Here is a 71,438-nt window from a genome sequence, read left to right as displayed (position 1 = left end):
TGCTGTTAGCCTTCTTGGCAATAAGGGCACACTGTTGACTCCTATCCAGCTTCTTGTCCACTGTAACCTCCAGGTCTTTTTCTGCAGAACTGCTGTGTAGCCAGTCAGTTCCCAGTCTGTAGCTGTACATTGGGATTCTCCCATCTTAAGCTCAGGACTCTGCACTTCTCCTTGTTGAACCTCATCACATTTCTTTTGGCCCAATCCTCCAATTTGTCTAGGTCACTCTATATCCTATCCCTACCCTCCAGGGTATCTACCACTCCCCCCATCTTAATGTCATCTGCAAACTTGCTGAGAGTGCAATCCACTCCATCCTCCAGATCATTAACGAAGATGTTGAACAAAACCAGCCTCAGGACTGACCCCTGGGGCACTCCGCTTGTTACTGGCTGCCAACTGGACATTGAGCTGTTTATCACTACCGGCTGAGCTGGATGATCTTGCCAGCTTTCTATCCACCTTATAGTCCATTCATCCAACCCATACTTCTTTAATTTGCTGGCAAGAATACTGTGAGAGACGTATCAAAAGCTTTGCTAAAGTCAAGATATATCATGTCCACCTCTTTCCCCACATCCACAGAGCCAGTCATCTTATCATAGAAGGTAATCAGGTTGGTCAGGCATGATTTTCTCTTGATGAATCCATCATAAGAAATTAACAAAGGGGGAAATGAGACTCATTATTATTGATTATTATTTTTTTATACTGCGGTATTATCTAAAAAGCCCAGCAGGATTGAGGCCCCATTGTGCTCAGTGTTTCAGTTCAATGAGAGTTGAACTAATTAGGGGGTATCTCAAAAGGATCCTGGGGGTGGGTTTTTTTGTTTTGTTTTGCGGGGAGGCTATTTTTCTAGTTGGCTTCTCAGCAGGGATTGAAGCAGGATTCCTGCATTTTAAACCATGAGCATCTACTGTTTGGGCTATAGCAGAGGTTCTCACCCATGGGTCAGGACCCCCAGATGGGTCACAAAAGGCAATCAGCAGGGGTTGTGTGGTAGTCATAAAGTTATTATACTCTAAAGCAAAGAATCTCTCTCCCTCACTCTCTGCACACCTTGAGCCTTCATGGTCACTTGTTCTCTGTTGACCTCTCACAACGCACACACACAAATATATCTGTATAATGTTATTGTGGATATGCTTTTGTTCTTGTAGTACATGTAAGAGAAAGGAGAATTGTAAACATTTTTTATTTTGAATAAGGGGTTGTCAATGTGAACAGTTGAGAAACTCTGGCCTAATGGATCCAGGTCTGGTTCCACAAAAGGACCTAGGCATTGTGACATTCAGCTTTGCTGTACCTAACTTTTAGGTTTTTGAAAAATCACAGGAACAACACTGCAACCCACAGAGCCTGGGGTAGGCACCCTGGCTCTTTGTACTATGAATAGGGATCCACAGCAACCAGTGTGCTAGCCAAGAACCCACTTGTGAGCCATAACCAGGAACCTTCTCCTGGAGTCAGGCAGCTCAGGTGCCTAAACTGTTTCCTGTGAGAATGAGTTAGGCACCTGCCTCACTCCCTCTCAAAGAGCTGCAGCAGGGGGTGTTGCAAAAGACCCCTTACAACTTACATACCAATGGTTAAAGCACTCATCTAGGATACAGATTGCCCAGGTTCAATTCCTTTCCCCGACCAGAAGGGGAGAAATTATTTGAACAGGGGTCTCCATGCCTCTAAGGAAAGTATTCAAACCAGGGCTGTTGGGGATAATCTGAGATAGAGCTTGTTGTGATAATGGGGCCTACACATTTACCCTAATTGTGAGTTCAGCTGTGAAAGGTCATAAGTTGTGACAATAATCTACAATAACAAATGGTGTTGGGGAAAAGTACAAAAAGGAGACAGAAAAAATGAATTAGTCTAAACAAAAAAATATCATATAACGCAAGGATTTTGTTAAGATCATGGCTGGTAAACAAGAAAATGTGGGTCTGGAAACAGATGGACCAAAATTGGCATACTGGAAACTAGACCTAATTGGTGGATAAAATAATGAGATGGGTTATTCCGCCCACCACTCCTTTGGGTCCTTAAAGAGAGAGACTTTGGGTGAGGAGGGTCTGTAAAGATAGCTGGAGGCTATGGGAGTAAGCATCACCATCATGCTGCCACCCCCACCATCTATTGGGACCCTGGGCCATTGCCATCTTGATCCTTAGAGAAACTCTGAGGAAACAGGGCCAGAGAGAGAGACCCAGATGATATCACCACCCCTACCAGCTCCTGCTGAATGCCAAATACCACCTGAGATGAAATGGGATCAGCTTTTAACAACAGCAACATCATCATCTCTGGTTCATATCAACTAACCTCCTCTTATCCCCAAAAGGATATTTATTGCCATCTTTGATACCATCTAAGACTGTCAGACAATGGTGGTTTTCCTTCTAAAACTTCCTCCGGCTAAAGGGAAAGGGAACAAAAGATGCTGTTAAAATGAAAGCATTACATAATACTTTACAGTTCAAATGCTTTAACTATTTTTCCTTCTTTTCTGTATCTTTAATAAAAAGTTTAAAGGATGTTTAATGATGTGGTTGCCATGGCACTCAGCAAGTTGAGATCTCTGTATACCAACCCCTGAACCATATTTTCTCGGAGCTGGGGTTTTGTGGTGCGGCCCCCAGAGTCTTGCTTCCACCAGGTCAACCCATTGAGCCCAAGGGGCCTGTCTTGGAGGAAGCAAAATGGAGACTCTGGGGCATCCAGCAGCTTGAGAGAAAGCAAAGCTGGTGAGCAGCATTGCCGCTTGAGCTCGAACCACCGCCCTCTCAGCCGAGCAGCTGCGTCCTCAGAGCTGGGCGGCAGGCGTTGGTCTCCCCCTACTTCTGTCACGCAAAGCAAGCGCTCCTCCCCGCAAGCTAATTGCCTGAGCCTGTGCCTGAGGTTCCGGCCCCCACAAGGAGGAGAGAGGCCAGCGACGAGTGGCTCTCCAGCACACAAGGGCTTGCATTTTGGGAGGCCAACTGGGAAGAGGAAAGAGGGAGACCACTGTAGGTGCTCAGCCCCCATGTCTGGCAAGGCCTTCTAAAAGAAAGCAGTGGAAGGGGTCATGTGCTGCTAGAGAAGGCAGGTATTGATCCCACTGCCTCTCACATGCAAGATAAGCACTCTACCACTTGAGCTAACTCCCCAAGCCATGCCCTGGTTCCCCCAGCCATCTGTGTCGTTCAGGAGGCCACAAAGTCTCTGCCACTGCCTCCTTTCCGAAAGGGCCGCATGAAGCCTTTTTTGCACCTGGGCCTGCTAGCTCAGCTGGTTAGTGTGTGGGTCTTATAATGCCAAAGTTATGGGTTCAAGCCCCATGTGAGTTGCTTGCTGGTCTGGGGGTTCCTTCTGCATGAGTGCTGAAGAGGAATGGGACTGAGCTCTATTTCAAGGAGCTTATAAGAGCCCTCCTGGGAGGAGGATCCAGCCAGTGAAGGTGCTGGGCCTGGAGAGCCTGTTGGGTGGAGGCTCTGCTCAACTCCTTTCCTCCCCTCTCTGGGATCCCAGCTTGACTGGCTGGCTGAGAGACACTTTGGCCAGAGGTCATGCAGGCTTAGCCTGGCCAGCTGCCTTCCCTGCTTCTAGGACAGGAGGCTTGAGCTGGTGGCCCCCAGGGCTGCTGTTTTGCCTCCATTGTCCCCAGTGGGTTGACCTGATGGCCTGAATTCCTGCTGCTCGTGATGCCCACCCAGATTGATAGTACACGGGCTTGTGCTCTCGAGCCACAGAGGACAGCTTAATAGTTGGCACCTGCAGCTAGGGGAGAGGCTTAAGCTGGGGCTGGGCCTTCCCTCCCACAGCTGGCCCCCCAACACCACGCTCCAGCCCACAGCTCAGCTAGGAAGGAACAGCACTAGCACTCTTCCCAGGGGCACCAGCGCTCTAAGGCAGCTTCACTTGCTTTCTCCTCTACCCACTCCTTCTGGCCTCAAAGGAGCCCTCCCTGGGACACAGGGAAGATGCGGGCACAGGGATCTACGTACCTCTGGCCAAAGGTGCACGCCGAGACTTTGTGCTTGCCTTCCACTCCCATGCAGGCACTGTGCCTGCACTGTGTAACTTGCCCGACTCTCTGCTCTCTGAGCACTGACTACCCCTCATTTTCTTGGCACCCAGGAAGTGCTGATGGGACCTGTCGCTCAAGGAGTCAGGGGTTCTCTCCTTCGTCAGCGAGCGCCATCCTGGGACAGTCAGTTCAGACTCTTTACGAGACTAGGATGAATTTTTTGGAAGTGTCTTCGGAGGTCTCCTTTGTAAACTCTTAACTTGCTGATCATTGTTTGTCCTGGGAAAATATGGGTGGCAACATAGGATGTAAAGCTCTAAGATTCTACTCTATGCCATTGTTCAGACACGTTCCCAATGGAGAAAAGGAGGCACCAACTGGTTCCTGAGAGGCGAGAGGCAAAGTGATGCCTCAGCCGGCTGTCAAGAAAAGGAAATGGACTCTCACCTGCACAAGTGGCCGTTCTTTGGCAGGAGAAAGGGTGTGAGTGAGGCATGTACTTTTTGGGGAAGAGTGTGGTGCTCTGCTATTGTGTCCCGCATTGAACCTCCCAGTTTTTCATGTATTTTCCCCTGCAAATTTGTGCCATCGGTGGCAAAAAGGATATTGCTCTTCAAAATTGTTTTTTGTACAGGAAAGGGAATCCACAGCAACCCCCCTGATTTATTCCAGGTTTGCACTGACTTGAGAGCAGAGTCTCCTTAAGCATTTGTGCATGGAGATGGTCCAACTGAACAAAGCACTGGAACAAATTGGGTAGGGAGGTTGTGGAATCTCCACCACTGGAAGTTTTTTAGAACAGGTTGGATAAACACCTGTCATGGATGATCTAGATGCCACTTAGGCCTGGTCTACACTGCAACGATAGGTCAATGGAAGCTGCCTTCCATCAACCACATAATGTATGCTTCTCCACTGCCCAGTCCATTCTACCGGCCTAACTCGCTGGAAACATTGACTTAATAAATCCACCTCCATGAGAGGTGTAGCGCTAAAATCAAAGTGGATGGGTTGAATGAGAGGCAGCGTAGGTGGAGCATTGCATAAATCGACATCATTGGCCTCCGGGAGATGTCCTACAATGCTCTGCTGTGACCGCTCTGGACATTGTTTTTAACTCTGCTGCATTGTGGCCATATACACAGGAAATAGCCCTTCCCCTAGTCAAGCACTGGGAAATTTTGAATTCCTATTTCCTGTTTGGTCGGTGTGGAGAGCTCACCAGCACAATTGATCATGGTGACTGCACGCCTCAAACACACTCCAGCCTGGAGTAGACCTGAGGTGCTGAATCTCATCAATCTGTAAGGGAGAAGTGTCTTTTCAGGCTCAGCAGAAGAAACATCGATATCTATGAAAAGATATTGCGGAGCATGTTGGAGAAGGGGCACAACAGGGATACGCAGCAGTGCCATGTTAAAATCAAAGAGCTGAGGCAGGTATATCTAAAACCAAGGGAGGTGATCAGAGCAGCTGTTCTGGTTCATCACCAAAGACATGCCGCCTCTACAATGAGCTGCATGCGATTCTCGGTGGCGACCCCCACAGTCTCCAGACAAATTGTAGATACCTCAGGAGAATCTGAGTCCCAGGCCAACGATGATGTGACTGTACGAGGAGGAGGAGTAGAGTGGGGGGCAGGCATGTGGGGTATTCATTCTCCCCTACAGCCAGGAAATGTTTTTAACCCCTTAGCAGCCTGGCCAGATGCAGGACAGCATCTTGACCGATGAATGAATTTTGGGAGATTAAACAATGTTTTCTGGTCATGTTGCTATGGAAAGGGGGGCCTTGTCCACTGTACATTCTGTGTTCTGGAGATTTCCCAAAACTGGAGTTACAAGCCCATTACTCACCATGCCTGGTACACCATGCTGACCCGTGCAATAGGTAGGGATTGCGATTCAAAGCTACCATTCACTTGAGAATAATAAGGGGAGTTATTTTTACACTGCGACCTTGCATTTAACCCATGGTATGAACTAACAATGGTTGCCTTGTGCTTTTCGTGCCTTACAGTGGGAAGTGTGGCCTTCAGCACATCCTCCACTCCGGCGGAGAGGCTGTCACAAATTAGAAGGCAGAAAAAGAGAACTCAGGATGACATGTTCAATGAGTTAATGAACACTTCCGGGGCAGCTGACATGGAGCTAAGAACCTGGAGGATTTCATTGTCTGAAAATCTGGACGTGGACATGGGGAGTAGGAGAACAGCCCAGGACCATGAGCATGACACGCAGGACGAGATGCTGTGGATAATGAGGGATCAATCAGACATGTTGAGGCATCTGGTTGAGCATCAGGAACAGCAGCAGTAAGATAGTCTCCCTCTGCAGCCCCTGCAGAACTGCAAGTAACAAATGCCCTCTCCCCTAGCTCCCACCCCCAAGCGTTCCAAGAAGAGGATGGGCAGGGTGCAGTATGTGCTCCACTCAAAACCAGAGAGGGGAGCAGGAAGACAATGCGGCCTTTCTAAAAACTTTTTATGTGCAGGCTTTGGTGTTTGCACAGACAAGCAGTGTTTTTTTCTCTTCTCCCAGCTCCATGACAATGGTTGACAACAGTTAAATTATTTTCCTTTCCCTCCACTGTTACGGATGTGCAATAAAGTGAACTTCTTTATAATTAAGTACTCTTTATTTATTTCAAGCATGGGGAAGGGTGGTGCGGGAGGAGGATCTGCAGGGACACTGCCTCAAGGGGAGATGGAATGGGAAGGCACAGCACAGGTAAGTGATCCACATTACTGTGGCTCATTACAAAAACGGGTATTCAATGCCTCCCTAAGTCACAGAGATCCTCGTTGGGCTTTCAGTGTTGCACTGGTATCTGGCTGCTCAAAGTTTGTGGCCAGCTGATCTGCCTCCATGACCCAAGCCATCAAAACCTTCTCTCCCTCTGTCTCGTACACACTAGGGAGCACACAGCAGGCAGAGATAACTATGGGGATATCGGTTTCACTGAGGTCAAACCTAGTGAGCAAACTGCACCAGCGAGCCTTTAAATGTCCAAAGGCCCATTCCGCAACCATTCTGCACTTGCTTAGCCTATTATTGAACCTCTCCTTATCGCTGTCCAGGTGTCTGGGGTACAGCTTCATGAGCTATAGGATTAAGGGGTAGGCTGGGTTTCCCAGGATCATTATTGGCACTTCAACATCATCAGTAGTTATTCTTTGGTCCGGAAAGGAAGTCCCTGCTTGCATCTTTCTGAACAGACCTGAGTTCCTAACGATGCACCCGTCATGCACCTTTCCGGACCACCCTACGTCAATGTCAGTGAACCGTCCCCTGTGATCCACACGTGCATGCAACATCATGGAACAGTATCCTTTTCGGTTTATGTACTCTGTGCAAAGGGGCTCTGGTGTTAAGATATGGCTATGCATGCCATCTATTGCCCCACCACAGTTAGGGAACCCCATCTCAGCGAACCCATTCACTATGTCCTGCATATTTCCCAAACTCACTACCCTCCTTAGCAGAAGTCTGTTAATGGCCCTACATCCACAGTGGATTTACTGACTCTGAATTGATTCCCAGCTGACCAGTAGCAGTCTGGCTTTGCTAACTTCCACAGAGTGATGGCCACTCACTTCTCCACTGTCAGAGCAGGCCTCAATTGAGTATTCCTGCACTTCAGGGCTGGGAACAACTCTGTGCAAAGTTCCAGGAAAGTGGCCTTACACATCTGAAAATTCTGCAGCCAGTGCTTGTCGTCCAAGACCTTCATAACGATGCTATCCCACCAGTCAGTGTTTGTTTCCTGGGACCAAAAATGGTGCTCCACCGAATTCAGCTGCTGCGCAACAAATAGCAGCAATTGGGAATTGTTTCATTATGCCTAGTAGCAGGGCAGCTTGAATAACATCACTATTTTCTGTGCTGCAGCTCCTCTCGGCCTTGGAAATACCACAGGATAAGTTGCATGGTGTTTGTGATGCTCACAACAATAGTGCAGAGTTGAGCGGGTCCCATGCTTCTCGGGAAATGGCGTACGTGCAGCAGTGTCAGGAGTTCAAAAAATGGAGCAAAAAAGTGTTTGTTTGTTGTTGACATCAGGGGACGGGAGGAGGTGGGGAGGGAAGAGTTTCCCAAAAGCCCCTGTGGCTAGTTACACTGTGGAATAGCAACTCACGGTGCACTGCTCTGTTCATCAATAGAAGGGCAGCTGGTGGGAATGCACTGTGATCATGCCCGACTGACTTCATTAGTTTGGCGGCTGGATGTCGACTGACATTAAATCGACGTCACTTTGCAGTGTAGACCTGCCCCTAGTCCTGGTAAACTGGACACAAGTACACAACCAAAAGTAAAGTCATACAAAGACTGCAGGCCATACACACAGGATGGGGGACTCTTTCCTGGGAAGCAGTGACTCTAAAAAACATTTGGGGGTCATGGTGGATAATCAGCTGAACATGAGCTCCCAGTGTGATGCTGTAGTCAAAGGAGAGGATGCGATCCTGGGATGCATGGACAGGGAGGGGAATCTCAAGTAGGAGTAGAGAGGTTATTTCACCTCTTATTTGGCACTGCCCCCGGCGTGACTGCTGCTGGAATCGTGTGTCCAGTTCTGGTGTCCACAGTTCAAGGAGGTTGTTGATAAATTGAAGAAGGTTCAGAGAACCATTAGAATGATTAAAGGATTAGAAAACCTGCCTTATAGTTCCAGAGGGGTAGCCGTGTTAGTCTGTATACAGCAAAAACAACGAGAATTCTGTGGCACTTTAAAGACTAACAAATTTAATATTTGCAGGCATAAGCTTTTGAGAGACTTCAGTACTGCATCTGAAGAAGAGAGCTGAAGTCTCTCGAAAGCTTATGCCTGCAAATATTAAATTTGTTAGTCTTTAAAGTGCCACAGAACTCTCATTGTTTTTGCTGCCTTATAGTGATAGCCTCAAACAGCTCAATCTATTAGTTCATCAAAGAGAAGGTTAAGGGGTGACGTGATTGCAGTCTATAAATACCTATGGGGGAACAAATATTTAATAATGGGCTTTTCGATGTAGCAGAGAAAGGTCTAACATGATCCACTGGCTGGAATTTGAGGCTAGATAAATTCAGACTGGAAATAACAGTACATTTTTTAACGGTGAGAGTAATTAACTGCTGGAGCAATTTACCAAGGGTCCTGATGGATTCTCCATCACTGACAATTTTAAAATCCAGATTGGATGTTTTTCTGAAAGATCTGCTCTAGGGATTATTTTGGGGCAGTTCTACAGTGTTACAGCGTTACACAGGAGGCCAGACTAGATGATCACAGTGATCCCTTCTGACCCTAGAATCTATGAGGGAATCTGCTACTCACACTTATGGCCAAAGCTAATGTTGTATTTGGATTGTAAACTCTTTGGAGAAAGGATTGCCTCACTTGGTGTGACACGCAGCACACACACAGTGCGTGCTGATCTCAGCAGTGGCCTCTAGGTGCTATGAATACAATGATAAGAGCGTGCTGTGTGTCTGCAGTAGCTCACGATTTTGTCCTGTGGCAGGTTTTCTGTTGATGTTTTTGGAAAAGAGAATTTAAAATTGCTTCCACCCCCTCCTTAGGTTTCCTCACTGAACTGGGCTGTTCTCCACAAGTAACAATGACACTGTATCACAACATTCCCTCTTCCACAACCTCTGCTCATCCACACATCTCCATCTATTCTATGGTATGTTTCTTGCCCCTGCTGGTATCTTGCAATCTTTATTGCATTTGCCCTGTGAGGCAGGACAGGGCTGTTGTCCTCACACAGGGCTAATGGTCACACAAGGAGTCTGTGATAGAGCTGGGAACCAAACCCAGGTCTCTGGTCAGTGCCCTAGCCACTGCACCAGCTTTGTGCTTCACTCTGCTACTTTCCTTCCCTCCCCCCCTATAAAATGTATGCTTTTCTCAGCTGCACCAGGCAACTCCCAATGGCTAGGCTGCTGCTTTGTAGGCCCTCCACAGTACTGTGTAAAGGGGTGGAGTTTCCAGTATATATTTCTGGTGCCAACAGCTGTTCTTTCTCTTTCAGTCCCGGACTGGGTGAGTTGCCTTCTCTGGGATCAGGGCAGGGGAAAGTGGAGAGCACAGAGCAGACGCCCGGTTTTCATACTTGTTAATTATTTAGGGAGAGGGAGTTGGATTGTATTGCAAAACCTGTAGGTGACCTGCCAGAGCCCCTGGAGGGGTGGGAGTGGGCATGCGGGGGAGAGACAGGGTTGGGGGAGGGGAGGATCCGAGCACAGCCAGGCATACTAGGCAGTATTTACACCAAACGCTGAGCCAGGTGTGAGTCTCTAAACTGCACCTATATTTTTGGGCCTGCAACTAGTTTCAGATCGAAGACAAGACAGGTTTTAAAAGGGGGGGCAGGGACCCTTGCATTGCTTGTGATTCAAAACCGGAAGTATTTTGAACTGCTTTTGCTTTTGCTTTTGCTTTTTAGGCTACACACCCTTTCCAAATAACGTAGTGTACTGTCTACCACAGACCCCCATCTGAGATTGGATCATAATATACCTGTGTTTAGATTGACAAATCTTACTAAATAAAATGCGTTGTCATCCATTACAGGATTTTTCATGAGCGCTCATGTACCCCTAAGGAGACGTGTACCCCAATTTGAAAACTCTCTGCCAATCCCTTCACTGCCCCTCAATTGACATTAACCCCTGCAATTCCCACTCTTGTGCCTTGGCTGCAATGTATTGTCTGTTATGAAACAAGTCTGGGAGGGTGAATAACGTAAGGTTCCCTGAGCTCAACCAGGGGTACATGTACCCCTGCAGTACGCAAAGATCTTCCAAGGGGTACATCAACTCATCTAGGTATTTGCCTAGCTTTACAAGAGGCAACATAAAAAGCATTAGTGAAGTCAGTACAAACTAAAATTTCATTCAGACAATGACTTGTTTATACTGCTTTGCATACTACATACAGAAATGTGAGTGCAATATTTATATTCCAATTGATTTATTTTATAATTATATGATAAAAATGAGAAAGTAAGCAATTTTTCAATAATAGTGTGCTGTGACGCTTTTGTATTTTTATGTCTGATTTTGTAAGCAAGTAGTTTTTAAGTGAGGTGAAACTTGGGGTATGGAAGACAAATCAGACCCCTGAAAGGGGTACAGTAGTCTGGAAAGGTCAAGAGCCATTGCCATGGATACAATCAACCTGAAACCAAACCAATTTTAATAAATAAGTTAAAACCAGTTGCGGTTTTCTGTGCTTAACCCAGAATCTCCCTGCCAGGTTTTTTTACAGCCAAATTGCCCTCTGTCTTTACATGGTTTTCTCTCCTTTTTTTGCTGAGTGAGACACACATAAAATAACATAGGAACTTGATTGAATATACAGGGGAAAGGATGGAACTGATGATGTGCTAATTACAATAATCAGAGTCATCTCAGGGCTCCTCCCATCTTGTTGGATTCACCTGCTGGCTCTTGTCTTATAGGTAGGCTCTGATCCTCCAGAATTAATGCATGTGCTTAATTTATGTGCTCTGAGTAGCTCTGTTGGCTCCAGTAGGAGTGCTTGGTGTGTGAAGTTAAATCGACATGTAAGTCTTGGCACGGTCGGGGCTTTAGGTCTGGCCTATGCTACAGACCTATATTGGTGTAACTACATTGCTCAGGGGTGTGAAAAATCCACCGTCCTGAGTGACATAGTCATACTGACCTAACCCCCCCGTGTAGACAGCGCTATGTTGATGGGAGAGCTGCTCCTGTTGACATACCTACCACCTCTCAAAGATATGGATTAACTACAGCATCTTCATTAAAGCGCCACAGCTGCACCGATTCAGCATTTTAAGTATAAACCTGCCGTTAGATTGTAAGCTCTTTGGGGCAGAGAACATCTTTTTCTTATTTGTGTGTGCAGTGTGTAGCACAAAGGGGCCCTGGGCACTACTGTAATGCAGATAACAAATAACAACACAAAGTGCTGTCCGATGCACAAAGGAAACACACCACAGAGAATTTTTCCCTCTCATTGTTCAGTTACAGTCATCTAAATGGTTACTGTCACTAGTAGGTTCAAGCAGAATTCTGATTTTTTTTAATTTTTTTTTTATAAAGCATGAGACAAAAAGACAAAAGATGTGCAATGGCCTGGATACCTGGAAAGAACAACAGCTCGAAGTACCGCTTAGTAGCCTTGGAAATGAACAACAAGGAAGGAAACGAGGTATTCTGAGCCCCTCTGCCTGCTTACATAAATGAAGCCATAATTTCAGTTTTGGGTGCAGTGGCCCAAATGCCTGTCTGCAAATGCAGCAGGGGTCTGGTCACCCCATCGGCTTCCTATGAGCACCACAACTTGCTTTGCATCTACAGCAGCTACAATTTTCCCTGCAGACAGGGGTGGTTGTGGCTGTGTGATGGGGTGCAAAAGCATTTTGTAGGCCTACAAACTGCACCCATGTTTGGTACTGAGGCCCTTGTTCTCTCTCCCTCTGGTTTTATCTTCAGGGCCAAATATTCCAGTTTGTTTCGCTGGGACACACAGCACATCCAAAGCTCCACGTCTGCACAGGCAAAAGAGCAGCTGTGCAGGGAGCAGGTTGGCTTGTTCCATGCAGTTCTCTAATCGGTGCTTGTTTAAATCTCCCACCGAGTTACTACTGTGATAAGTGCTGTCGAAAAGCCTAGGCAGAAATTCATAATTCCATATTCAGTGCAGGGTAGAGCAAAGACAGCTACAGACATAGACCAACCAAGCAACTAGTTGCTTTCCATTTGCTATGATTGGGGAGTGTTGACTAGGGAGCTGTGCAAACCACTCTGTCTCTGCACTGTGCCATGGTTCATAACTGACTCAGATTCCCCACCCCCGGCGGCAGCTGCAGGAGTGTTACTATGTTGGTCTCTTTCAGGTTACGCATTCAGGAAAGCTACAGTATTTAAAATGGGAGCAGCCATCACAGTCATCAGCCTCTTCTCAGGTTTAATCGCTACATCAGCTGCCCTGGCAGGTGAGTTTGCAGCTGCCATGCATTCACTCTCTGCATTTTCTGTTCAGATCTGGAGCTGACACAAGCACACATTTCCAGGGCAGTAACTCACATCCTCATGAGGTTTGGGAGAGCCAGCATAGAGCTGCAGCCACTAGGGAAAGTTTAGTCAAATGGCTTCCCGGTTCTTAGCTCCTGCAGTTGCTTCCTACTTCCTTTACTCTTCTGGCTGAAAAATGGAAAGGGGGCTGGAGTCCTGAAAAATAACAAACATTTAAAGTTGTTTCTGTTTTATAGGGCGTGAAACAGAAACATTTTCATTTCAATTTTTAAGTTTAATTCAATTTTTATTATAATTTTGAAATTAATTCTGTTTGAAGTTATTTTTTGGAAAATTTCAAAATTTTGAATTTTCATTTTCTCCTTCCTCCACTTTCCTCCACTACTTTTCCCTTTTTGTCACTGAGCGCAATAAAAGGAATAACATCTGCAGTTGTTTATTTTTTTAATTCATTTTTTCTTTTTTCTTTTGTCAAAACTTCTTTCCAAACTTTTAAAAGCTTCTCCAACTTTGGAAAAGTTACCAAGTGGAGGAGTCACTGAGTTCATTTTGTGCTTTTGCAACTCTAACTTTTCCAAAGGTGGAGAAGTTTTGAAAAGTTACAGAGTGGCAAAAGGGAAAGGGAGGGAAGGAAAAATGAAAAAGCGAAAACAAACCCTAATCATTTTTCATGCTTTTATATACAGTGGCAAAAGTAAGGAAAAAAAGGGGGGGGAGGGGAGAATAAAAACACCTGAAATACCAACATTTAAAAAAAAAAACTTTGACATTTTGATTTCAATTTTGTTGAAAAACTGAACATTTTGAACAAAAAAATTGAAACAAAAGCTTTTCACAGAAATTTTTGGTTGGGGGAAAACAAAGCTGCTTTTCATTGGAAGAAAATTTAAAATGGCAAGTTTCTATTGGCCCTACTGCAGGGAAGCAGAGGAGAAAGATGAAATGCTGTCACTGGAAGCTTCAGCAGAATGTGGAAGTGAGGGTATGTCTACATTTTGAGCAGAGGTGTGATTTCCAGCTCAAAGAAAAATGCCCATCCTTGCTCTGAGCTAGCATGCTAAAAATAGACTGTAGCTGCAGGAAGGGTTAGCTGTCCTGAGTAGGAGTTTAGTGTCTTGGACAGGATCTACTCCCACACTGTTGTCATGGCTACATGTTATTTATAGTGCACTAGCTTGATGCCAGCTAGCATGGGTATGTCTCCCTGAGTTGGGAATTACACCCCATCTGGAAGTTTAGATGTATCCTGAGAGGATGGAATTTGGCAGAGGTCTCCCGAGCACCTGAGACCTGAATTTCTAACTAGGCCTGGGAAAAGATTTTCATCTGAGCTTTTTTACGCAAAAATAAAGCAGATTTGGTGATGCTGAAAGATATTTTGCAAATTTGTGTCTATTTCACCAAATTTTTTGGTCAAAAAAAACAACAGTGAAAAAAACATTAAGAAAAAGTTTAAATGTTTTCGTTTGAAACACTTTTGGATTCAAAAACTCCTTTCATTTTATTAAAATACAATAAAAACGGTTTCACGATAATCAAAATTGGAACAAAACAATTGGAGTTTGTCAAAACAAAATGTTTCGATAAACGTGAAACACATTTCTTTTCTACTTTCCAATTCACCAACATTTTTGGAAAAAAAATTGTTTTTGGTTCGACCTGAAACACTTTTCCCCCGTGTTTTTATGGAATTACCAGGGACCCAAAACATCTGTTAGCACAGCTCTATTTCTAACTGCCTCTTCCATCCAAATAGAGGACTGCTATCTACATGCATGCATTGATTGCCCCGGGACTGTCTGTGCTTGCAGGACAATTCTGTCCAGCCCCTGAATGCACATGGAGGATGCCATTTTGTTGTGACTTCACACACACCATAGTGTGAAGTCATACTGCACAAATAAGGCTATTTGGTAGAACAAAATGGCGTCCTCCGCTCAGCGGGACCTCGTACGCTCTACATGCATGAGGCCACACTGCATGGAGGTCACCATCCCATAGAAAAAAATGGTGTCCTCCACACAGGGTGATCTCACACTCACCGTATGTACATGGTATGTACATGGTCATGCATGCAAGTGTAGAATTGCATCCCTTATTGAAAACGTCATGGCCCGGCACCACTGCATCCAGGCAATTGCCAGAGCTTTTTAAGGGATTCTCTGAGGCCTTGATTTGAGGGGATTATTTCTACATGATCCTCTTGGATACAGAGATGCGGAGGGGACAGCCTCTTACCCTGTGTTACATTCTCTGTTTCAGTCATCACAGCCAAGCCTTGTTTGGAAGATTTGGACGTCCCATCATGCCCAGATGGCTGGGTAGGCTACCGAGGCCTGTGCTACTTCTTCTCCGAGAATGAAAGGAACTGGACCGCCAGTCAGAGCCATTGTTCCTCACATGGCGCCTCCCTGGCTGGTATTGCGAGTGATGTGGAGATGGTGAGAGACCCAGGGGTTTTGTGAGTGCAATAGACTGGGCTTGGCACGACAGCCAGTGTGCCAATGGGACAGTGCCCAGGCCCTGCAGCTTGAGGAACCCCTGTGTGTCTCATGCTGGGAGGGAAGAGTGAACGACGGTTCCCAGGTCCCTGGCTGGAGCTGATTGCAGGGATCGCTCATTGCCAGCCGGCCCCGACTCTTTCTTGGAGCACTGCATGACAGGAATTCAGTGGGAAAACACAGCTCCAGCCCTGCTCATCCCCTGGAAATAGAAGGGCTTCATTCCCCGCCCAGATCAGTACAGCCAGTGGTTCGGTATGGATGCACATATGGGAGAAGTGGCTGGCTGAAGAGAAGGCCTGATTTTACCTGGCTCTGGGCATTGTAGGCATTTTCCCTTTACTAAAAAGCCACTCTTTGCCTTCCCATGCCCCAGCCTCTACACAGAACAAGATGCTTTCCCTTAAATGTCCTCTATAAAGGAAAGACATCAGGGCTTGTGTCCTATTTTACTTTGTGGTGATAGAGGAAGGTTGCCTAAAAAGTTGTTGTTTTTTTAGATGCCCCCGCCCCCATTCTCCACCCCCTGCTGTTTTTTTCACGTTATACATTTTGTCTAGACTGGAAGACGTTCTGGACAGAGTGTCAAACATACAGCATTCATAAATGAAATACAATGGTCCCCACAGATACTGCAGGGGGTTGCAATCTTTGCCATAACCCACACACTCTGACACCTGCAATGTACAAGAATTCCCCAACCTCCTGTAAAATGTAACTTAACCTAAAGCCCCAAGACAGATTAGGATTCGGATTAGGTTTCAATGTAACTCCTGTTGCTGGGTGGTCAAGCCACATAGCACAAAACTAATAGCCATTAATGGACCTCCATGAATTTATCTAGTTATTTTCTGAACCCCCATTATAGTCTTGGCCTTCACAACATCCTCTGGCAAGGAGTTCCACAGGTTGACTAAACAAAAAGATAGAGGCTTTTCCTTTGTTTGTTTAAAGGCATTCCTGCTGAGGTACAAGGGCAGCCTTTACCATTGGATCGGCCTCAGAAGGGAGCCAGACCAGCCATGGAAGTGGCCCAACAGCACCGAATTTGACAACCGGTGAGTCTATTCCCAGCTATAAAATGTCTCCATCTTAAGTCACTGAAGGTGCTGAAAGTGCTGAGTGCAGACAGATCAGCAACGGAGATCAATTGGACAAACTGACCTGTGTCAAAAACAGGTGAAAAGTCAGTTTTTCCACCAGTTGTGGGTTTAGGCTGCCATTTGTTACTGGGCCTCCCCCAAAGCTGGCGTCAGCACCCTGGTTTTTTCACTATCATTCCCTAGCTGGGTCCAAACCAGCACAAGTCCCTGCTTTGAGACTTCACCCCTTTAGGGAGGGATGCAACCAGCGTGTTTTAGTCAACTGGAATACAGTATTTTAGGGTCCTTAGGGTTATAATGGCAAAACAAAGCTTATACACATGACCACACTGGCAGCTTTATCTGCCTTTCTGGCCCAGTGCATCCAGGATTTCATCTCTCTCCCACTGATTGTTTGCTCCAATCCCATCACTCTACCACTCTCTGTCAGAGGGTATGTCTATGCCATGGATGAAGGTGTCATTGTAGCGTGGGTTGCACGCCAGGCATTCTGGCTATGCACTCAGGTTGCTAGCCTGCACTGAAGTCCATGCTGCCACCTCAGCACTGCTAGATTAAAGTTAGTGCAGGTATGCCTGCTGGTGATACCATTACTCCTTCATTTGCAGTGTAGATGTACTCATGGGTGCCTCATGCCACCCCAGCCCCTCTTCTACTCTGCCCTGTCCCACTTTCCCCCCTTCCATTTAGCTGAACTCCTCCTCCCTAAACCCACCAAATAAAATAAATAAATAAAAAGCATTGCACTAACACGTCCTTTGCCACCATCCCATTGCTCATGCTGCCGGTGTGTTGCACCCTTTCCCAGTGTCTGTCAGATCTATGTAGATTGTAAGCACTGAGACTTTATGTTTGTACAGCACCTAGCACAATGGGGCTGCACTCTCCACTGCTCCTTGGGTTCTACTGTAATAAACCTGATTAGTAATAAATAATGCACTGGTTGGCAGCCTCCTTAATCCAGTCTGCTCCCACCTCTGGGCTTTCTTTCAACTTACTGCCATGCTGTTTTCATGTCCTGACTCCCTGGCTGGCAGTCGTTAAGGGTTAATGTCCAGTTGTTGGTCCTCCATTCTCTCACCAAGATACTCTGTTATGTTCTTCGTGTACAGCAGTGGTTCTCAACCTTTCTAGATGTCTGTGCCTCTTTCAGGAGGCTGATTTGTCTTGTGTACTCCCAAGTTTCACCTCACTTAAAAACTACTTGCTTACAAAAATCACACACAAAAATACGAAGTGTCACAACACTATTACTGAAAAATTGCCTCTACTTTCTCATTTTTTACTATGTAATTATAAAATAAATTGATTGGAATATAAATATTGTACTTACATTTCAGTGCATAGTATATAGAGCAGTATAAACAAGTCATTATCCATATGAAATTTTAGTTTGTACTGACTTCGTTAGTGAGTTTTATGAAGCCTGTTGTAAAAGTAGACAAATATTTAGATGAGTTGTTTTATCCCCTGGAAAATCTCTGTGTACCCCCTGGTTGAGAACCACTGGTGTTCAGGGTAGGTGGCAGGCTTCCCCAGCAGGTCAGACTCTGGTATTGGATATGGGCTGGCTACAGAGCTTCCTTAATAGAGATATACACACCAGATAGGGTCACTATAAGATTGATCCTTTAATGTTTGGGCGGTGGGGTGGTGGGGGGAAGGTATGGCTGGGGTTAACTTCAATAAGGGACGTGGCACATGGCACCACCTAGTGGCTAAACAGTGTAATACAGTTTAGCATTTCATTACAAACTCCATTCATAGAATCATCAAAATCATAGAAATGCAGGGCTGGAAGGGGCCTCTAGAGAGGTCATCTGGTCCAGCCCCCTGTAGTGAACCTCCTAGACCATCCCTGACAAGTGTTTCTCTAAATTTCCAACTGTAAGGGGTAGTTAAGCACTGGAACAGATCACCAGGGAGGTTGTAAAATACCTGTCACTGGAGGTTTTTAAGAACAGGTTAGATACTTCCTCTAGGACTTCACTTTGGTGCAGAGAATTCCACTGTCTCTCTCTGGGCTGGTTTACATGCAGAGTTGCTCCAGTTAAACTCAAGGTGTGACTTTAAAGCAGTTTAGTTAAACCAGTGCAAAAGGTTATGTGGACATTCTTCTTTCAGTTTAAGCAGCTTATTCTGGTTAAGCATCAGTCAGCTGGGATTGGCATAAGCTAAAACAAAATAAAATGTTCTTAAACCAGAATAACAGCATCCATTCACACAGGGGGCTTGCCCAGTTAGCAAAATTGGTGCAAGTTTGTGCCTCTCTATAGGTGTGACTGACACCCAAACCTTGGCTACTGACTGATTCTAGCTCAATGGCTTCTGGTTGCAGATTCAAAGTAAGGGGAGGAGGAGACTGTGCATATCTGAATGACGTAGGTGTCAGCGCATCAAGCTGTGTGACAGAGAAGAACTGGGTCTGTGCCAAACCTGATCGCTACATGAAACAAAAACCTCTTCTGAGTGAGCAAATTGTAGAAGAGAAAACGTAATAAAGTTTTCCAGCTGAACACACAAACTGTCTTACTTTCATTTGTAATCCATAGATGATCAGTGTGCATATATTACAAGGAAAAAATAAATAAAAGCAAATCAAGAGAACAGTTAATTAAATTGAAAGACAACACATTTAAAACAGATGAAAAGAAAGTTTATTGACACAATGCTTAATTATTCCAGTGGAACTCATGGCCACAAGATGTTGTTGAGGCCACGAACTCGGCAGGATTCAAAAAAAGACTGGACATTGAGATGGAGAATGGGAATATCACAGGGTGACTGGCCCTTTAAGCAGAGACGGATCCCAACCTCACCTGTTACAGTCTTAGTTTGCTTCCCCAGGTGGAGAAAATAAGCAAAGACACATGACAGGCAGGTCATGTGGCTAAATGAGGCCTCTACAGGTGGAGAGAAGATAGAAGCCTGCAGAGCAGAAGATGGGAGACTCCAGATAGGAAGCCCTGGGATTGGTGTGTGGTAGAGACTCAAAGATCTCAGGACGGGGTGTGGGGAGAACTGTGAATGGGGAAAAGAATTAGAGGCAAGAAGACAGACCTCAGAAGGGAGAGGCTGTGCCCAGCTTGAGGCTGGGATAATAGACTCTTTCATGTTTGTTTCTGGACTCTCAGGCAGTGGAAGGGGTTGGCTTTTCTTTTATGTCTTAATTGCAGGGGCAGGTCCCTGTAACAACCAGCCGAGGCTGGTAGGTTGGGAGATTCCCACCTGAGAGAGGGGAAACTGAGGCAGCAGCTAGCCCGAAACTAGATCAGTGAGGCAACGTGGCAACAAGGACTTTCACAGCTTAGAAAAGTTACAAGGGCCATGAACCCTCCTGCTTCAGAGCAATCAGCCTTCCCAAGCTGATAAGGCTAATGAGAAACTTCCCCCAGAAGGGAACATTTTGGAATAACTGTTTCTGTAGGAGATTTATTCCTTTTTCTGGGGTGGTGGCTGCTGTCAGAGAAAGGATCCTGGTAAGACAGACCATTGAACAGAGCTGATGTGGCAACGTACATGGGTGGTGAAGGGACACTTTTCAGCCAATATATATATTTTTTGTAGAGTGAAGAGGGATGGGGTGTGAGTTGAATGCACCTGAAGAGATTGTGAGCCATAAACAACAGGGAGGTGTTTGGGCGTTCAGGGGATCCACAACTGACTGACACGAGTACCATTGTAAACACCACACCATCTAATCCTGCTCAGAGGTGATTAGTGAGCACAGTGCTTAAAAAATCTGGTTGGCCAGCGGCAGGGCTCCCGACATCGCTGCTGTCTGCGGAGCTGGACTGGTGCTGGGAAGCTGCGACAAAGCCAAAAAGGTTGCCGCTTGGGGTCAAGTTCACACCATGAATCTCAGAGAGAGAGAGAGGGAGAGAACCAGGGACAAGAGCAGACCATGAGAAGCAGCAGCCAGAGCAGTGATTTAACATCGAGGGCTACATCAGCGTCATCCCCATCTTGTGTAAATTGGCCTCAGCGCCGCTGACTTCAACGAGGCTGGGCTGATTTCCATCAGTTGACGATCTGGCCCCAGATGTGTCAAACCATGGAACAAAGAAAGTTACGTAGCCCTGGGAATAATCGTCACGTAAGAGCCCAAGACGGAAGGCCTTTTCTCTGCCAGCTGTACCAACAACCGGTCAGGAACATCCTTTTTCATATCAGGAGAGCTTCTTTCTGGCAAATCCATTTTAATTCAGTGCTGCAGGTTTCCCAAGCAATCCGATTTCTTTTTAACGCCCCACAGTCCCTTTCACTGGGCCTCACTGTGAGGAACCTGCAGAATCAAAGTGAAAGTCATTGCCGATGTGTTTAGACTTCACAGTGAGTTGAATCTGTTGCAGCCCTGTGGGGCAGGAAACTGTGGCTTCTTTTTCCCCCCATTTCAGAGGGAAGGACAGTTTTATTATTAATGCACTGGGCTGGGATCCAGGAGATCAGCACTCAGTTCCAGGCTCTGCCACAGATTTCCCTGTGTGACCTTGGGCAAGTTACTTATACCTAGATCCTCAAAGGTGACTTTCAATGGAAGGTAGGACCCTAGTACTTTCTACCTAAGTATTGAAATCAGTGGGCATTAGGAGCCTAGATACCTCTGGGATTCTGGGCCTTAGTCTGATTCAGCAGGGTGTGTTTGAGGGGTAGAGATGGCATGATCTTACGTTCAGCTGAGATGGGGGAAGAGAGATGGGTGTTTTAAATTGCAGGGAAGGGCACATGCCAGTTGAAAATCTTCCTGGCTTCCCTGCACTTATATTTTGTGATATCCCCCTCTTAACTTCCAAAGCTTCCCCATTTTTGATTGGCTGGCTCTGGGCCGGACCCAGAGAAAGGAGACCCTCCTCCCCCTTCCTTGTCTCCTCCCAAAACTCCAGGGGAAATGGTACCAAAGAGGAATAGGCTAGTAGGGAGCAGGGGGAGCCAAGGAAAGGGGAATCTGATGGAGGAGGCAAAGAGATAGGGAGGGTGGGAAATGGGGCAATTTGAGGAAGAAAGGAGGAGAGCCATGGGGGTAGTATGGGGACAAGAGGAGCCTTAAGAGGAAATGGGGGAGTTGCAGGAAGTGGAGGGGGAACCGCAGGGGAAACTGAAGGGCATCTGCCAAGGCAGTTTCTATTTGCCTGCAAGTTTGGGGTGAAAAATTCCTCCATCATCTATCACCCTCCAATTTCCTCCCAGGTCACTCGTTCCACAGCTGTCCAAGATCAGATAGCTCAGAAACTAACTAAGCGCTGCGGGGTGGGGCAATACTATAGTAAATGGAAAGAAACAAAGCTGTTGTTGCAATATTACGGTTGCAATTGTAAGCGCCCAAACCTCTGGAAATTCAGAGGCCCTGGCACCTGACTGGGTTGCACTGGAATTCTGGTCTTTCATTGGGAGCTCACATATCACTGACCAGTGGCACAGACACCAAGAGCCACTTGTTGGCCAATAAAATGTAACTAGGATCAGGTCCCATGTGAGGATTCCTCTTGGAGCAGGAACACCCAGCCTCTGCTTTATAATGAGGGAGAAAAACAAGGAAACTATAGAAAAAACACTGGCAACAGGCAAGTGGTCAAGGAAGCTGCATTCCTCCCTGCCCAGCTGGGCTTCAGGCAATTGAACAGACCCGCTTTGGTACCCTGAGCAGGGCTGGATTTACACCTTACGCGCCCCTAGGCACAGCATCTTCTGTGCCCCCTGCCTACAGCTGACCTTTGTGTTTTCCGCGTGGGACAGGATCGGGGAGAGAGGGGCTGGCCAGGCCAGCTCCGTGCGGGGGGTGGGAGAGAAGGGCTGGGGCGACTGGTTTGGCCAGCTCCCGGCAGAGGGAATATGCTCATCCCCGAACTGGACTCCAGCTTCTGGCCTGGCCAGGGGGTGGGGCCTCAGAGAGAGGAGGAGGAGCAGGGGTGGGGCCAGAGTCCCAGTGCTTGTGCGGGGCTCCCTAATTGGCCTGTGCCCTTGGGCACGGGCCCCGTTGGCCTGTGCAGTAATCCGCCACTGTTTCGGTGCCCCTAGAATGCCAGCGCCCCTAGGCACGTGCCTACTGTGCCTAACTGGAAATCTGGCCCTGACTCTGAGTGGGGATATGAAAGTTTAGTCTTTTGTCCAAACAGCTGGCTAATGCTGGCAGAGCAAGGACCGATCAGCCTTATTGTTTGATCTTGTTAGCTGTACATCGGCTCACGTGGGCTCTATCTTGTAGCTACATACAAACTCCTGTCTGCTTTATCTTGGGGTTGGTTTAAACATAAAAAGTTTTGCCACTTTTACTACATAGATTCTCCCACTCCAGTGGATCCAATTATACAGGGCTGGTCTACACTAGGGACATATATCGGTATAGCTACGTCTCTCAGGGGTGTGAAAAATCCACCCCCGAGTCGTAGCTATGCCGACCTAACTCCTGGCGTAGATAGCACTAGGTTGATAGAACAATTCTTCTGTCAACCTGTTTACCACCTCTTGGGGACATGGATTAACTATGTTGACGGGAGAACCCTTCCTGTCAGTGTAGGTAGTGGCTATACTGAAGGTAAGCAGCTGTGTTGTAGCGTTTTGAGTGTAGATGTACCCACAGGAATAAAAGTGCTTATACTGGTATAGCTATTCCTGCATGGGAATAAGATATACTGGTTTAAGGCACCTTTATATCAGTGTAACTGTGTCCATGGCACAGCTTATAATGGTGCAATTATGTCAGTAAAAATTCACACCTATGACATAGTTATACTGGTACAACTTTCAAGCATACATCAGGCTTTATTAGCTGCATATAGACTCCCGTGCTTGATTACCTGGGAAGGGAAAGGCACATCATTCAGGATGACCAGGGTTTTAGTTTAAGTTCCCAGAATCTGCACGTGTGGCTCAAGCCAAACTGGTTTGGAAGGGACTCCTTGCTCTCACCCGAATATCATATTATGTTGAACCTGGCTGTCTGATTATCATGAAAACCCAAACCTTTCAAGTGATGCCTGTCGTGACCTTGCAGCACGCTGAGCTCCTGCAGTTTTACTGCAAGTCTCATAGTATTTTGTGCTTTTCTTTAAGTCCCAGAACTCGGAGTCAGGTGATTAGGGGAAAATCTCAGCTTGCCATTTAAAAAACAAAGTTTCTACCCCTGTTTAACACTGGACAGTGACTGGGTTATGTTAATACCTCTGACCCATTAATTCCATCTAAATTAATACAACAGGCTTCCCCAGTCTCTCCTTTTGAAGCTGGCCACTGTCTATACATACAATTTTAAAGACATATTGGGTCAGAGAGACAGTGAATGCATCTATAGTCAGTAGTTATGGCATTCACTTGGGAGGTGGGAGATGCAGCATCCAGTCTCCTGCTCAATGAGTTATACAGAGTGGAACAGCTTCAACAGAAGAGATGGAAGGAGCCCCCCACATCAGGACAGCCCATATCCCAATGGTTAGGGCACTCTCCTGTGAGGCATCAGAGACTCCTGCAGTTTAGGGGGGAATTGAACCCGTGTTACCTACATCCCAACTCAGTGCTCCAATCGCTGGGCTACGAGTTATGAGGTGGGGAATGATGTCTCATCTTTCTCCAGTTACTTTTTCAATGGGACCTGAGCTGGTAAGCAGTCTCTGAGCACACTGACTAGATCAGGCCCCATGGGTGAGAGAGACAGAGGAACACTCTTTCCCCAGTGCACATTGTCCTGGGGCATAAGTGTAAGATATCCAGACGCCTATGGAAGGCAGCAGTGTGCAGTCCCAGAAGCAGAAACATAGATGCCTAAAGACTTTCTACCCTGAAAATTTAGTCACCGAGTGATTTTTAGGCACCTACAGGGTTACGTGGCAACTGAGCAGGGGGTTTATGGATCACAGGGGACCCTAAAACTGGAACTTAGGCTTTTAAATCTGGGGGTGAGGCGCCTAAGTCCCTTTGTCAATCCAGGCCCCACTGTCTTAGCTTGGAGGCAGCAGCAGACTCAGAAATTTCTATCTGTGGTCTAGGAGGGCACAAGGAAACTCGCTTGTGAGCCCAAGTTACACGAGGCAGTTTTAATCATATATCAGGGCCTGTGTCTCTGGATACATACCTGGCCCTCATAGTGGAGCTCCTCCCAGCTGAAAACCCAACACTGTCTTTGCTGATAAGTGCAATGGAAAGGTAGAAGAACTAATATATTTCTGTTTTGAGCACCTGAGTGCCTGTGGAGGGTTTCCTGGGACAAGCTAGGGCGAAGAGATGGGCTCTGCAGTCAACAGTGACTATCTGTCTACCCATGGTTACACGTTATATGAGGTTTATAAAACATTACTCAACTATTAAAAGATATTTAAAAGCCTGTGGAGAACATGAGCAGTGCCTTTATAGATGGCTAAAAGCAGCCTATTCTCATGTTGACTTGATATCAATCTAAAACAATTGAATAACTGTTTATTAAAACATGTATGAATGTTTCATAAACAGAATCTAAATACAGAACGTGATCCAGTCCAAGTATTTGCATTATTAATTATTATTATTATTAACTATTTTATTATTATTATTAGTTGTATTATCTAGCGTGCTCATGAACTAAAGTATGTCCCACATCTGCACACCTCTCAATCACTAACCAAACAGGGAGGAAGGTGCTATCTATCCTCATGTTACAAATGGGGAACTAAGGCACAGAGTAGATTAAAGGACTAGATCAAGGTCACACAGGCAGTCTGTCATACAGAGTCAGACAGTTTAAAGCCAGAAGAGCCCACAGGCTGATCTAGTCTGACCTGCTATATAGCACAGGCCACTGAACACCACCCAGCACCCCCAAACTGAGCCAACAACCAGAATAATGAATCCTAAGTATTACAGTCCTCAGGAGATTAAACTATTGTGTGCCACAGGCAGAGAGCAGGTGGGACCAATGTGCACCAATGGCAGGGAATTGATTAAATGAGATATATCCAGATGGCCTGGACCCACAAAGGGACTTTTAGGTACCTAGAAACTCACTGGAACATCTCTGTGATCTACAAAGCATGTGTTAGGTACCCAGGTTGCCTGTACAATGCATGGGGAAAGATACGCACCTTAGAATCAGATCCACAAAAGCCAGCACGCTAGGCAAGCGCCGTCTTAAGAGAGCCAATGTGAGATGCTGAACAGAGGTCTTAAGCCCTCCCCCTCTCATGGAGATAGGCACCTAAATCCAGGTGCAGGGTGGCGTCTATCTCTGCTTAGCCCTACATCTCTTGTTGAGGTGATTTTATTTTGTGGAAAAATACAGGGCAGTTTTGTTGGTGGGGGGTGGGGGTGATTGCAGTGTTTACACCAGCACTTTTTTGTAGACAAAAATCTGACCTTTGTTGACAAAACTCTAGGGTAGACCAGGTCTAAGTGTGTAGTGTAGACCTGGCCTCCTCAGAATGCCACAGCTAAATGCAAGGTGGAAAAGTTTGTTTCCCATCAGTAGTTGACACATATTCTACAGAACTATTCAAGGTGAAGTAACCCATTAACACCTCTGCAGTCATAGGACAAAAAGGGGGGGGGGGGCGAGGATGACACTTTCCCTCATTTACTAAGCTTTTTGGCATAGTGGTTTTGTACAATTATTTGAACTCTGTTATACTTTTGGCCTTCACAATATCCCCTGGCAACCAGTTCTACAGGTTGACCTTGCGTTGTGTGAAGTATTTCCTTTTGCTTGTTTTCAACCTGCTGCCTATTCATTTCATTGAGTGACCCCTGGTTCTTTTGTTATGTGAAGGAGTAAACAACACTTCCTTATTCACTTTCTCCACACCAGTCACAATTTTGTAAACCTTTATCATATTCCCTCTTAGATGTCTCTTTTTCAAGCTGAACAGTCTCAGTCTTTTTAATTTCTCTTCATACAGAAGCTGTTCCACACCCTTCATCATTTTTGTGGCCCTTGTCTCTACCTTTTCTAATTCTAATATATCTCTTTTGAGATGGGGTGACCAGACCTGCATTTAGTATTCAAGGTGTGGGCGTCCCATGGACTGGGAGTGTTAGGAATCTGGCACCAGCAAAGCACCAGCAAGTCTCTCTCTCAGATACAGGAGGGTAACACAGTGACTCACAGTCCTAGGCACCCCGAGAGACCATCACACCCACAGAATGTCCCCAGCCAAATGACAAAAATATTCACTGCTATGGGAGCTTGCCACAAACCCAGCCGCAGCAGCTGACCTGATCAGAAGATGCTTCTTTAACCATGGGATTTTTGCAGACTTATAATTCATAGAATATTAAATTGCTCCACATTTCCTGAGCCAGGGCTTTTTATAGAATTATTCAGCATCAAATAGTTAAAATATAAATTAAAGATAAAATACCAATCAAAAGGAGCATATATGCAGATAGCTTTATCAAACTTTTTACCTTTTTTTTTAAATTCTGGACCAGGAATAAAATTTCCTCTTTCTACACAAGTTCTTTAGCAGCTGTCTTTAAAAACTGGTAAAGAAACCCCAGTGAAATTACATGCCTAAACTTTATTCCAATTTCCCTTTATTCCATTTACTCAGAGTAACGTCTTTCTTCACAACTTTTATATTTATTGGAAATTAGCACCTTTTGGCTTTATTTTAGTAAAGTTTTGCTTAGATGAATTGCTCAGCATACACAAAACCAAACAAACAAAAATTTGTAACAATAGTTCAAAGGCACATCATTTGTAAATTGTGAAGGAACTTTACGTTTCAGGGAATAGCAATATCACACAAACCTGTCATTTACAGCAGGATTTGACAACCTTCCCCAACACACACGCACACTCCTGCATCACCATCCTCCACCCCGTTTCTCTGTTACATTGAAAAGAGATTTAGGGTATCCACAGAATAGCTAACCTATTGGTCCCTCTGGGATTCACCAAAGGTTCCCTAAGAACAATTAACTTATTAACCAATCTGTTTTCCTAAAGGATGGCCCTCCAGGGTAGCTAAGGAAGTACCTGGAGGCAGGGTCAAAGCATAATCTTTTCGGACCTAGAACAAACGTTTAACACAGGCCCCCTCCCATAATGGGGTAATAAGGGTTGCATCCTGGGCCGGGCCCCCCAGGGCCTCCAGGCCCCAGTAAAGTGTACCCTTTATCCCCCCCCATGTGGGGGCCCTGCCTGGAGGACATGGATACAGCCATACTGGGTGGTAACCTGGACAGCAGTGACTATGAGATGGTCAAGTACAGGATCCTGACAAAAGGAAGAAAAAGGAACAGCAGAATATGGACTCTGTACTTCAGAAAAGCAGACTTTGACTCCCTGAGGGAGCTGATGGGCAGGATCCCCTGGGAGGCTAATAGGAGGGGGAAAGGAGTCCAAGAGATCTGGCTGTATTTAAAAAAAACATTACTGAGGGCACAGGAACAAACAAACCCATTGTGCAGAAAGAATAGCAAATATAGCAAGCACCCAGCTTGGCTTAACAAAGAAATCTTTGGTGACCTTAAACACAAAAAGGAAGCTTACAAGAAGCAGAAGCTTGGTCAGATGATGAGAGAGGAGAATAAAATTACTGCTTAAGCATGTAGGAATGAAATCAGGAAGGCCAAAGCACAATTCGAGTTTCAGCTAGCAAGGGACTTGAAGGGTAATAAGAAGGGTTCCTACAGGTAAGTTAGCAACAAGGAGGTCACAGAAAGTGTGGGCCCCTTACAGAATGGGGGAGGCAACCTAGTGACAGATGATGTAGAGAAAGCTGAAGTACTCAATGCTTTTTTTGCCTCTGTCTTCACAGACAAAGTCAGCTCCCAGACTATTGTGCTGGGCAGCACAGAATGGGGAGGAGGTGAGCAGCCTTCAGTGGTGAAAGAACAGGATCAGGACTATTTAGAAAGGTTGGACATGCACAAGTCCATGGGGCCAAATGCAATGCATCCTAGAGTGCTGAGTGAGTTTTCTGATGTGATTGCAGAGCCATTGGCTATTATCTTTGAAACTCATAGCAATTGGTGGAGGCCCTGGATGATTGGAAATAGGCAAATATAGTACCATCTTCAAAAAAGGGAAGGAGGAGGAACTGGAGAATTACAGACAGGTCAGCCTCACAGCAGTCCCTGGAAAAATCATGGAGCAGGTCCTTAAGAAATCCATTTTAAGGCACTTGGAAGAGAAGAAGGTGATCAAGAACAGTCAGCTTGGATTCACCAAGGGCAAGTCACATCTCACCAACCTGATGGCCTTCTGTGATGAGATGACTGGCTCTGTGGATGTGGGGAAAACAGTGGATTTGATATACCTTGACTTTAGGAAAGCTTTTGATACAGTCTCCCACAGTATTCTGATCAGCAAGTTAAAAAAGAACTGGTTGGATGAATGGACTATAAAATGGATAGAAAGTTGGTTAGATCATCGGACTCAATGGGTAGTGATCAATGGCTCGATGTCTAGTTGGCAGCCAGTAACAAGCGGAGTACCCCAGGAGTCGGTGCTGGAGCCGGTTGTGTTCAACATCTTCATTAATGATCTGCAGGATGAGGTGGATTGCACCCTCAGCAGATTTGCAGATGACACTAAGCTGGGTGGAGTGGCAGTTACCCTGGAGGATAGGGATACAATACAGAGTGACCTAGACAAATTGGAGGATCAGGCCAAAGGAAATCTGATGAGGTTCAACAAGGACAACTGCAGAGTCCTGCACTTAGGACGGAAAAATCCCATGTACTGCAACAGACTGGGGACTGACTGGGTAGGCAGCAGTTCTGCAGAAAAAGACTGTGCATTACAGTAGACAAGAAGTTGGATAGGAGTCAACAATGTGCCCTTATTGCCAAGAAGGCTAATGGCATATTGAGCTGCATTAGTAGGAGAATTGCCAGCAGATGGAGGGAAATTATTATTCCCCTTTATTTGGCACTGGTGAGGCCACATTTGGAGTATTGTGCCCAGTTTTGGGCCCCCCACTACGGAAAGGATGTGGTCAAAATGATTAGGAGGCTGGAGCTCAAGACTTACGAGGAGAGGCTGAGGGAACAAGACTTGTTTAGTGTGCAGAAGAGAAGAACGAGGGGGGATTTGATAGCAGCCTTCAATTACCTGAAAGGGGGTTCCAGGGAGGATGGAGCTAGGCTGTTCTCAGTGGCAGTAGATGACAAAACTAGGAGCAATGGTCTCAAGTTGCAGTGGCGGTGGTCTAGGTTGGATATTAGGAAAAAACTTTTTCACTAGGAGGATGGTGAAGCACTGGAATGGGTTACCTAGGGAGGTGGTGGAACCTCCATCTTTGGAGGTTTTTAAAGTGTGGCTTGACAAAGCCCTGGCTGGGATGATTTAGTTGGGGTTGTTCCTGCTTTGAGCAAGGGGTTGTACTAGATGACTTCCTGAGGTCCCTTCCAATCCCCATCTTCTATGATTCTACAACCTTCCAATAAATGCTTGGCCCAAGCAGTATTCTTTTCCAAAAAAAGGCACCTTTTATTGGTGCAAATAATAAGAATCCCTAATACAATAACAAACGAACAATCCCCTTATTAATGTTATAACACAAATTCCTTATAACAAGTTAAAAAGCACCTGTCCCCATGCCTCAGTGGGTCACGGGTGAGGATATCAGGTTCAGGACAAACTGCTGAGAAATGGGGCATACCCATCCCAGACTGTTGGCTATTCTTCTATAAAATATACCAAGGCAGTAACAAAAGCAAACTTCTGTCTCACCACTCTGATTAACAAGAAGTCAGAAAAGCAGTCTCCTTAGATATCCCAGCCCTTGTTTCACCAGCGAGACAATAGATTTTTTGATGAATGGTTATTTAAAACCAATTTCATCAAACAATCCCAAGAGATCAGCCACACAGCCAGGCCAGTATATAACTCAGATTTTACCCAATAATCACGCTGCTGCCAATCCTTTAATATCTAATATCTAAAGACTTATTCTTAGGGGGAAAAAAGAGTTAAAATAGTCAAAGAATCACCTACATACAATTATTGCCAAGTTCTTGAATTAGGTTTGTGGCATGGGGGGAATAAATTGCCAATTTGCAAAGTCTCTGGAAATGACCCAGACAGTTTGGCGGTTATCAGTCCTTGTTTAGAGCCTCTTTGTTAGAAATCCAGTCCAGAGAAATGATGCAGAAGATGAAGACGAGATGGAGATAGTGCAGCTGCCCTATATATTTTCTCCCATGTGGATGGATGCCTTCAGTCTCAGTTTGTGGAAAATCAGTTTGTGGAAAATTATAAGCCCAAAATGGAATTCAGGATCACAGAAGCAAGTCATATGTCCTTGCATGCTTTGTTGAGTTATGTGAGCAGCCATTGTCCATACTCTGGCTAAAACATTCACAGAGAGGCTCAGCAGGTCGTGACAAGGCTTCTTCTACGGTCTATTGCAGTGTTTCCCAATTATATTTCGCCGCGGCACCCATGCGATACCCTCCGCTGACAAGTCTAGGAAATCTTCCCCTTTTCGGCGGCGCGCTCTGTAAGCAGTTTTCTGCGGCGCGATCAGCTGTTCGGTGGCGCGTTCACATCAGTTCAGTGGCACCATCTGCTGTTCGGCGGCGCGCTCACGGCTTTTCGGCAGCGCCATCAGTTGTTCGGCGGTGTGCGATTTGTGTTGATTTCGGCGGCGCGGTTCCGCTTTTTCGCAGAACCCTTCAACTCAGCCCGCGGAACCTGGAACACTATTTGAGAAACACTGGTCTATTGTGTGGGCTAAATGTCCTTAAATGGGCCATTAACTTGCCTAATGCATTTACAATGGGATATCTGGCTTCAGTGTAAATTTTACCAGGTGGGTGTCACTCAGGAATGCAGCATATATGCAAGATGCCAGTATATAGTCAATATCTATAACTTCAGACACAAAAAAATCTATATTTCAGATACAAAGTGATATATGCATATAAACAGGATAATCATACCAACAAATCATAACCTTTCATGACATACTTTGCATAAGTTTTGTTGTAATTGTATAACAGTGGTAGCAACAATGTTATACATGGCTATATTTCAATCATACTACATCACAGAACTCCAAACCTAATTGCCTTACAGTTCAAATGATTCTGTTACAGATGGCCACTTTGTCACAAGTTGCTGACAGCAGTTTTTAAATGGTTTAAATCTTAATAAATTTCTTCAACTATCCACACACACTCATACATCTTTATTGTCCCAGACATATATATGTACTCACCAACACTATACTGTGCTATGCTATACTACACTAGAATTATAACCGGCAGGCTTACTCTGTCTGCTGACACAACTCCTTCTGCTGCTGCTGCCGCCCCTGCCTTCTCATTGCTTCTTCAGGTCTCTTCTTGTCTGCTCTTCTCTCCTCAGTTCCATCTACTCGCTGCCCACTGACACACTGAATTGTATACTGTCCTGTCAGAACCTTCTAGATTTTTTTTTTTTTTTGCAGTACACTCCCATTTATCTGAATGGCCTAGGGTGTTTTCCTGTCACATCTTTACTGCACATGCTCACACATGCTCAATACCAACATTCCACACATGTTCACTGCCTTTGTTTCCCTCGGAGGTATGATCTGCTGACCTTTCCCATACTTTTGGTTGCACATGTGACCTGCAGCTTCCAATGATGGAATGACTTTGCTTATTCAAAATGGAGGGAGGTCAGGAACACAAAATGGAACCTGGGGAATTTCTGTGGTATCTCCTCCTCCTTCCCAAAACAATTAAGCATACATTCAAGCCAAATAGTATAATAATAATATTTTATAGATATGCCACATTTAGCAAACATTCATACTATTTTGTATTATTTTATAGATAAATCACACACACACACATTCATATTTGTTTTTCAGCATTATTTTACACAAAACACACAGACAGATTGACGAAAAAGAAATCTAAGCGTAAAATTGGTTAGTACTCCCCGCCCCCTCTATCTATGAGACAAAATTCAGGCCTATTAAACTATTCCGTGTAAAAGAGTTGATAAAGCTCTTTACTTCTGTTTCCACAAACCGTTTGTTTGGGGGTTTTTTTGGTAAGCCTGTAACTCTTGCAGAATTTAAGGTGTGGACTGTAGATTTATTAAAATGATTAAATTTGGATCTAACAAATAAAATAAAAACAACAAAGAAGTATTAGGGAAACTTAGATTTTAAGTCTTTGAAAGGCAGTAGCTACAAATACATTGAATCTGAAGGACATTTTATCTTAAGTTCAGAATATGTAGTTCTAAAGCATTTATTTGGCACATTTATCAAAACACAAAAAAGAAATTAAAAATTATTAAAGACACAAACATCCCTACTCACACACTTAGCCAGACTTTTGTAGACAACAGCAAAAAACAGGGCATGAGGATAAGAGAGTTGCCCAGATTTTAGGAGAGATTTTTATAATTGTTTGATATCTTTATTCAGTGAAATAACTTTGTATCCATTCTTTGTTAGTTGTCATGCTTTAACATGGGTAAATTCATGTCATACATAAGCTCTCCCCAACCTCATCAGGCATTACATTCCCACTCTTATCTTTCCTATTTTTCTAAGCACTTTCACAGGAGGACAAAAATATTAAATATATAAACACTTCAAAAGGCTTTAGGAGGAATGGGTATACATTCAGGGGCAAAACTGCAAGACTGGTCTTTCCTGACTGGGATGAAGAACACTGTACCCATAACCAAAATCTCCTGGTCTTTATATGCCTAGTGATATTTTAGAGAAGTACCTCAAAAGCAACAAGTTTTATTTGTTAATAGCAATAGCAGGGACTAAACACCTAAAAGCATGATGGGGACCAAAAACATTGAGAACATTGTGCTGTCCCACTGCTGCAAAATGCCAAGCCTTTGGATTAATAAAAAAGCCCTGTGATATAATGAAAATGCATCAATATATTTATATGTGTACCAATATTTTATAGAGTTATCTGCAATACAATTACTTTTTCTCCATTTTATTTAACATCACGCTGGAGTGGCCTCATAGAATTAATTGTCCTGTGTTGATATAAAACTTTACATTGTACAGTGACTTTAAAACTGTAACCTCTAGCACCACCCAATCCCCTCTCAAACACATTATGATTTTGTCTTACCAGAAGAGGAAAAGGTCTGATGAAATAAAAACGACAGTACAATGTTTAAAAGAGTGACTATCCCAAGTTGGAAAAAAATAGCATTAACTTGTTTTTAAAATTTTTGCCTAAATGAGTTGCCCAGTATGAAAAAACATCAACCAGACAAAAAACTTCTCTAAATGCAGTTTACAAATAAAGGACATAGGACTTTTAATAGGCTCATCATTTGTAAATTGTGAAGGAAGTTTTAAATTCTTGGATACTGTATTAAAAAAACAAACACACACACACTGCATTTACAGAGGAATTTTACAATCAAAACAAAATTTTAAAAAACAAGGACAGAGAGAAAATCTCCAGCCTCTGACATTGTCATCTAAAGAAACATGCCCTTCTATACCCACCCCACACCCCTCCCCTTCTTTTCCTGACTTGTATTTTATCTAAAACTACCACTTTCTGCTAAACACACCATTTTTAATCACATCAAATAAAGTTTTAAAATACAAACTATCCTAACTTTTAAAAGTTTAACATTAAAAACAGGATATGGGGAGAAGAAAGCTGGCCTGGATTTTAGGGGAAACTCTGACGATTGTTTGAAATACTTTTTAGTGAAACTGTTTTGTATGTTTCATTAACTGTCATGTTTTAGCATGGGCATTTGTCAAAGAGGAACTCTCTCCAACTTTATGAGGTATTATTCCCCCTATTGTTTTGCCAGTCTTCCTAATCACTTTGTTGTGGCCTTTCAGAAATAGTAAAAATAATAATAAATAGTAACAACAACAGTAATGAAATCATTGGAAGGATTACATACTTGGTGATGTTTTGTGGTGGTATTTGTGCAAAGCAACAATTCCATTTTTTTGTTTTTATTTATCATCACATTGAAAATGTCCTAAAGAGTCATATTTTCCATTCTTATACAATACTTTACATTTTATTTTTACACAATGTGTAACCTAGGGCTAGTGTACATTAGAAGTACTCTGCACCGCTGTAGTGCGTCTGGTGAAGAAACTCTATGTGGACGGGGCATAATAAAACCACCTCCATGAGAGGTGGTAGCTATGTCAGCTGGAGAAGCTCTCCCTCTGACATAATGCTGTCCACACCAGTGTTTAGGTTAGTGTAACTTACGTCACTCAGAGGGGTGGCTTATACACACTCAAGTGACATAAGTTATACCGACATAGGTGGCAGTGTGTACAAGCCCCTAGATATTTTACAATATCAAATAATGCAAGACAGTAGATGACAGAACTGAGAAATTACTGAAAACAGATATGTTATGGTGAGTACAGCTGTAATGCAGAGAGACTAAGGGTAAATTAAAAGACATAGCTGAAGTAGAAGAAGGTATAATGGAAGAAGAGATTTGAAGAGATTTGAAGCTGGCTGGTTCAGGGATACTTCATACTGGCTCAGACACCCCACTTCCCATATACCTCCCATCCAAGCACCTAGCTTCGGTGCTTTCAGTGGAGCAGGTGTATGCCTTTTGGTTTTCATAAACTGTAACCTTCCAACAACATAAATTATAAAATACAATAGTAAGAATACAAATGTCTTCACCCTAACTCTTTCCCTTTTGACAACTATCTCGCTCTGACTATGGGCCAATCAGAAGTTTCTCCTTACCTAGGGGCAGAGATCAGGCCTTTTAACGCACTGTCCCTAAAACTATTGGCTAAGAAAGTACTGTGCAACCATCATATAAAAGAGGACATGCCATTACAAAAAGTCTGTTGGTTAAAGATGGAGGTTCCTTACAGTCCCTTGAATTGGTGGGAGTAACTATGACTCTCTTCGGCTGTTGCTAGAGTCATAGTTATAGAGCCACAGTCTGAGACCTGGACCTCTTCATGGTCCCGCCGGTAACATCTCCCTAGAGAGATGGTGAATACAGGCTCAGCTATGAGCAGTATCCCCCCTATTGCCTTGGATCAACAGTCAGGCGATGGTATTAATGGTAAAAACCAAGAAGAATGGCGGCATTGGCTCGTGCCCGAATATACCCAAGTTGATTGACTCATTTGATGCTGCTGGATAAGATGATCGTACGTTGGGGTAGGTGTATCATCAAATGCTTTGAACGCCCACTTTGCTATCAAGCACGAGTCTGCAGTGTGGCTACTCAGACTGATAGCCCTGCAACAAATGAAAGTAAAGCGTTCCCCAGCCTGAGGAACCCACAGACAATTGCGAATCCAAGGCTGTCAGTGAGGAAACTGCAGCACAACTTAAAACTATGAAGCCTCGTCCAGTCTTCACCATGGAAATACTGAACATGATAAGGGAGTGCAAAAATACCAGTGCGACTCGTGACCCTGATGTCCCAGGTATCCCTGCCAGTGGGGAAAGGAACGCTTCCAGTGAGGCGAAGACAGATGGAAAGGAAAGGTTGCATGAGTGTGATGTCCCAGTGAGCCCTATCAATGTGGAAGGAAATGATACTGCTGAACCCCAAATAGTAATGAATGACAAGAATGATGACACCAACGTGGAGTCCAGTGTTTCCACTGAGGTGAAGGCAGGTGGAAAAGAAAGGACACATGAAAAGGCTGTGTTGAGGCTACCAAACAACAATTCAGCGGTCCCTTCTGTGGGGATCATATTGGTAACCCATCGCTCTCAAAGACCACCTAAAATGACACCATGGTGGCAAAGAGGCTGTCTTCCAATGCCCACTGTGTGGGAGAACAGACCAGAAACCCCACAGCATTCTATGCCAGTAAATGCAAAGAGATTGTGACACAAGAACCAGCTGGCAAGTGGAGTTGCGAAATATGTGCCAGACCATTTGGCACCAAGTCAGGTCTCTCCCAACACAAGAGACTAACCCATCCCACACTCCGGAATGCTGAACGAATTCAAGCGAGTCAGCCAAAAGTGAACTCACAAAGGGGCAAATATAACAGCTGGTGGACAAATGAGGAAGAGAAACTCCTCAGGGAGCTTCACCAGATGTACGTGGGACACAGATATACTAACAAACTAATAACAGAAAAACTGACCACCAAAACTGCTATACAAATCAAAGACAAAAGAGCAATGTTTGGTCTGTTAAACAAGGCAGCAATTGAAGCCCCTGAGCCGGGACCCCGAGCAACCGTTCATAATCTGGAGGCTCAATCTGAACAACCCAGAGGCACAAACAGGCTGAGAAATCTTTACCTGCATAAAACCAAGAAAGATCTACAGAGCCCAGTCCTCAAGGACTTTGAGGCTGAAATCCTCAGCGCATGGGTCAAGGGTGAGCCCAACATAAGATCTTGTGTCGAAACAACAACCATCAAAGTCCTCTCCACCTTTCTCAGTGAAATGTCAGAACCCAGAGTGAGACCCAAAAAAGGAATTACAACAAGCAGAAAGGCAAGGAAAAAATCTGGATGAGAAGGAGAGCAGAAAAGAAAAGCGCTTACCTCAGATATCAACATCTCCATGAGAATGACAGGTGCAAACTTGTGTCCATCATTCTAGATGGCACAGAGCACTTCAATGCTAAGTCCCAATTGCTGAGGTCCACTGGGTATATAAAGATAAGTGGGAGATGGAAACTCCCTTTGATGGACTGGGCCAGTTTAAGTCACATGACAGGGAAGACATCTCAGTGTTTGAAGTCAAAATATCAGCTAAAGAAGTGGTTAAGAACATTAAAGAAATGAATATGAAGTCTGCTCCGGGCCCCGACAAAGTCAGCTTAAAGGATCTGGTCTGTAAAGACAAAAAGGAGGAGAAGCTGGATGGGCTCTTCGATACATGGCTAATCACAGGCATCATTCCTGATGGCACAATTCCATGAATAATTTAACTGGCAGACCACACTGATTGCAAAAAAACCATGCATTCATCCCTCAACGACAATATCAGGAGGGCCATCAAGGAGCGGCTGCATCTACTGGCTGACACATGTAATGGGCTTATCTATGCTAACACAAGAAGTGGGGGTCTAGGAGTAATAAAACTTGCAAGCCTCATCCCTTCCATCCAGACAAGGAGAGTATATCATATTGCACACTCCAAAGGTGAAACAACACGAAACATCTCATGAGAAAGTAGTATTGAAGAAGAGTTCAATAAACTGTGGCTGATGGCTGGAGGAAAAGAACAGGATGTGCCTGTAATAACACACCCAGTCATATGCTTTAAAGACACCAGAATACCCCAGTAAGTCCTGGAAACGCTCACCGAGTAGGAAAAAGCAACTCTCAAGGTCATCCATCCAATCCCATGCAACTGGAGAGATGCTGAATTCTCCCCGTGGAAGGAATTGCCATGCCAAGGCAGTGGAATAGATCATTTTCAGAACGACTGGATCAAAAACCATCAAAGGTTCTCAGAACGCCAGTTCCTAACTGCCTTAAAACTAAAAGCAAACATCTATCCCACCAGAGAATACCTAGGGCGTGGCAAGACCAACTCACTCATCGGATGCAGATACTGCTCTTCCAAATATGAATCTCTGTCCCACATCTTGGGTCAGTGCCCAGCTGTGCAAATAAGGAGACACCCAAATAAGGAGACACAAGAAACGATGTGAGATCTTGAAGAAAGAAACTCGCAAGCTTGAATGGGTGGTTTACCAAGAGCCCAAATTGCACACAGCAAATGGCGAGTTAAGGAAATCAGACCTAATCTTTACCAAAGATGAAGCAGCTGTGGTTGTTGATGTAACAGTTTGCTTTGAGTATAAAGATAAAGACTTCACAGATGTAGCTGCTGAAAAGGTGACACACTATCAATCCCTGACAGAGGAAATAAAAGCATTTACAGGTGCAAAGACTGTAATCTACTATGACTTCCCCATTGGTGCGAGAGTGAAATGGCCTAAGATTAACTATAAACATTATCAGATTTTGGGCTGTCTGAGGGCAGACAAAGGGCAATTGCAAAATTGTTTTGTAGGAGGGCTTTGTTATACTCTACCGATGTAATTAATATCTTTGCTAATATTGGGAAGAATGCTGTTACAATAAAAACAAACGTGTAATATTCTCGTAATGATTATAATTAATTATCATGATCACCTGACATAGACAGGCCACTGGGGGGATGACCTACACCCCAAATAACCTGAAAAAGAAACCCACCTGGGTACTGAAAATAGCAGAGAAACGCACTACCAAAACTGTTCAACAAATTAGAGACAAAAGAGCACTGCGTGGTCTCTTGAACAATGCAGCAACAAATGAAGCCACTGAGCCGGGACCTGGAGCAACTGCTCACTATCTAGAAACTTGAACCGAAAAACTCAGAGCCATGACCCGGCTGAGAAACCTCTACCTATGTGAAACTAAGAAAGATCTAAAGCATCCAGTCCTCAAGGATTTGCAGGCTGAAATTCTCAGCGCATGGGTCAAGGGTGAGCCCAACATAAGATCTCTTATAGAAACAACCACCACTGATGTTCTCTCCACCTTTCTAGGAGAAATGCCACAGCCAAGAATGAGACCCAAAAACAAGAACAACAACGTGCAGAAAAGCCAGGAAAAAACCTGGATGAAGAAAAAAGCAGCAAAGAGAGGGACCTATCTCCGATACCAATGTCTCCATGACAATGACAGCTGCAAACTTGCCTCTATCATTCTAGATGGCACTGAACACCTCCAATGCCAAGTCCCACTTGCTGAGGTCCACTGGGTGTATAAAGATAAGTGGGAGAATAAAACACTTTTCAAAGGTCTGCGCCAGTTTAAGTCTCACGATAGGGCAGACAACGCAGACTTTGAAATCTTAATATCATCGAAAGAAGTGGTCAAGAACATCAAGGAAATTAATGTGAATTCTGCTTCAGGCCCCAGCAAAGTTAGCTTAAGGGTTCTGGTCCGCAGAGACCCAAATGGAGAGACGCTAGCAGGGCTCTTTAATACGTGGCTTATCACAGGCATCATTCTTGATGGCATCAAGGAATGTCAATCCCTACTAATCCCAAAAACTATGGGCCCTGAGGCATTGATGGATATTGGAAATCAGAGGCCTCTTGCCATCAGATCCATAGTGCTATGGCTTTTCCAAAGAATACTGACAAACAGGCTGGCTAAGGCATGCCCATTAAATGAAAAACAAAGAGGGATTATTGTGGTCCCTGCCTGCTTGGAAAATCTCAAGATTCTCCACACCCTAACCAAGCAGGCCAAGAAAACCAAAAAGCCTCTGGGAGTCTTCGTGGACATTGCCAAAGCATTTGACTCCCATTGCTCAGCCCTCCCATTGCAATCAAAATTGGTGTCAAACAAGGAGACCCCATGTCACCACTGCTATTCAACCTAGCACTCAGTCCACTACTCACAACACTGGAGAAGGCTGGTAAGGGATTCTTGTATAGGGCAAGAAAAACAACAGCACTTCCCTTTGCTGATGATCTGGTCTTACTCAGTGACACATGGGAAGGCATGAATGCTAATATCGATATTCTGGAGTCCTTCTGCAGGCTATCGGGCCTGAAGGTGTAAGCTAAGAAATGCCCTGGATTCTTTCTGAACCCGACTCACGACTTCTACACCATCAATAACAGTGAGGCTTGGAAAATTGGTATAGACATATTAAATATGATAGAAGGAGAATCTGAGAAGTACCTCGGAGTCAGAGTCAACCCTTAGATCAGGTTTTTCAAACTGGCATTTGCTGATAGGCTTGCTACCTGGCTTGAGAAAATTAGCAAGGCCCCCCTCAAGCCCTCTCAGAAGTTAGAGGTATTGAATACCTTCACCTTGCCATGTATAAATCTATCTGGCAGACTACACTGATTGCAAGAAAACTGCTCTCATCCCTCAATGACAACATCAGTAGGACTGTCAAAGAGTGGCTGCATTTACCAGTCATCTGCAATGGTCTTATCTGTGCAAACACAAGAAGTGGAGGCCTAGGAGTAATAAGACTGGCAAGCCCCATCCCATCCATTCAGGCCAGAGGATTGCATTGTATTGCACACTCCGAAGATGAGACAACTTGGAACATCACATTGGACAGTGGTAGTGAAGAGTTCAGGAAAGTGTGGTTGGCTGCTGGAGGAAAAGATGAGGAGGTACCTGTGATAACAGACCCAGTCTTGTGCATTGAAGACATCAGAATACCCCCACAAGTCCTGGTAACACTCAACAGGTGGGAAAAAACAACTCCCAAGGTCATATACCCAATCCCCTGCAAATGAAGAGATGCGGAATTCTCAAAGTGGAAGGAATTACCATGCTAAGGCAGTGGGATAGATCATTTCCGCAATGACCCAGTCAGCAATGACTGGATCCAAAACCATCGAGGGTTCTCAGAACGCCAGTTCCTAATATCCTTGAAACTTAAATCATAGAATCATAGAATATTAGAGTTGGAAGGGACCTCAGGAGGTCATCTAGTTCAACCCCTGCTCAAAGCAGGACTAACCTCAACTATATCATCCCAACCAGGGCTTTGTCAAGCTTCAGCTTAAAAACCTCTAAGGATGGAGATTCCACCACCTCCCTAGGTAACCCATTCCAGTGCTTCACCACCCTCCTAGTAAAAAACCTTTTCCTAATGTCCAACCTAGACCTCCCGCCCTGCAACTTGAGACCGTTGCTCCTTGTTCTGTCATCTGCCACCACCGAGAACAGCCTAGCCCTATCCTCCCTGGAACCCCCTTTCAGGTAGTTAAAGGTCGCTATCAAATCCCCCCTTACTCTTCTCTTTTGCAGACTAAACAAGCCCAGTTCCCTCAGCCTCTCCTCATAAGTCCTGTGCTCCAGCCCCCTAATCATTTTTGTTGCCCTCCGCTGGACTCTCTCCAACTTGTCCACATCCTTTTTGTAGGGGGCCCCAAAACTGGACACAATATTCTAAATGTGGCCTCACCAATGCCGAAAGAGGGAAATAATCACTTCCCGTGACCTGCTGGCAATGCCCCTCCTAATGCAGCCCAATATGCTATTAGCCTTCTTGACAACCAGGGCACACTGCTGACTCATATCCAGCTTTTTATCCACTGTTACCCCCAGGTCCTTTTCTGCAGAGCTGCTGCCCAGCTCGTCGGTCCCCAGTCTATAGCTGTGCATGGGATTCTTCCTTCCTAAGTGGAGGACTCTGCACTTATCTTTGTTGAACCTCATTAGATTTCTTTTGGCCCAATCCTCCAGTTTGTTTAGGTTACTCTGTATCCTATCCCTACCTTGCAGGGAAAGCAAACGTCTATCCCACCATAGAATACCTACTCACTCGTTAGATGCAGACATTGCTCTGCAAAATATGAATCACTCTCCCACATTCTGTGACAGTGCTCAGTTGTGCACGGAGCCCGAATAAGGAGACAAAACAAACTGTGCGACATCTTGAGGAATGAAGCTCACAGGCGTACCAAGAGTCCAAGCTGCACGCAGATGATGATGAGTTGAGAAAACCTGACCTAATCTTCACCAAGGATGGAACAGCCCTGATGGTCCATGTAACAGTTCGCTCTGAGTACAAAGACAAAGACTTCACAGACACAGCAGCTCAGAAGGCAAGACATTACCAATCTCTGACTGAAGAAATAGAGACTGACAAATGCAAAAAATGTCATCTACTACGGCTTCCCCATCGGTGCGAGAGAGACATGGCCCAAGATTAACTAAGTTCCTGTCAGATCTTGGACTGTCTGAGAGCTGACAAAAGGGTATTGGTAAACTGTCTAGTAGCAGAGCTTTGTTATACTCTAATGATGTAATTCATATCTTTGCTAATAAAGGGAAGGGAGCTGTTGAAATAAAGAATAGAACTGTGGGATTCTCGTAATGATTACAATAATTCATGACTGCATTCACTGGACATGGCAAACTCGGTTGGATGGACCACCTGGGGAAAACCTCAACCCCGAATAACCCCAAAAAGAAACACGCCTGGGTTTTAAAAATAGGCCTCGCAAATACTGACACTCATGAAGAGACATTAGACAGGGGAAACTGTAGGAATTGAAGAAATCAATACCCTTGGCACGACTGGTGTGTGCCATGTTTGAGGCATGTTCTGGAGCAGAGCAACAGAGAGAGCTGCTGCTGAAGGTTATCAGGACAGTGCAGTAGGGGAACATGAGGTCAGACCGCTGACCCAGCTTTTGTTTGACACTTCAGATCCCAACCAGGAGACTCCAAACAATTCAAACGGAGGGGTGGGTTGGAGAGGACTGGTAATAGGACCCAAGCCATGCTAGCTCAGTTGACTCGCATGTTCAGCTGAAAGGTTGATGGAGTGAGACCATCCCAAGACAATTTAAAACAATAAAAAAAGCTGTGAGCTGAAGGCCTCTTGACACACAAAGCAAAGATTTTCAGACACATAAAAACTAAAATGATGCCTTTTCTGTGTTTCTTATTTTAAATCTCTCAACAGCTGAGTGCTGGTTCTTCAGAGGCCTTTGAGAATCTGTCCACCAATAGCCCTGAAGGAACAAACAGTTGGGGCCAGGCCTGCTTTTGCCCTGACCCAAGACCAGATGCTCAATAGGATGCCGAAAGAAAAGGGGTTGCTGATTCTATAGATATGTACTATCTAATTCTGAGGAAGAAATCTGGTACAGAGGCTGCACTAATCCATAACCAGGAAACTATTATACTTTTGATGGTACAAGCTCCCATAAATGGAATCATCATGCATTGTCTGAGACACAAGCAGTCTGAGGACTGCGCAGATTGTGTCATAGATGCCCCAGGCCAGACCAGCCATGACTGTGCAAGCTTGACTGGACACGATGTGAACCGTAAACTCAAAGGTGTTTGTGCCTGTTTAACCCCGAAATACTGTGCTCAAGCAGTGGACTGGATGAACAATGTGACAGATGCTAGACATCCAGATAAAGTGTTAGATAAAATAATCAGACCGCTGAATAAATGCATAATGCAGAACCTTGAACCTCTTCTTCCTTCAGCAAATTACAAAACCCTGTTTAGAAAAAAGAACTGTTTGTAAAATACCTAAGTAAAAGGGTGCTTTGGGAACAAAACTGCTGATGCAAAAATAAAATAAAAGTGTGTGTGTTGGGTACAGGAGTTGTACATAAAATGTCATTTGAAAATGGCTGTGTGAAGCGTATTTTTCATGGGGCGCCCCATTAGGGGTCCCTGTATCACATGAACAGATAGGCACAGAGCTCCTCAGCTCCTCATGCTAATCCTATAAAAACACAACCCCATGTCTACAGCATCTGGGGTGCCAGTTTGCCCCTAGCAAGGCAGGAAGCAACTTGAAGATAAGGACTGAGACCTGAACTTGATTCAGTATTCTATGGAAAGCCAGTGTAGAGGGTGAGGACAGGCCTGAGTTGTCCGTGGAAGCCTTTGTCGAAAGGAGAAGTACTCCAGTGTTCCATCCTAGTTGGAGTTTCCTAAGTGCTGACGGTTCTATAGCATTGCTGAAATCCAGTCAAGAGGTGACAAAGGTGTGAATAACTGAGGCCAGCTCATTGTTCACCAGTCTCCTAGCCAACCAGAGATGAGAGAAAGCGTTACTCACAGAGGCAGCTACATGACAGCTTAGGGCTTGTCTACACTCACAGGTTATGCTGGCAAAACTTTGTCGCTCTGGGGTGTGAACCCCGCCACCTGAGTGATATAAATTTTGCTGCCATAAGCGTAAGTGTGGACAGTGCTATGTCAGTGGGAGATGCTCTCTGCTGACATAGCGGCCGCTGCTAGTTTAGGTGGTTTTATTATGTCAGCGGGAGAGCTCTCTCCCACCAATGTAACGTGGCTACACTCATGCTTCTGCCAGCAAAATTTATATTGCACAGAGGGTGTTTTTTCACACCCCTGGGCAAAAAAGTTTTGCCGGCATAACTGCGAGTGTAGACAAGCCCTTAGTGTCAACAAAGAATCCAAGAGTACTCCCATACTATGGGGTGAACTGGCCAACTGTGCGTAATTGATTTAAATGTAGGAGATGATCAGAGGATGTTTAGAGCTTTCTAAGCAGCAATAATCAAATCCCATCACAACGTGAGAATCTTCTCTCAGCCTTCTGCTCTACACAACTCTTTCCCAGGAAGGAGATTTCATTCTCTGCTTTAGTAATTATTGCATGTCCTCATTACACAGCCACTGCAGCCTGGCCTGACTCTCTGAGCTTTGTGGGAACATGCAAAGGTGTTATTCACTTGGCTCGTTGCTAGTTAGAACACTTCTGTGGCTTCTCCCCAGTGTGGATTCTCTGATGTGAAATAAGGTAGGTGCTCCGCGTGAAGGTTTTCCCGCACTCAGTGCATTTATAGGGCCGCTCTCCTGTGTGGGTTCTCTGGTGTATAATAAGGTCCGAACGCAGACAGAAGCTTTTCCCACACTCGGAGCATTTGTAGGGCTTCTCTCCCGTGTGGGTTCTCTGATGTTTTCTAAAATGAGATCGATCACTGAAGCTTTTTGCACAGGTCAGGCATATATAAGGTCTCTCTCCTGTGTGGGTTCTGTGGTGCGTAACCAAGTATGAGCGCCTCCTGAAGCTTTTCCCACACTCTGGACATTTATAGGGCATCTCTCCTGTATGGATTCTCTGGTGTGTATTAAAGTGTGATTTGTCACTGAAGCTTTTCCCGCAATCGGGGCATTTGTAGGGTCGCTCTCCTGTGTGGGTTCTCTGGTGTATAACCAGGTATGAGTTCCGACTGAAGCTTTTCTCACATTCAGGGCATTTATATGGCTTCTCTCCAGTGTGGATCCTCTGGTGGGTCTTAAACTGCGATCTATCACTGAAGCATCTCCCACAAGTCAGGCATTTATAGGGTCTCTCTCCGGTGTGAGTTCTCTGATGAATGACAAGGTGTGAGCTCTGACTGAAGCTCTTCCCACACTCGGGGCATTTATAGGGTCTTTCTCCTGTGTGGGTTCTCTGATGGGAAGTAAGGAGGTGGTACTGAGGGAAGCTTTTCCCACAGTCAGTGCATATGTAGGATTTCTGCCCCAAGTGGATTCTTTGGTGAATATTGAGGTCTGAACTCTTGCTGAAGGTCTTCTCACAGTCTGGGCACTTATAGGGGTTTTCTCCCATGTGGATTTTCTGGTGAATAATAAGAACTGATCTCCAGCGGAAGCTCTTCCCACACTCATCACACGTGAAGGGTCCCTCTCCAGTGGGGATTCTCGGTTGAACAATATCTTTGATTTCCTCAACCCCTCTGCTCGACTGAATGGATTTACCCCGTCTACTCCCTGCCTGGTTTCTCTGATGCCTTTCTGGCCTCTGCTGCTTCTCATGGGCTTCTCCATGCTCAGGATTCTGGGAAACATCCCCTTTAGCTCTTCCTGATACCATCTCATACAATTCCTCTTGCTCAGGACGTTCCTGAGGAAGATTCTCCTCATTGTTCTCACTCACCATCCCACCACCTGCTGGGATAGAGAGAGAGAGAGTCCAGACAGGAGTCATTGCCTGGGTCAGGCAGAAAGGGAACAGCAAAAAGATGAATGGCATGGGGGGGACCCAAATGACCGCTGGGGACACCAAGATATCAAGATCTGAATAATCCCACCAACCCTTCCCCAGTGGAGATGGAGCTGAAGACCAATTCCACCCCCTCATCCCCTCTGAATATTGATAAGAGCAGAGGTCACACAGGACTGGTAGAAACTCCCCAAGTGACATCTGCTATGAGGATAAAAATATTGGTTTCTGAGTCAATCTAGTTGCTGCCTTACCTGTGCGGGTGTTTCTCGGGATCTCCCTTTCCTTGTAACCCTGGAAATCAGGGACCCACGACTTCTCCTCACATTCCAGCCGGGAGATCATGTCAGATTTGGAAATTGGAAATCCTGCTTGGGGAGGGGCAAGAAAGCAAGTGTTGATCTTGTTCATTAAGGTCAGTGCTGTTTGTACTTCCAGACCCAGGATCTGAGGTAGCAAAACTGAGAGAGACTCCTTCATCTCCCCACCCCACTCTACAGGGACTGGGCTATAAATTGTGAAGGATCCCATGATGCACTGGTCTGGAGCAAGAATTCATCCACTTCTGTCTAGGGAATGGCCCTAACTTATTCCCTGGGGAGTTGAACATAGTTGTTACGTTCTCTATGTATCTAAGGTACAACCAAGTCTCCATCACTGCCAGTTACACTCCCCTCCCACACAGAGACACACTTCCACAACACAAGCCAGAGCAGGAGCACATTAAGGGCTGGTGAAAAATTCACATCCCTGAGCGATTTAGTAAAACAAACCCAAGTCTCCGTGCAGACTGCACTACGTCGAAAGAATTCTTCTGTCAACCCAGCTGCTGCCTCTCGGGGAGGCAGAACTACAGTGATGGGAGATCCCCTCCCACTGTTGTAGTACATGTCTGCACTGAAGCACTACAGCAGTAGACCTGCAGCTGTGCCGCTGTAGCATTTTAAGTGTAGACACAGCCTTAGACTTGAGCTCTTTGGGATGGGGACTGTCTGTCAGTGTGTGTCTGAGCAGTGCCTGGCTCAGTGGGGCTGTGATCCCTGACTGGGACCTTTACATGCTGCCTGAATACGAGCTGTCAAGAAATAAATGGAGGAAACACCACCCAGGGCATGCAAAGCACTGCTGCTAGACACCAGCTCCCAGTCCAGAGCAGAGAGCAAAGAGGGTCCTCCCCTGGGGTCATGATAGACTAGTACTAGGGCCTATCCCCATGCTGATCAGTGGTCATTCAGCCCTTTCCCACCACCCATGAGACCCACAGCCCCCCTGCAGCATCCTGAATCCCAGTGCAGTGTGAGAAACAAAGATCAAGCTTCATCCCTCTTTTTCCCCCCAATGCAACAATATATCCCACAGAATTCTCCAAGCCCATAAATAAACCCTTGCCCAGCCCCAGAACTCAGCCCCATGACTCTGGCCTTTTCTTCCTGGCTGGTGGAAGCGAGTCGAGAACATATGGGGCCTTCTGCTAACACAGCTGGCCAAAGTAGACCACAGACAAGATGGGGGGAAGTGCATTTGAAAACTGGCTGCTGGAGACTTAGACAGAGCCGATGCATGAGAAATGTGTCTTTCTTAGAGTGGTCAAAGTCCCCAAAGGATGTTAGCCCCGGGAAGAGTGAGTTTGTCCCACTTGAAAGCTGTGGTTATGGGAAGGGTAGCATCATCGTTAAGTCCCTGAATCTTCTTTCCTGGGGTGAGGAGAGGACAGTCTCTCACACAGGGGATCTGGAACTATAATCTGAAATCTGGGGGACCAGTGAAGAAACATGCACAGAAGCTGACCCAGATGCTCTAGAGATACCCTCTCCCCCACACACCTTCTAATACCTAATGGGACAGGAATCCTTACCCAGTGAGGTCACAGTCTCATAATTCTCCTGCATGACACCCCAGTAAAATGCTCTCTGATTCAGGTCCAGTAGAGCCCACTCTTCCTCAGTGAAATATACAGCCACCTCCTCAAAGGTCACTGGTTCTGCTCCAGACATTTCCCTTCCCTTCTCTCAGGGGGATGGGACAATCTGGATTTGGATGTTATTCTGCAGCCTGTCAGGATAAGAAGGGTAACTGAGGTTTCAGAAGGGTCTTTAGTACATTTCATACCCCATTCCCCCCAGGTTCTTTCCCTGCAGACACATTCTAGACTCTGCCACGTGAGGAAATGGTTCAGCAAAGTTTTTTTAAAATCAGCAACATTAAGTTACTCCCAAAAATCTATATTCATTTCTCTCAGTAAGACATTTGAGATTCAAAAATGATGAGCCTGCAACACCGGAGTTCAGTTCAGAATGTCTTTTGTTCAGATGCCTAAATATGGATTTAGAAACCTACCATTAGGTTCCTGTATTTAAAAATCCTGGCTGCTCACTTTATTTCAGTGCAGGTGCCACCCCTTCCACTAGGACTTATCCAATTGATACATTGTGAAATCCTCTGGGTAACAGATTTAAATGAAGTCAATGGGATCACTCACATGGCCAAAGCCAAGCATATATGTAAGTGTTTGCTGGGTCAGAGCTGAAGTTAATACACAAATCTTATCAAAAAGAAAAATAAATCAGTGTGTATGCACATTGGAGATTTAGTCAACCCTTATAACAAATTGATAACAAAAGAGATCTTTCCATATTATAGAGATGTTTGAGCTAAAAATGTTCTGTCAAATGTAAAGTTTCTAGCCAAAATTTTTAAGATGTGAGAGCTGTTGAAAATTTGATAAAAATGTTTTTATGCGTGGTAATTCATCCCTATCAGCCCCTTCTCAAAAATAGGCTGAGTGGTATTTCCTCAATGTTTCTCAAATAATTCACCCCAGGACAGAAACTTTCAACCTGAAAGATGAAAATAGGAATTGCCAAACTGGGTCAGACCTGAGGTTCTTCTAGTAACTTTCGATATGTTACAGGCAATTGAAATGGTCCCTTAAGACTGAAATTGTGCAACCAAAGAGGAGAATCAAAGAAGCTGGTTTGGGGGATCCCCCTGACATGGTACCCAGAACTGCAAATGTCCCCAGCAGTGCGGGGACCAGGCAGGGGCAGAAACTGGCCTTTCCTCTCTCTGATCCTCACCTGGTCCCAGGACAGTCAGTCTGCCCCGGGGTGCTTCGGGAAATGGAGCTGGGCAGGGATGGGAGCCTGGAACCTCCCTCCCCGCTTATTGCACCTGCTGCCCCTTCCAGCCTCTCCCTGTGTCCCTCCTTCCCCCTCTCCACATCCCTCGGGCTGGGAGACTCGGTCCCTGGCCAGTTCCCGGGGCGTTCGCTTTCCCGGAGCTGGATCGGCCCCTGCAGGCGCTAAGGGGTCAGAGCCTGGCTGTGTCCGTGCGTGGGGGCAGCAGCTCCGGGACCCGCAGACACCCGGGGGCAGAGATGGGGCGAGGAGGGGCCGTTTGTGCAGAGTCACTTTCCTACCTGTCTAGGGTGACCAGAGAACAAGTGTGAAAAATCGGGACACTTTTCAGGGGCGGGGGCTATAGCTGCCGATATAAGACAAAGCCCCTAATACTGGGACTGGCCAGATAATATCGGGATGTCTGGTCACTCTGTGCCCGGCCCCGGCACTTTCCCCGGGTCTCTCCCCTCACCTGCAGTCTGCGGCTCGGGAGCTGGTGTCGGCAGAGCCCGGGGCTGCCCCAGGGGCTGGTTCCAGCCAGCGGAGAAAGTGCCCCGGGCTGGGCACAGAGGGGCGCTGGTGCAGGGCTCTCCCCGCACAGACCCGCTGGGGAGCAGCAGCTGATCAGCCCCGCTCCCAGGTCCCGTCACAATGGAGGCGGCAGCAGCGTCTGTCTCTGACCCAGGAAGTTCAGCCCCGGATCTGCCGGGCAGAGGGAGGGAGGGAGCTGGGAGCCGGCTGGAGCCTTGCGGATGCTCAGTAACAGCTGCTGAAGCTGCTGCCCTGGCGCTGCCCGTACTACCGCTGGGGCGGCTTCCGGTCGGCAGTCAGGGCCCGGTGCTACAGGGAGGGCGGTGGGGGAGGGATGGGCTGGCGCAGGCGGTACAGAGCGGCCGGATCAGGGCAGGATGCAGGTGCTGGGTTCAGGCCAGGCACAGGCACTGCCAGAGGGGAGCCGAAGAGGGGCTCTGACGCCGAGATAGGGAGGGGCAGAGGGGATAAAAGTGACTGCACCTGGGGCTGGCCATTTTCAGGGGTTGCCAGGCAGGGGTGGGGCAGAGGAGCTTGCGCTCCTGGCTGGGTTGGATGGTCCAGCTCGGTACCCGCTCCCGGAGCTGGGACGGGTGTCTGACACGACGCGCTGAGCTGCTGAAGGCGATGGGAGTCAGTGAAATATTTGAAACCTCACACGCCGTCCTAAAACTGCACCATTTGCATACGTGTAGCTGGGGTCTAAAAGAATGGCTTGGCAGTGGACGTGGCTGTAACATGCAGACGCAGACAGCTGCAGAGCAGTTTCACGTATTTGAATTTTCCGCTGATCTGATCGCCTGAGCTGGACTCCCTTGCCTGGAAGTGAAATTCACTGTAAACGCAGTTTCACTCTTCTTCATTATTTAATTTTGAAAATTATGTTTATCACTCATTGTTTTACCACCCATCATTTACTTTGGTTAACATATTGTGTGATGGATGTAATGTTGATACTTTATGTTTATAATAACAAATAATCATGGCAACACAATTATTAAGATTAATTCCAGAGGGGTAGCCGTGTTAGTCTGTATGCCGCAAAAACAAGCAGAGTTCTGTAGCACTTTAAAGAGTAACAAATTTAATTTCTGCAGGCATAAGCTTCCACCTGCTGAAATTAAATTTGTTAGTCTTTAAAGTGCTACAGAACTCTGGTTGTTTTTATTAAGATTAATGATTAATATGAAATTGAGCAATCACATCTCACAATGAGTTCTAATGTAACGCTTCCTGTGATTTACTGTGATTTTGTAATAGGCAATTTCCCCCTCCCCCCAGGACAAGTTTATTATTTGTGATCATATAACTCAGGCTGACTGATTTATGAGTTGTCATCAGTGCTGTTGTCATTTTCTTTTATCAAATAAGCATTGCCTTTCTCAGCTGTAGTTTTGCCTCTTTTTACAGCACCCTACTGTTTCCCCCCCCACACACACACACATTTCACCACTTGTATGTAAAACTAACTTCCCAAATATTCAGTGAGGGTACTGTACTATCTTGTTTGAAATTTCTTTCAAAGGCAAATTTGTACTCTAATTTTTACTAAACATAGATATGCAGTATCAACAACCCTAAGAATTCAAAAAATTATGACTCATGCACCAAAAATATGAACTTTTAAAAATAAATATATTTGGGGTTCTTTTTATCTTTCTTTTTGTTTCTGAGCCTTTAAGATGCATTAGTTTAATATTTTCAGGCTTTTTTATGCAATCATGAAGACTAGAAACTCATTTTGTTGTTTTTGTTAAGGAAAGCTGTGATTCTCAACCAATCCCCTTGTTTCCAGCAGCCTGTGCTTTCAAAAAACAAATTTTGCCATGCTTTTAACAAAATCATGAGTCAGTAACACTGGATATATATATTTGACTACTTAGATCCATGTCACTGACATCAGTGGGAATACTCACATTGTGTAAAGTTAAGGACTTGTTTATTTTATTTTTCCAGATAGAGGCCTCATTTGCAAACTGATTCTGCAGTCTTTGGCTGTTACCTTTCCCATGGAATCCATATAACTAAAATGGTTGTACATTCCTATAACATTTTGAACTTCTAGAAATGTGTATTTTTTTGCTCTCTGCTTTTGAAAACAAGTCCTATTTTTTCTAACAAATTCTCCTGTCCTGCAAACATCAAAGCACATGCTTAATCTTCTATTGTTTCACTAGTCACACTGATGTTAATTTTTCTCCAGAATGAATTATATTTCTAATTGGATGTTTTATGTGTATAGCTTTTTCTTTATGCTAAATATTTTTGCTATGCAACGTCTCAGCAGCATTCTTCATTCTTACAAGTTAATTTTTTTGTTCTGCCAATATTAATGATGATTTTTAAAATGAAATATTCCATAACACCTTTGCTTTGGTCTCAAGTAATCTAATTCTATTGCTATATTCACAAACAAAAATAAAAACCATTTAATGTTAATTAAGGTTCCTCTTATCAATAAATTAAACCATAAAAAAAATAGGAAATGCAAAGTTAGGGTTTAAGAAGGATTAAAAAGGCATGTGTACATTGGTGTGTACTTGTATCCCAGCCCTCATGCATGTGGTTGCATGTTAGCTAAGTCCTTTGCTGAGATTCCATAATGCAAAGCTGTATACACACCATGCCCTGTGTTTCGTCCGCAGTAATGCTGTAGCTACACGTTTTTCATGCTTGGTTTTCTGGATACATACCCATAGTTCTGAGCATCCTTGCCACTGAAGCTGCTGTAGAAATTGGTTTGTGATATTTTGTGGTAGAATTTATCTGTCCTTTATTATCCATGTGTAGACCGGTGCTTCTGGTGCAGGAGAAATAGCGTGGCTTGGTTGGACCACACTGTTCTGCAGGCCTGGGATGACCAGCATTGGCTCCAGAACTTCTGCATGAGTAGACCTTTCTGGAGTTGTGTGAGGAGCTTGCCCTGATCCTCCAGCTCCAGAACTCTCAAATGACGGAGGCATTGTGAATCCAGAAATGTGTTGCAATTGCCCCATGGAAGCTACCTCTGACTGCTACAGATCCATGGCTGACAGGTTCGGTGTCTCCAAATCAACAATAGGGCTGTGGTGGTGGAGTTTTGCCAGGCAATTGGGATTGGGATGAACCCACAGGCTAGCATTAGAAATATGCCAATAATAGTTGGCTTTCAGAGAATGGGTTTCCACAAGTGTGCTGGGGCCAGCAATGGCACACACATGCCCACAGTGTGCCAGCCTGATGGAGTGTGTGAATATGTCAGCCACAAAGAGTACTGCTAAATCATTCTGCAGGCCATGGTGGAGCACAGAGGCAGATTTGTGAACACTAACATAGGCAGTACTGGCAAGGGGCATGGCACGTAGGTTTGCCCGAGATCTGCCCTTTACATGCTGGGAGAAGCAGGTATCTTATTTCCTCCTAGTGACATTGTTATCCACGGGGCATTGGTGTCTATTGTTATTTTGGGGGGACCTACCATACCATTCCTGCCATGGCTTGTGAAACCACACCTTGACAGCCTGGCAGGAGAAGGGTCAGTTACATGCTTAGCGGTTGTAGCATGGCGATGGAGTCTGCACTTGGCAGGCTGAAGGCAATGCTGCCTATAAAATCATTCAGATGTCCCTATGGCCAGTACCATCCATATGAATGGGGCCTGCTGTGCCTTCCACATCTGCAAAACAAAAGATGAGCATTTTCATATGGCGTCAACTCAAGACGCTGCTGGTTTGCAGGACTGGTAGAGGCAACCAGAAAGTGCCTCTGCCTTCGGTTGGCTGTATCCAGGCTGGCAAAGGAACTAAGGGACGCCGTGTGTACCCACATGCTTGTACACAGGGTGATGTGAATAAAATGTGATGCTGCAATGGGGCCATTGATAGTTTTCAACTGTACTAATCAAGGTTAGTTGTATTAATGGCTTTTCCCATGTTACTTATTAATCAACACACTTTATAACGTGCAGATAGATGATATGCACCATGCCCAACCATGCATCAGCTGTGTATGTGTCTGGCGATTCCCCGTGGCTCCAATAGGGCTGAGTGTTGTTACTTGTCTCTAGGTAAGAATTTCAACTTCATTGTAATTTAGTCCACCACTTCCTGCCTCTCTCATCCTTTGCAAGCACCAACTCTGAAATGTATTGTACAGCCAAACAGCTTTTATAACAAAATCAACCAAATCAGGAAAAAATAAATAGTAAGAAACAAATGCACAGTAAAGTGTAAGTGCCAAATACTGTAAATGCCATTACCACGCTCCATGGTAATGATGGTGGCTGTGTACAGTGCTGTCCCTGTTCTTCCCTCCGCAGTACATTGTGACCACTTTCCATGTGCCTGCACAAGGGTTGCGGGTTGGGAAGGGGTGGAGTGCAAGGGGCTGTGCTCCCCAGAGCATCCCTGCCCACTCCAGTGGAGTCATCATGGTTCTCCAAAATCTGCACGACATGGCACTGTGCAGGAGAGTCAATGGCAGATTGTGCTGGCACATGCACCTGTGCAGACACAGCCCTAGTAGCTGGCACAGCCACCGGGGGTGAAGCTGTCGAAGAAGCTGGCCATGGGGCTGGTTGAACCACCACTGCTGGCCCACACATTCAGCGCCTGCTCCACAATCAATCAGTCCTGTTCCCTGCTTCTCCACTCTTCATCCAGGAACCTCTTCCTCCTCCCATTATGTCCCCCGCTTCTCCTTCATCCTCTGGAACTCCAGGTGCTCTTTGCTTTTGCATGCCACAGCCCTGAAAAGGTCCTCCATGGCCTTCCTTCTTTTAACCTGCTGATGGCCAGGTCTAGCACACAGAGCCCTGGGTGGGAGTCTTGGCTGAGCATGTGTAGAAGTGCCTGACGGTGGAATGAAACAGACAAAGCATATACATTGTATTGCTGTAAGAGATAAATAAATAATCCCCCCACTTTGCTTTCTGCATCTACACAAAGCTGTGAGTTGCAAAGTTTTGAAATGTGTATTTAATCCTTTATGAATTCTCCTGGGCAGATGCTCCTACTTCTAACATCAGAAGAGTCACACCCACACACCATGGTAAGGAACATTAACTTTATTTAAAATTTTAAAAAGTGTTTAAAAAAGCCTCCCCTGGCTGAGGGAGGGTGGGCTGAGGTCATATGGGGCACAGTTAACAATACTGGCTCTAACTTTGTTTCCAGCAAGGGAAGCTCTAGAAGATATACATATTTTGGAAGTACTAGAATGGAAGAAGGAAGAAGTTTTCCAGGCAAGTGGTGGGATCCCATCAGCTTATACATGGAAGCAAGGTCTGAGTGTCTGAGTGGCACTCCCCCTACTCAGCAGCTGAAGGGGGGGGGGGGGGCATTTTAGTTGCATGAGCTTTGTATTTGCATGAATACAATTAAGTTCTCAGCATATTGCATAAGCACACTAGGTGCTGAGCATGATGGAAATGGTCAATGTCTGGTACTGTGTTACAAATCACTTTTGTGTTAACTGCAAGGGTAATGAAATGTTGTCTTTCAATTGTATGAACAAATGGCATCAGATCTGTGTTTAGCCTGGTCTGATGAAAAATTCACTCTCAACTAAACAGAGCCCAAAAAGGGTGGTGGATGGATGTTTCAGTATTGTAAGAGTGGCAAAAATCTTCAGTTGAGACGGCGGCCCCGGTAAAGGGCCACTCTCAGGTCTGGATTGATGATCTTCTTCCACTGATAAAAAGTAGAATTAATGATTCCTCATGGAGTCTTTTATTCTGCTAAAAGCATGGACATTATTCCTGTGTCAGCAGAAGGTTTTCCCATGAGCTGAAAACTGAACTTCATTAAGAGCTGAAATCACTAGAGGAACTGGGAAACCTTGACTGACAACCACCATGAGCCAGGAGTCGTCAGTGCCAGCAGGGGCAGGGACTTGGCAAGGCCCAGAGATGGTAGGAGGCAGCAGTGGAGAGGGCTCGGTCAAGCCCACATTTGGCAGGAGCCTCCAGAAGGGGACTGGCTGAGCCCCCAAGCGAGAGGTGGACACTGTAACTACAACAGTGAGTACAGGAGAAAGCAAGAAGGGAGAGGGAAGGGATATGCCCCTGTACTCTGGGGTGGGTTCAGCTCCGAGTTCATGAATTCTGTTTGCACTGGTTCCAAAACCAGTGCTGTGTTACTTCCTTCCTTTTATTAAAAGGTTTGCTTTTCTACACTCAGACTCTGTGCTTGTGAGAGGGGAAGTATTGCCCTTTGGGGGCACCCAGGGGATAGTGTGTGATTTCCCAGGTGACTGGGTGGGGGCTCGAGTCAGTTTGGTGCTGTATCATTGACAGGAACCCCTAGATAGAGAACCCGGCCCTTTGCTGCTGCTGCCTCCGCCTGGCAGAAGGGTTACATGCAGAGGAGATATTTAGGTGAACATGTGAGCAAATGGAGTAGTTTAGTGAGCTACTGAAGGGGACAAAGTTCTCTTTACCCAGACATGTGAAAATGTGTCTGGAATTCCTGCTTCAGGGGAAAAAGTTTCAAGATGTTGGAGAAAGATGCAGTCTTGCAAGTGGCAGAGTGAATTTCCTTCCCCCTCTTCCTCACAGCACAGCCTGATAACAGAAAGTCCAGGAAGAGACAGCCAGCCAAGAATGCCTGCTGCATGAAACGTCATGGGAAGTCATCTGGCAGGAGTAGAGGAACAGTAGGACAAAAAAAACCAGGCTGAATGGACAAACAATGAGGACCACAGAGAACTTTACCGTTCTCTGAAATCCAATGGACTTACACATCTGTGCCGTATGAGACTGTGCTGTTAGCTAGCCAAAGAATAAGTCTTAGTGTAACATGACATTAGTGTTCCTCGGCTACCACAAAACTGCACTTGCATTGCAAAGCCATGCTTCTCTTCTGCACGCCGTCTTCACTGCACTGCGCCACTTGCAGGTGGGGGGAGGAGGAGGTTAACAGCATTGACCTCTGAATCGACTAAGCGGGTCTTCACTGACCGCTCAGTCGATCCAGAAAAGTCGATCTTACGGCGGTGACTTTGCCGCCGTCAGTGTAGACATAGCCTTAGACAGGGGCCTGGCTTTACAGGAGCACTGAGCTTCCCATCTTTGCGGGACCTGAGCCCCCATACGTACTGAGAAGCACCTGTCTGAGCATGGCTGTCTGGTGAGGGGGATGAGACATCATTGGAACTGGCTGAATGCAGCCAGGGAATTTGTGTTCATAGCTCTCTGGGGTGTCTGACAATCAGTTATAGGGTGAAATTCATGCCTAGACGGGCCAATCCATGGCCTGAAAACACAGCTTTCAGGGGACTTATTTAGTGCAGAGTCCTGGTGTGGGTGGCTGGTTTGGGGCAGTTGTTATGAATTGTATTAGGGGAGCCCCATGCCTTGGAGATCAGCCCCCTATTGTACTAAGTGCCAGGCAGACCCCGAGAGGGTCCCTGCCCCAAGTAGCTCACAGTCTAAACAGAGCAGGCAGGATCCTTACCCCCATCATATGTCACACATGGGAACTGAGGCACATCTGGATTAGGTGACTGGCCCGAGGTGAAACAGGGAGGCTGGCAGAGCAGTCCCAGCCCAGTGCCACAGCCAGCCTTATTGCTACAGACTCCAGGTCTGTGACTCCCATGCTCAATTGCTTAGAAGGGGAGTGGACCAGAAATGACTGAACCTGTAACCATCACTCTGGCCCAGTTACACATGGACATACCAGTTCTTTTCCTGGACATGTCGGCAGTGTGTGTCTTTGAAGAAATGTTGTACTGTTGCTAATTCTGTGATGCAGTTTCTTTTATGCAGGGCAGGGGCAAGCAGCAGGGGAAGCTTGCAGTGTGCCTTCATCTCTCTAACTAGTGAATTCTGGGGGAAGAGTTGCTCCCGGGAAACCAGATTCTGCAGCTTAGACTGAGATTGCTGAAAGGGGGTGGGGGAGGGGTTGCCTGAATGCTGTTTGTGACCGCCTCTACTCCAGGACTGAAATATACAATGTAATTACAAAGTCCCAGAGAAATATGCTTTCTGCTGCCATACAGGGCTCCAGGCAGCCTCCCCAGGACCAGACTTCCAACATCCCCAGGGCCTTTATATGCTGGTGATCCCCTGGGATAATTCTGGGTCCCAGTAGTGTTCCCACCACCAACACCCTCCCACAGGTGTTTGTTATAGAATGTATGAAGTGCACACATATTCCTACATTTATGCACATGATTTGTTTCATTATTTCCACACCTTTTATTGGGTAGCTTTTTTAAAAACAAAAAACAAAACTAACAAACCTGGGAGTTATTTTTTTGCTATCATTTGCTACTTACTGGAACATCCTCCTAAGTTAAGAGTTCCCCTCCCCCACAATTTCCTTGTTTTGCTTTTTCTGAAAGAAACAGACATAACTTGGGTTCCTGCAGGGCTTACAGGCTGCAATTTTCAACACTGCCCCAGTTTCCTATTATGGGAGTAGGGTGCCCAGATCCCCTAGGACACCATTGAAAATTTCAGCCACAAAGTCTGTATGGGCGCCTGAAAATGTTACATGGCAGCAGAGAGATGGGGCAGTCTTTCTGCAGAACTCAGCTCCTGTTTAGGCACCAAAATAAGTGACCAGATTTCCAACAGCATTCAGCTGGTATGTATGTAGACCATCCCATGCGCTGAGCTAGTCAGAAATTCTGGCCCCACTTGTGGTGCTTGAGAGATGAAATCTCCCTATTCTCCTGTTTTCTAAGCTCCCACTCCTCTGCCCCTCTTGGAAGTAACCTTGGGCTCTCTTCTCCGGATCACTACAGCAGATGGTGACTCTGAGTCACACAGAGACAAGGTTAGGTCCTGGGATATCAGCCCTTGCTAGGTAGTTGGGGAATCAGCATCCCACATTTAATTTCAGCTGCAAACATCAGTGCTTAAGTTTAGTGCATAGACTTCGTGCTGGCCCTCTGTGCAGAGAGGAATTATAGCTGGGGCTTTCAAAGGAACTTAAGGGAGTTAGGCACTCAGATGCATTGACTTCACCTTGCAGGCCAGGAACATGCAAGCCTAGGCACCTGAAACTCATTGATGTCAGTGGGTGCTGGAAAATCCCACTAGGTGCCTAAATACCTTTAAAAATCTGGCCCTATGTGCTGAAGTTTCCTCATTCCAAGAGTTACATGCACCAGGCTAGCCCTGCTAAATTGCATTCAGCCCATAAAGGCATATGTGCATGATGCTGTAGACAATGAGAAGACCTCGGCACAGAACAGCTTATGCCTAGCCCCCACCATCTGGAAATGAGAGCAATGCAATGCATTCTATCAGCTGCCACAGTCTGTGCAATGCTTGAGAGCTCAGCACTGAGGTCTCATAGGCACTAGGATCTGAGAAGTGTCCCATGGACTGGGTCAGCTGACTGGGTATGTGGACCAGGGGCTGTATGTTGTTTTTTTTCTTGAGGGAACGGGGTGCAGTGATAGGGCAATGGGGACACCTCAGCATCTTTCTTAGTCCCAAAATCCAACATCCACAGGATCTTAGTGACATTGAAAGCTTCCCTTGTTCAAACCCTCTGGCATGCAGAGATTTGCAAAGGCAAAGCGCTTGGTATACCTCATCTGAAGGCTCATGCCTCAAATTCTACACGTCAAAAGGGTTCAGGTTTCATGTGTCCCTTGTCTAAGGGCTCACACACAAAACTGCATATGTCAGTATTGATAGCAAAACTCCCAAACTTCGGCATGGTCTCTCTCCCTCTCCACCAGTCACAGTGACACGGGCTCTGTGCTACTTTTTGAAAAACAGCAACAAAACCCCACTGAATTATTATTGAACGACCATTGCTTGAGAAAACTAGTTTGTTCAAAAGGCCCGGATGGGTAAATATTCACCAAAGTGATTCCTGAGTTGACTCCATTATCGATTAAAAAAAAAAAAAAAAAGTCAACATGGAGGCATCAAAGGTAAATTCACTTGCACAAACTCTTGGACACATCTTGAAGGTGAGTTCTCAGGAGAGACAATTACCCCAGGTGTGGAGAAGGTGAGGGAGAGAATGGTGCCTCGGCAAATGCCGATGACTCGTGCACCGCATGTCCTCTGTCCGAAGGCCTCAGTCACACATACAGCTGTGAAAACAGAGCCCTGGCACCTGCAGATGTCTCACCCACTATGTGCCCTCTGTCCGAAGGGCTCACGCAGACAGCCATGTGTGCTGGCCACAACATCAGCCATGTGCAAGGGGCCAGGTCCCCTCTCATACCCAGAGCACTTCGGCTGGATCTAGGTAGGACACTTGTAGCGCTTCTCCCCTGTATGTGTCCTGTGGTGTCGGATGAGGTCTGAGCTGCGGTAGAAGCTCTTCCCGCACTGGGCGCAGGCGTAGGGGCGCTCGCCGGTGTGGATGCGCTGGTGGGTGACAAGGTTGGAGCTCTGGCTGAAGCTCTTGCCGCAGTCCGGGCAGGTGTAGGGCCGCTCACCCGTGTGCACACGGTGGTGGGTGATGAGGGTGGAGCTCTCGGTGAAGCTCTTGCCGCAGTCCGGGCAGGTGTAGGGGCGCTCGCCTGTGTGGGTGCGCTGGTGGCAGATGAGAGTGGAGCTGTCAACAAAGCTCTTGCTGCACTGGGGGCATTGGTAGGGGCGCTCCCCAGTGTGGACGCGCTGATGCCGCATGAGGGAGGAGCTGTCGTTGAAGCTCTTCCCGCACTGGGTGCACTTGTAGTGCTTCTCGCCGGTGTGGATGCGCCGGTGCCGCAGCAGGGTGGAGTTCTCGCTGAAGCTCTTCCCGCAGTCGCCACAGATATAGGGCTTCTCGCCGGTGTGGATGCGCCGGTGCCGGAGCAGGGCTGAGCTCCAGATGAAGTTCTTCCCACAGTCCCGGCAGGCATAGGGCATGTCGCCCATGTGGACGCGCTGGTGCTGCACAAAGTAGGAGCTATCACTGAAGCTCTTCCCACACTCCCCGCAGACGTAGGGCCTCTCGCCCGTGTGGGTCTTCTGGTGCCGCACGTGGGTTGAGCGGATGCTGAAGCACTTGCCACACTCCTCGCACCGGTAGGGCTTCTCGCCCGTGTGGGTGCGCTGGTGCTTGATGAGGGTGGAGCCATGACTGAAGCACTTCCCGCAGTCAGGGCACTCATACGGCTTCTCGCCGGTGTGGATCCGCCGGTGTGCGATCAGCGCCGAGTTCTGGTTGAAGCAGTTTCCGCACTCGGGACACTTGTAGGGTCTCTCTCCCGTGTGGATCCGCCGGTGGATGATGAGGGCTGAGCTGCTGCTGAAGCATTTCCCGCAGTCCTCACACCTGTAGGGACGCTCCCCCACGTCTTTGAGCTGATGGAAGCCTCTGCCCTGGTAGGAGGATTTGTTTTGCCCTGCCCCTCGAGGACTCTGGGAAACATCCCCTTCAGCTCTACTCAATACCTCCCCATCTGGTTCCAGTGGCTCCGGACCTTCCTGCTGAAGATTGTCCTCCTCATTCTCACTCATTGACCCATCACCTGCTGAGACAGAAAGAGAATCCAGACAGGAGTCATTCCCTGTGCTGGGGGAAAGGGAACCGCAGAGAGGGGGGAGAAACACAAATAACTGCAGGAAAAACAGAAAATTCAGGAGACAGATCCTTGGTCACAAACTGTCCTTCCCTCTGCAATGGCTTCCTAGCTGATTAACCAAGTCCTCACCTGTGCAGACATCACTCAGGAGTTCCATTTCCTCTGAGTCCTGCAGATCTGGAGCCCACGGCTCTTTCTTCTTCTCCATCCAACAGATCACATTGGGTTTAGGAATGGGAAATCCTGCTTAGAGAAAAGAGATCAGGCAAGATTAGGATTTGCAATGTAACCAGAGAATATTTATTATAAAGAGAGAGCCATGATTTTAACGCTATCTCTGTGCTGGGAAGTTGGGAGAAAAGGTCCATGGACATGCTTTGGGAGAGTCAAATGTCTGCGGGGAGATCTGTTGTGTCCCTATCACAGATTCATAGATTCCAAGGCCAGGACTCTGTGTTCATCTAGTCTGATCTAGTATAACAGAGGCCAGAGAACTGCCCCAAAATAATTTCTAGAGAAGATCTTTTAGAAAAACATCCAATCTGATTTTAAAATTGTCAGAATGGAGAATCCACTATGGGCCTTCATAAATTCCAATGGTTCCAATGGTTAATTACTCTCACTGTTAAAAATGTAAACTTTATATCTAGTCTGTATTTGTCTAGCTTCAGCTTCCAACCATTGGATCATGTTAGACCTTTCTCTACTAGACTGAAGAGCTCATTATTAAACATTTGTTCCCTTCCCCATGTAGTTACTTATAGATTGTAAATCAAGTCACCCCTTAGCCTTCTCTTTGTTGAGCTAAATAGATTGAGATCCTCATGTCTATCATGATAAGGTATGTTTTTTAAATACTATAATCATTTTTGTGGTTCTTCTTTGAACTCTCTCCAAATTATCAACACCCTTCTTGAATTGTGGGCACCAGAACAGGACATGTACATAATATTCTATATATAAATATAATGCAATATTAAAATTTACATATACATATCATATAAAAGTGTAAATGAGATAAGTCAAAGTGAAGCACTTTGGCATTGTTAAAATGAAATGGCTTGACTTTTTCTCACTGAAAATTTCATTGAAATGGATGCATTCTGCTGAGACATTTCGATTTTGATGAAATGCCATTTTTTGACAGAAAACTGTTCTGTTGCAAATTTTACAGCCAGCCCTGGTGTGTCCTTGAATCATCTGTCCCATGAGCAGAACCCAACCCAGCTGCTTCAGGAACCCCACAGCTTCTAAAACCTGAGGGGGCAGGACTCCTTACCCATGACATCTCTGTAGAGAGCTCTCTGACCCGGGTCCAGCAGAGCCCACTGCCCCTCACTGAAACACACAGATACCTCCTCAAAGGTCGCCGGCCCCTGGAACAGCAAGAATCCCCCACTCAGTACCTGCTGCCCTGGCCACAATCCTACCAACTCAGTCACTGGCGTCCCGCGTGCCCCATATTAAATACATCTCAGCAGCTCATGCCCCTGTCAGCACCTTCCATTCTTTTAGATTCATTGTTCCCCCCACCCTGCCAGCAGCCTTGACCATCCCCACCTGAGCAGGATCCTCCATAGCCATTTCCCTTCCCCGACCCCTGGGAGAATGAGATGATCTGGAGTGAAAGCTGGATGTTATTCTGCAGCCTGTCAGGATGAGAAGGGTGAGTGGAGAGATTTCAGAAGGGGCTTTCGTCCATTTCTCACCCCAGTTCCTCCCAGGGGCTTTCTATGGACACAGGAACGAAGCTCGCACAGTGTTCAGCATCCAGCCACCTAAGCACACCGATACAGGAGAGCAGCAGGCTATCACATTATAGGCTGGGCTAGCAGCAGCACCTATTATTAAGGTCACCCCATGCTTCCCATTATAAGAAACTGTTTTCAGTTCCTCATAACTTTGCCAAACTTAAACTGTTTGGCCTGATATTTTCCAAGCCAGGTCTTTGTCTCCGGGTGAAATAGTTCGGAAAATTTCAGCCAAAACAGTTCAGCCATTTCTGAGAATGAGGCTAGGGAAAAATAAGTTGTTTTGCCCAAGCTGAAAAATTCTTTGAAAAGCTCGAGCACCCACCATGCTTTGGAGCAGGGTGTTGTAATGCAGCTTGTGTGTCAGGGATGTGCCTTTTGCCATCCCCGGGAAAATGCACTCACATTGGGCTAATTTATATGCCTTTGAAAAATGCAGTTTGCACATGCTCAGCAGAGACTTCTTCAGGTTTAGCTGCTAAAATTGCTGAAGGTTTCATTCTCACTGAGCATGTTCAAGTCTCTCCCTGCTCACAGCTCCAGTTTGCCTCACTAATACCTGGAGCCCACTGCCGTGTATGCCAGCAGACTGCTGACAATCCCCATGGCAAGAAGAAACCCTTGAACGCTGCTCTTAACACACCCTGCAGAACTCTGCTGAAATCAGGCACAACTGATCCCTCAGGGTACATGTGCACCTCTCCTCATATCACAGTGACAGGTCTGCCAACCTGCTCCATTTAAGCCCTTCACCAGTCAATACAGCCATACCTAACACACTGAATTCAGGTGGCATGTATGCAGATATACACTGGACTTCAAATCCATGGAATACAGCACATTGTTTCTTAGCCCTCTCCGTGTCTCCTTAGTATGGCAATGCTGAGTGAACCAACTCCAGGGGCTAGGGCCAGGTCCGGGGAACAGAGTTACAGCAAATTTAATCCAAAACAGACATTACAAGGACACAGGGCCAGGGAAAGGTGAGGAGTAGCAAACTGTGACGGGGAACGCCCACATACATCAGAATTTGCTACCTCTGGCTGCAGGGAATGGAGGTAGAAAATTCTAACAGGGTAGCACAGAATGACACAGCTGGTATGTCAGTTTTTAATACCAGTAGTAAACTGTGACAGGCAGCAGCTTTTGACACTCCACCTGACTCTCCCTACAACTGCTGGGCCAGGCCATGGTGGGACTGGGCACCAGAACTGAGACCAGAGAGCCCAGCCCTCCTACGCACTCAATGACTCCCTGCAGACACTCATGCAGCATGGCAGAGGAAGCCATGTGATTCGAATGTAGACGGGGCAGACCAGCAGAGGTGAGGAGGGGAAGGAGCGGATTGGGACAAGGACTTGGACTAGGTGTGGAGGGAGAGATGGGCTGAACAGTCTCTCTAGGGCCTCGCATCCAGGCTCTGTCTAAGTCTTACAGCTTCTTTCTGCATAACAGCCCTAAGACACGGCCTTGCCCGTCCAGCCACACAGCTCAAGCTCTCCACCAGACTTGCATCATCTCCATTACAGCAGCGTCCTGTGCACTTGGAGCAGGTGACCTGGAACCCCCACATGAACACACTAAACACTGGGCTACAGAGTCAGCCTCAGCCTCTCACTGGCCCAATGAATAACTAGTTATACACAGTGGAGCAGCTTCAACAGGAGAGACTGAGAACCCATTGGCCCAGGATGCCCCATGGCCTAGTGGTTAGGGCACTTCCCTGAGAGGCAGGACACCCAAATTCAAGTCTATGCTCCCCCATCAAGCAGAGACGGGAGCCCCATGTTCAGTTCTCCCATCCTGGCCGGGCACTCTAACCCCTCAGCTAGCGGGTAGAGAGGAGGCACCTCCTTCTCAATTTTTTGCAAGACAGATGAGGGCTCACGGCTGTGAATACTGAGCAGAGAGCGTGGCCTCCCTCTGGCCTGGATTTGGGCATCTAAGTGTCCCTTAGAGGAGAGGGCTAAGGACCTACCCCTCTCCTCAGCATTTCCTGCTGGCTAGCTCAGGAAATGCTGCTAGCCGAACCTGTTCCTAGGTACTGTCCTCTCCCCAGGCATTGTGTCGCTGCCTAACTCAGGGCTGTGGCTTCCTCTAGGCAGCAAGGTGCATGCACTTTAGGCATTGCAATCTGTGTGTAAATTGGTCTGAGGAAAGTGGGACGCCTGTCATAACCTGGGAGCAACAGCTTTGGTAAGACAGTGTTCAAAGTGTGCCCGTCAGAGACCCAGCTTGATTAAGCTAGTGCCACCTCTGCTGGAATCCTGTGTCCAGTTCTGGGGCAAATAATTCAAGAAGGATAAATTATAGGAGATTCGGAGAAGAGCCACGACACTGATTAAAGGATTAGAAAACTTGCCTTCCAGTGACAGACTCAAAGAGCTCAATCTATTTAGAAAGATCAGGTTTAAAGGGTGACTTGATCACAGTCTATAAGTAACTACGTGGGGAACGAATATTTGATAATGGGCTCTTCAATCTAGCAATCTAAAATGAACAAATGACTGGAAGTTGAAGCTAGACAAATTTAAACTGGAAATGAGGTGTAGACCAAGCCCATGTCTACATTAGTGCGCTTACAGTGGCACAGCTGTACCAATGCAGCTGTGCTGCTGTAAGATCACTTGTGTAGCTGCTCTGTACTGATGGGACAGAGCTCTCCCATTGACATCATAAAAGCACCTCAATGAGCAGTGATCGCTATGGCGAGAGAAGATCTCCCACCAACATAGCGATGTGCACACTACCATTTATGCTGGCGAACCTTATGTCACTCGGAAAGGGGGAGAGGGTAGTTTTTTCACACCCCTGAGTGACATAAGTTTTACTGACATAAGTGGTAATGTAGACATGGCCTAAAGGCTCTGTAGTCTAGCAAAGACAAAACAAGATCCAAAGGCTGGACTTTGAAGTCAGGAAATGAGGCGAGTGTGATCACAGTCAGGCATTGGAAGAGAATAGCAGCTTGCCGGGCTGGCTATAGGAATCGCTGGGTGGGGAGTTCTGGTCTGTGCAATGCAGAGCAGACTGATGATTACAATGGTTCCTTCTGGCCTTAAAATCTGTGATAATAAATATTTATTGTAACTATATCAAACCACCATAAACTGGATCATGTATTAGAAAATACAACTTCTTCCACGTGAGAGCTAGGATTGATCCTTCTGCACCCTGTTATCAACTCTTGTGCTTTTATTGTGATGCTCACAATTTTTAGAGTATATCATATAGCCCCACCTCCTGGAGTCTTCTGCTCACATGTGAATCTCAGCTGGCTGGCTAGCTTTCTTTCTTTCTTCTTAGTTTCTAGCCCTTATGACTGAAGAGAAGAGCTGGAAGACACGACCCCTTAAAGGCTTAAAAAGCAAAACATTAAAAAAAAAAAAAAAAAAAAAAATCCCATGCTTGTTAGTTTTTAAAAAATCACATGATTTTAAATCCATCTTCTTGGATGGTGCTTTTTTTTTTTTTTTTTTTTAAACATTTGGGGTCAGCAATACCATATTCCTTCTGGTATTTTGTAGCATACACATTGTAGGTACGGAGTATGTGCAAAAATCACTGGATGTGGATTTTAAAAAACCAATCAGTCATCCTGCCAATATATTTCTAGAGGATGAGCTGGCAATGTGGACTGCTCAGAGCTTTGCCATCCCTGACTAACACAACCACTTCCAAGAAATCAGCATCCCCTGCCATGATGTGACTCCCTGGGGACAAGTGAAACCTTGCTCCATCTGCAATCTGCTTTCACTAAAGCCCAACAACAAAATAAAAGCCTCCCAGACAAAGGCTCGCTCCCCGATCGGTTCCAGGCAGGCACAGAGAGCCAAGTGCAGCACTCCACAGAGCACACAGCAGCACGGTCACACCCGGCCCTCCCCCAGGCCTAAACCCACCAAGACATTTTAACACCCCCCCCCCCACCACCACCACTCCCACCACCACCCGCCGCAGTAACAGAGTCTCTGACCCCAGCGCTAGAAAAGAGCAGACTCAGAGCAGCCGCTCTGGGGGATCCCCCGGGCAGCACATTTCCCCAGGGCAGCAACTGGCTTTTCCTCTCCCTGCTCTTCATCTGGGCCCAGGACAGTCGGTCTGCCCCGGGTGCTGCAGGAAACGGAGCTGGGCAGGGCTGGGAGCCTGGAACCTCCCTCCCCCGCTTACTGCCCCCGCTGCCCCTTCCAGCGCCTCTCCATCCCTCCCCCGCCGGCTGGGAGACTCGGTCCCTGGCCCGTTCCCGGGGCTGGATCGGCCCCTGCAGGCGCTAAGGGGTCAGAGCCTGGCTGTATCCGTGCGTGGGGGCAGCAGCTCCGGGACCGCAGACACCCGGGAGCAGACACGGGGCGAGGAGGGGCCGTTTGTGCAGAGTCACTTTCCTGCCCTCTAGGGTGACCAGGGAGCAAGTGTGAAAACCCGGACACTTTTCTTTTCAGGGCAGGGGCTATAGTTGCCAATATAAGACAAAGCCCCTAATACTGGGACTGGCCAGATAATATCGGGATGTCTGGTCACCCTGTGCCCGGCCCCGGCACTTTCCTCGGGTCTCTCCCCTCACCTGCAGTCTGCGGCTCGGGAGCTGGTGTCGGCAGAGCCCGGGGCTGCCCCAGGGGCTGGTTCCAGCCAGTGGAGAAAGTCCCCCGGGGCTGGGCACAGAGGGGCGCTAGTGAAGGTCTCTCCCGGCACAGCCCCCGCTGGGGAGCAGCTGCTCACTCAGTCTAGCTCTTGGGCTCTACAGATGAAGCAGCAGCTGTGACCCAGGAAGCTCAACCCCGGATCTGCTCAGCATAGAGACTGCAGCAGCAGCCAGCATCTCCCCTCCCTCGCGCTAGCTAGAGCCCTCTGCTGGCCACAGCGCAGAAGCCCTAGGCACAGAGCAGCTGCATGGCAAGAATCCGGCCAGAAACCTTCCCTCGACCGAGCAGTTATGGACCTTTTTGGACATTTCTTTTTGGGATGGAAACAAATAAAGAGGTGTTTTTTCTTTTCTTTTCTTTTTGGGTTGTGAAATTTTCCATCCCTACAGTGACTGAAGATGGTTGTGTATCATGTTCAAAATGCAACCCTTTTAAAAGGATTTCTGTAACCAACCTGACATATGTACCTATATTTTACAACTCCACCATGTGACAAAGGCAATCAGGCATTAGGCACCCATCCTGACAACTTCCCATCCCGCATTACATGAAGCCTGTGCATAAGTCTTTGCCTTAGCCTGTGCTTTACTTTACGCTCTGTGTGTGGCCCATTGAAAGCCCCAGGACTGCTCACCAGGGGGGCGGGGGAGGGTCTGCCCAGTGTTATACAGGAGATATATATCAGACTGAATGATCACAATGGTTGCTTCTGGCTTTGGAATCTATGGTAATAGTCACTGTCATTATACCAAAGCAATTTAAATTGAATGAATTGCAAGTTAAAAACCAAGTTTTTCCTCAGTGACAGCTGAGATTGAGCCTTCTGCATCATGTTATCAACTTTTGTGATTTTACTGTGAGTCACAATCATAGAATCACAGAAGATGAGAGTTGGAAGGGACCTCAGGAAGTCATCTAGTCCAACCCCCTGCTTAAAGCAGGACCAACCCCAAGTGAACAATATGTAGAGTTTATCTTACAGTCCAAGCTCCTGGTGTCATGGGCAGCACATGCAGATGTGTTTTCTGGACCAGGTCCTTATATTTGTATTGCTGTAGTACCTAGAGGCCAGGGCCTCATGGTGCCAGGGGCTGAACAAATATACTTAGGCCTACACCTAACATTTAAGTCAACCTAGCTACATCGCTCAGACTCATGAAAAATGTCACGCTCTGTGCGACGTAGTTAAGATGACCTACCTCCCCACTGTAGAGGCAGTTACTTTGACAGAAGAAATCTTCCATCAACCTAGCTATCATTGCTCAAAGGGGTGGATTGACTACATGATGGAAAAACCCCTTCTGTTGCTGTAGCAAGTCAGTTGCATACTGGTGGGGTGCCAGGCTGGCTCTTCAAGATGAGCAGGGGCACCGCCCCTCAGAACCTCTTGCTCCCCTGCCTCCTGCACATCCTGAAGGGCCAGCCTGCTCCCCCCTCCCCCCCAGGCCGGGGGTGAGGCTGCCCTGCCCAAGCTGGTGCTGGGCTGCAGGGCAGAAGTGGGAGAGGCAGGCTCCATGCGGTGGGTAAGTGCCGGGGGGGGGGGGGGGGGCCTCAGAGCCTCCTGCTCCCCCTGCCCCCTGGGCATTGTGAAGGGCTGGCCTGGTGCCCCCCCACCCTCCAGCCTAGGGAGTGAAACTGAGGGGCTGGAGCAGGAGAGGCGTGTGTGTCCCATGTGTCAGGTAAAGGAAAGAGAGGGTGATGGAGCCTGGCTTGCAGGTACAGACTCCCCCTCCCTGGGGCAGCTGGGGGGCGGCACCATCTGGGAGCCAGAGATGCCTCCTGCCCTGAATGGGGGGGCGTGGTGTGAGGCAGGGGGCGCAAACGTAGGCTTGGCCCCCAGGCACCAGAGAGCTACGGTACACCACTGTAGCAAGTGTCTACACCATGGTGTTACAGTAACACAGCTTCAATGCTATAGCTGTGCCGCTGAAGTGTCTGTCAGCTATGATCCCACAAAGACTTTCAGGCTTTTCTTTACTACAGTGAAATCACAGTTAAGGTAAATGAAGCATTGCAGGATTGTGGCGCTTCCAAAGAAGCAAAAGAGAAAAAAAGGGCAATTTGTTCTTTTTTTATTTTCTTTCCCTCCAGTTCACCCACTGCCTATTTATGTCTTTTGCTCCTGTGAAATTTATGATTGGTTAGCTTAACCGCATGATGAATTTTTTTATTTATTTCCAATTTTTAATTAAAAATCATATACAATTTTACCTTTTTGTAAATGTCTTATTTTGAAGATAAACAACAACAGATGAGAAACATCAACAAAAATCCTGATTATAAATTTTTGCCAAAAAAAGTTAAAAATAGAGATGGCTCTTTTCATTTCAAATTTAAATTTTGAAAAAAGGGGGCTTTTTTATGACAATAAAAATTTAATTTGAAAAATTCCAGCCAGTGTTACTGACCAGAGAGAAACCTCCAGAGCAAATGATATAGAGAAATGTGCCCCATGCTGCCATGCAGGGCTCTGGGCTGTCCCTGGGACTTCTTTGTTTTAGGGACCCCATGGGACAATTCCCCTCTAGGGCTTTTGCAGCCTCCTCGTTCCCATCCAGGCCTGCTGTACCAGAGGATGGGGAAGAGCAAAATTGAGACAGCTGCATTCTTTAGGCTCCCCCTTAAGTGCTGTCTCAGCGAGGCTCATAAAAACTACATTACAAACTGGGATTGACACAAGTTATGTAAGTGTACAGCCACCAAAGTCTGCTTGCATTGCTGCTTGCATTGCACTGCATTGCACTGAGCATGCTCTCTAGAAGGATGGTGTTGATGTAAAGTGTGGTGCACCATGGGTAGATATTCCAGTGTCCCAGGCACCACCCTTCAGGACAATGCCTTTTGAGAAGTTTTTGCAAAGTATTGTGAGATAGCAACGAGTCACTCAGGGATCTCTGGGAGGTAGGGGTCAAATTCTCAGCATGCAAATATAAAGCCATCCATATCGCATAATTTTCATGCCTTTTTAATAAATCCCACAAACCTGTGTGGCACTTTTCGATGCCTGCCATCTCTGCTAGAAGCTTGGAGCTCACACAGCTCTGCATGATTCTCATGAATTTTGCAAACACAGGAAGAAAAGTCCTCTGGGATTTGCAGACCTTCAGAAAGTACTGCAACAATTGGGGACATGATGATTTCTTGGAGCACAGTGTTCTGAGACATAGCAAAATACAATTCAAGGATGGTGGTGGTGTTCACAGAGCAGCTGCAGACAGTGGAGTGCTGCTTCTGAGCCCAAGAAATGATCACTGACTGCTGGGATCACATTGTAATACAGGTTTGAGACAACGAGCAATGGCTGCAGAACTCTCAGATGGACGAGGCCACATTCCCGGCCAACCCTGCCCCAACCATCCCTCAGGGACACCAGAATGAGAGCTGCCCTGACAGTGGAGAAGCAAGTGGCGTTCACACTCTGGAAGTTTACAATAGTGGATTGCTATCGGTGAGTGGGAAGTCCACAGTGGGGGCCGTTGTCATGCACATGTACAGGTCCCTTAATCATCTCCTGCTACGCAGGACTGTGTCTCTTGGAAATGTGCAGGACATAGTGGATGGATCTACAGCAGTGGGTTTCCTAAATTGCAGTGGAGTGACAGATTGCACGCACATCCCTATTTTGTCCCCAACCCATCATGCCACAGAGTACAGCAACAGGAAGGACTTTTTTTTATTTTTTTGGTTACATAAGTGTTGGTGAATCACTGCAGATGCTTCACTGATCTCACTGTGGGCTGGTCAGGCGAGGCGTGTGACACTCACATCTTTAAGAATACAGGACTGTTCAGATGCAAGTGGGGACATTCTTTTCCAGCTAGTGGATTACTAATGGCAAAGTTGAAATGCCAGTAATAATCCTTGGGGACCCAGCCTATCTGTTGCTCCCCTGGCTCATGATGCCATACACTAGCCACCTCAACAGCACCAAGAAAAGATT

General features: G+C 46.2%; 2 protein-coding genes across 3 annotated transcripts; one reads left to right on the top strand and one right to left on the bottom strand.

Annotated features, from left to right (window-relative positions):
* The first annotated feature begins 10,019 nt into the window (after positions 1–10,019).
* On the top strand, positions 10,020–19,134 carry LOC137167551 (C-type lectin domain family 2 member D-like). Of its 2 annotated transcripts, none has more exons than XM_067569773.1 (6): positions 10,020–10,033; positions 12,079–12,187; positions 12,876–12,974; positions 15,277–15,455; positions 16,470–16,573; positions 18,957–19,134. In XM_067569773.1, the coding sequence occupies exons 2-6, from the start codon at positions 12,100–12,102 to the stop codon at positions 19,114–19,116; spliced, it is 630 nt and encodes a 209-aa protein (XP_067425874.1). In that variant the 5' UTR covers positions 10,020–10,033; positions 12,079–12,099; the 3' UTR covers positions 19,117–19,134. The 2 variants fall into 2 exon arrangements, with proteins under 2 accessions (XP_067425874.1, XP_067425873.1); XM_067569772.1 differs by lacking the exon at positions 10,020–10,033 and adding an exon at positions 11,303–11,453.
* A 24,591-nt stretch (positions 19,135–43,725) lies between these two features.
* LOC137167552 (zinc finger protein 850-like) lies at positions 43,726–67,663 on the bottom strand. The gene is made up of 7 exons (XM_067569774.1): positions 67,420–67,663; positions 66,099–66,217; positions 62,387–62,483; positions 61,237–61,353; positions 59,848–61,056; positions 58,611–58,618; positions 43,726–45,652 (listed from the first exon to the last, which is right to left on the bottom strand). Exons 3-7 carry the CDS (start codon positions 62,388–62,390, stop codon positions 44,726–44,728), a joined length of 2,265 nt encoding a protein of 754 aa, XP_067425875.1. The 5' UTR covers positions 62,391–62,483; positions 66,099–66,217; positions 67,420–67,663; the 3' UTR covers positions 43,726–44,725.
* Positions 67,664–71,438: the final 3,775 nt, after the last annotated feature.

The sequence above is a fragment of the Emydura macquarii genome, unplaced genomic scaffold (genome assembly GCF_026122565.2).
Source record: "Emydura macquarii macquarii isolate MOO-44397 ecotype Brisbane River unplaced genomic scaffold, CSIRO-AGI_Emac_v2 contig_2935, whole genome shotgun sequence".
NCBI classification, from domain to species: domain Eukaryota; kingdom Metazoa; phylum Chordata; order Testudines; family Chelidae; genus Emydura; species Emydura macquarii.
Note: the sequence above shows the minus strand (reverse complement) of the source record. Positions and strands in the feature narration are given on the sequence as shown.

Bases quoted from the DNA above. Each gene is read 5' to 3' on its own strand.
- LOC137167551 (XM_067569773.1), top strand. From the start codon at position 12,100: ATGTGCAATGGCCTGGATACCTGGAAAGAACAACAGCTCGAAGTACCG. The intron at 15,456-16,469 runs GTGAGAGACCCA...GTTTGTTTAAAG, and splicing joins TTGCGAGTGATGTGGAGATG to GCATTCCTGCTGAGGTACAA. The intron at 16,574-18,956 runs GTGAGTCTATTC...TTCTGGTTGCAG, and splicing joins AGCACCGAATTTGACAACCG to ATTCAAAGTAAGGGGAGGAG.
- LOC137167552 (XM_067569774.1), bottom strand. The intron at 61,057-61,236 runs GTGAGGACTTGG...TTTCTGTCTCAG, and splicing joins CCTGAGTGATGTCTGCACAG to CAGGTGATGGGTCAATGAGT.